This window comes from Carex rostrata, chromosome 18 (assembly GCF_964058835.1).
Source record: "Carex rostrata chromosome 18, lpCarRost1.2, whole genome shotgun sequence".
Taxonomy (NCBI): domain Eukaryota; kingdom Viridiplantae; phylum Streptophyta; class Magnoliopsida; order Poales; family Cyperaceae; genus Carex; species Carex rostrata.
The window spans coordinates 4,959,938-5,028,668 of NC_135935.1; the positions used below are offsets into that span (position 1 = coordinate 4,959,938).

Here is a 68,731-nt window from a genome sequence, read left to right on the forward strand (position 1 = left end):
TATCGCACTCATCAGCTCCACATTCTGTTTTGTAACTTTCAGATATGAAGAACAAGGAATTTTTTTTATAAACCATAAAAAAAAAAAAAAACATTTTTACCAAACCAACATGATTATTTTTTTTTTTTTTTACAAAAACCATAAGAACCGAAATGTCATTTCGGTCCCTAGTGATTTCACATTTTTTTTAGACCCGCGGCCACAAAAAATCCTAAACCGAGGGTTCCTGACTGAAACAGGAATTGTTCCGGAAAGAAACTGGGGGTTCCTGGCCGAAATTGGGCTGAAGCAAAGGCCCAGAAAAGAGAAAAAAAAATACATGGGATCGAAATACCAATTCGGTCCCAGCTAAAAAAACAGTGAACTGAAATGACATCTCGATACAATGTATTGCACCAACAGCTATACCATTTTTTAATGAAAAATGTGAAATCACTTAGAATCGAAATGTCATTTCGGTAAAAAAATAAAAAATAATAATCATGTTAGTTTGGTAAATTTTTTTTTTTATTATGGTTCATAAAAAGAATCCAAGAACAAGCTGTGAAACGTGCTTTCACGTAGTAGAACCCAGTGTTCTAAATAGCGCGCTATAGCGCCGCTATAGCGTTTTTGGAGACCAAACGCTATGCTATGGCATTAAAACACGCTATTTGCGCTACAGACGCTATAGCGGTAATAGCGGTCCGCTATAGCGTATAGCGTGTAGCGCAAATAGCGCGCGCTATGCAACTTTTTTTTTTTTTCAATTTATATGAGCTTTAAAATAAATAAATGGTGAAGATATTGTTTAATTTTTATGAATATTACATTATATCAAATTCAAGTCCGCTATAATAATTTTTTCATTTTGCTCTTGGTTTTTTTTTAACTGATGATAAATCAAATAAATAATTGCTAAATTATGAAAATTTTAGGGACTAACAAGAATTTCTTCAAGGATCATCTGTTTATTTTACTAGAAGTATGATTTTTTTTCTTTTCAATTTCTAAGTTATTTTGAAATTTAAATAGAAAAAAGATAAATTATGTTATGATGTTGAAGATATTTTAAATAGAAAAAGATCGATAGTTTATGATATTAGTATTACTATAGATATTTTGAGTCGCAATTTGGACTTTGTATTGGTTCAATATGAATATTATAATTTTTTAATCAATTTGATATTATTTATTGTTCTATGAGACTAAATAATGTTGATATTTAGTACAAATATATAATATAATTTTTATAAAAATAAAAAACGCTATTTGGAATAGCTTTTGCTATAGCGTCGCTATTCGCTATAGCTTTTTTTGGAGGCTCTCCGCTATGACGCGATAAACGCTATTTAGAACCTTGGTAGAACCACAGCAAACTGACAAAGAACACGATTTTCATTTTGCTTAATAGAAAGGGTAAGGCTACGGTGCTATGGGTTGCGGATTACGGTGCTACGGTTCAATATTTGAGTTTTTAAAATTCTAACGGTCGATCCAAAACGTTCATCTTGTTCTCCATATTAATATGTGTTTAGAGACCAAATTTTACATTTTTTGGAATTTTTTTACTTTATTTTAGATAGGTAGAAAATCACTTGATCTAAAAAATTCTACACCATTCAGATATTTGATTTTCTACTTATCTAAAAAAATAGAAAAAATTTCCAAAAAATGTAAAATTTGGTCTCCAAACACATATTAATATGGAGAACAAAATGAACGGTTCGAATCGACCGTTAGAATTTTAAAAACTCGAATATTGAGCCGTAGCACCGTAGCCCTCTATGCAACCCATAGCATCATAGCCTTAGCCCTTACTCTAATAGAAAAATTGATTCAGTGTCTTTTTTATTAATATTTTTATAATGCGTGTGGGTCCCACGTGCGCGTCCCTTCGTGTATGCGTGTGTTCTGTGTTCGTCAAGTTAACGAAATGTGTCAATTGACGGATTCACCTTTTGTTATTGGTAATTCATTGTTTTGCATTTAACAATTCTGGGAGTCGATTAATTCTGTATCTACTATTTGAAATGTAACATGGAGTCTCAATATGAAATGCTTACAAATTGATTTGTATGAGAAAAAAAAAAAGTGGACGCATGAGATACGTTTTGAGTGTTTAATTATACTTAACACATGAATGAGCATTTTCAATAGCAGATTTCAGATCTAATTAATAGTGATATAAAAAGTATTTTATCTGTAGATACGAAGTATTCCGGTGATCTCCACAGTCTGAGACTGAGCTCTTGAAATTGGAATAAGTTTGACAACGGATCACAAAATCTTGATAATCTTCTCGATATAATATAACTGATGAGTAGTTCATTTGAAAATCATCCAAAAATATATATATATATTTTTTTTTTTTTCTAAATCGTAAAACAACTATCAGTTGTAGCCTTGCAGGAATCCAATAACATACTTTGATATCCATCTTTTTTTTTAAGATACCTGATAGTTGCTATCAAGTTAAGAAAATAAATGTGTTTAGTACAAATTCCTAGTGCTTTACACAGCAATTAAAATGTAAAACAGAGGACACACCCTCATGAACTCAATGCCTGTACATCAGTTTGCTACCACGCCATTCTTTCTCTTAATCCCTGTAATTACCTCGTGTGCGCTAGTGTTCTGCTAACGGGTATGGCGGGCCGGGCAAAACCCGTGGCGCTACAAGAATCAAAGACTTTTAGCGAGGATAAAAAATGATTTTTCGCGACGGAGTACTGTCAAAAACATGCATTTTTTATTTGTGACGGTACTTTTCGCGAGGAAGTACCGTCATCATTGCGCTTTTTTTCTCGCGAAAAGTGCCTACTTTGTTGTTGCACGGACAACGGGTACAACGGACCGGACATCATGAGTATTTTTTTCAAAAACCCTGCCCTACCCATTTTATACCCGTGCCCACACGTGCCGACATAATTCAATTTTGTGAGATTATCTAGGCCGCTCTACGATGTCGTTATCCACAAGTCCAAACAGCTAAAGCCTAGATCTGTGTAGCGTCAGAACAAAATTATTTGCACCTGAAACAATTACAACTTAAAGTTGTTTGATCTTAAAATTATGTGTACTTTGATTTGCACGAACTTTGAAGCTGATTGCATATATTTTAATATGAATCAAACGATTTTGATCAGACATCGAACCGAATTTATACAAACTTTTTATATAATTTAGAATAAAATATTATCAAAATTATGAAATTATGAAATTGGCTCCATTTTGCAGTACAAAAAATTTATATAATTTGAACTCATTCACATTTAATTTTCATAGTATGAAAGTCTAATTAATGTAACAACTTCAAATTAAGCTCAGTTGCGTCATTTTTTAGCATCCAAAATGTAAGAGTTTGTTCTGTTTTCAAAGACAAATTTTACATCTAAATGATCATACATCTTCAATTCTACAAAATTCCGTCAAAATTGACCAGAGCGCATTTGATAGTAACGGAAGTAAAACCGATCCGACCCGCCAATCGATCACATCACATCACATCACATCACATCACATTGTTACACACACAGAATACACATGCATAAACAATCGTTTTATCGACAGAGGAATAAGGCGACAACACGCCTCTACCTAGTCCCACCTGAGGGAAACATGCAACGTCAGGCACTAGATACGCCTCTGTACTTTGTCTGATGGAACCCCTTAAGGTCTCAAGTAATATCAATGTCACATGAATAAATTTTGTCAAATGAATTCTTGTCTGATGGAACCTTAAGGCCTCAAGTAATATCAATGTCACATGAATATATAATTTTTGTCAAATGGATTCTTCTTATATGATGCGTCACTCTATACATCAGCAATTGCATATCAGATGATGCATGCTGCATGCCATGCTGGTATTTGTAACTACGCGAGTATGCAATTACCATCATGATTGAACCAGCACACATAATTGACTTGCTTGGCTCAAAATTTTAGGAGTGTAAAGTCTTTACAACCTTTTAGTTCTCAAATTTTGGAGGGGAAAGTCGATCTATTCTACACCTAGAGGTTTGTATAATACCCTAAACGGGTTACCCGAACCCGGTCCGCCTGTACCCGTTATCCGAGGTATCCGTATCTGTGCCCGGGTATAGGCAGGTACACGGGTACGGGTTTGAGACGGACCGGACACCAATATTGAGAAAAAAAACCCGTCCAACCCGTACCCGCCTTACCCATACCCGAAACCCACTTACCCGGACCCGTTGTACGGTTGTACCCGTACCCGCACCCATGTACCCGAACCCGCATCCTTTACCCGTTCTACCCACACCCTTTACCCGTTTAACCCGTACCCATTAACCCGTTTAATTTTGAAATTCAAATTTTTAAAAAAATTTCCCGCCGGTAAAAAAGTAAAAACAGAAAAAAAAAAAAAAAAAAAAACACAAAAAACAGTAAAAAAAAACAGAAAAAAACCAGAAAAAAAAAACCCATACCCGTTACCCCTACCTGAGACGGGCACGGGTATGAAACGGGTAGGGTACAGTTTTTAAAAAAAATACCCATCCTATCCGTACCCGTTCTACCCGACTACTCGTCCTACCTGTACCCGCCCTACCCGTTACCTGTCCTGGGTTTACCCGAGGTACCCGTACCCTACCCGAGAGCACAACACTAAATCACCCCTAAAAGATTTTAACAGAGCTGTTTTGACTTCATACAGAGCACGGACCAATATGTAGTGTTGTTTTGATTCTAGTCTGTGCGTTGTATGAAGTCAAACCTGCTTTTTTAAAACCTTTTCCAATTTAAAGCCTACTGGGAGCTTGTGCGTTAAGTTCGAAATAAATTGTCTGCTTGGAAGGGTGAGTTTCTCGTAGTAGATAGTAACAGTTGTTTTAACTAAATTATATAAGATCATTTATCTGTTATCTTTGTATTATCTCTGAATATATATATATATAGAGTAGAATTAGGATGTTCCTAAGTTCATCAATTCTTTTTGTAAACTCAACTCTAAAATCTATCGAATTGATTTTAAATGACAAATTTGAATCGTTGAAATTCGTTTACCTTATGAGTGATGTGTCTACATGCAAAAAAATTTAACTTTCAAATTATTTTAGTATAAAGTCAAGCAGTCAAAATTAGAAAGTTTATTAATTAATTTTAGTGCATTCATTTATTGAATGATTTTTTATCACTTGACTATATACAAAATTAATTTGAAATTTTAAAAAATTTACATGTAAATAAATCACTCATAAAGTAAACAGATTTTAATAGTTCAAATTTGTCATTAGAAATCAATTTACAAAGTTTTAGAATTGAGTTTACAAAGAATGTTGATAAACTTAAGAACACCCTAGTTCTACTCTGTATATATATAACCTCTTTAGTTGGGCAATTTGAAGCCATTCATTAAATTAGAAGAAGATATTTATGGGGTTACTTGGCTATTACTAAGTAGATATTTGTTTATTTCAGTTTAAAATATATTTTGACAAATGTTAGTATTTTTACCCAAGTCAAATTTCATTTTGACTTTCAGCTTTCGATTCATTATTTATATCCTCTAATATGCATATTTATTGTAAAACACATATTTAATTATTTTTAATACACATTTTTTTTTAATTTGATTAAATATAATTAGAAGATATTTTTGAGTAAAGATTAAAAATAAAATCACTTAAATTTTTAATATTCATAAAGAACTTTTTATCAGCATTTGTGATCTTTCATATAGAAAATATTATTTTAGTTAGTAGATCAAATGTTAACTCTCAAGATATTTGAGATGTGAAAAATTATATAATAACTATAATATAGAGGAGGGTTCAAATATCTTCATTTTAATTTTGTGCCTATTTCGTGCCTTCATTTTTAAAAACTTTAATAACTCAAAATTTAAAATTTAAAAGTTCAACTAAAACTGTTGGATATGATCTACATCATTCTATCTATGCACATGTAAAATATTACAACATTTCAATTTTGTTTTGGTTGTCATCAAGAGATTGTAAAAAATGTACTACTGTGGATAATTTCTAGACGTTGATTTTTCAACTTATTAATTCACATAAAAACAACATTGCAATGTGATAATATTTCATGAGCATATAGAGAAAATAACATAGATCACATCTATCGGTTTTATTCTGACATTTATAATTTAAATTTTTAATTATTAAAAATTTTAAAAATAAAAGAGAAGACACAAAAAATAAATTCCCTCCTCATATAATAATTGGGTAGGTAACAATCAATGAAATTTCATACTAAAATGCAATAGCACGAGTCAATTGACATGATAATACATAATAATTAAGGGTAACAATCAAAGAAAAAGTAAACAATTAATGTAGCCATTGGAGCAGGTGCAATAGAGATAAGGCTGTATTTACTTTCCCATACCCAATTCTCGCCTTTTGGAGCCCAACTTCCCTTCATATAATTTCACTTTTGGCATCTCTCCACTCTCCAGCTTTAATTCGCTAGATGTTTGTTCATTGTATGTGTATGATATATTGATATGGTCTCCAATTCGGAATGCAAAGTTGGCTTTGGTTATATTAAGTCATCGTCCTTGACCCACCAATTAATGCTAGCTACTTTATTTATTGGTTTGATCTTTAATTTGGTATCGTTCATTTACCAAAGATGTTGCGATATTTTGATGGAGCTCTCTACAAATGGGAAAATACTTGTCTTCACATATCTTTTAGTGGTCCTTATCACAAATTCTGTACATGTATAGTTTACCAAGAAAAGACAAAATAAATTATTGAGGAAGATTTTTTTTAATAATGAATAATTATATGAGTAAAATTAAGATGTACTAAGTTCATCAAAAAAATTTTAATGAATTTCTCCAAAAATCTATTATAATAATTTTTAAATGGCAAATTCAAACTATATATATTCAAATTGATCTACTTTATGGGTGATGTGCTTAATTTAATATAAAATCAAGTGGTAAAATTTAATAAAGAAAATAAAAGTATTAAACTCATTTTTTAATTTTCTTTTTTGACTGATTGACTTTATACTAAATTAATTCAAAATTTATAAATTTTGTATTTAAATACATCATTTGTGAAGTATATCAGACTGTTTGTCAGTTTGGATTCATCATTTGAGTCATTTTAATAGGTTTTTGAGTTAAGTTCGTCAAGAAGCTTGATGAGCTTAACAACGCCCTAATTTACTCGAATTATACTGCTTAGATGAAATATAAGAGTAAAACTAGGGTTTTGTTAGGTTCACCAAGTCCTTTTGTGAACATAACTCCAAAATATATCAAATTGATTCTAAATGACGAATTCAACTCGTTGAAATTCATTTACATTATGAGTGGTGCATCTATATATGAAAATTTTAGATTTAAAATTAATTTTGTATAAAGTCAAGCGATCAAAAATAGAAGATTTAAAATTAATTTTAATGCATTATTTTTTTAACGTTTTTTTTAATACTTTACTATATACGAAATTTGCTGAAAAATTTAAATTTTTATATGCAGATGCATTACTCATAAAGTAGATGAATTTTAATAATTTAGATTTATCATTTGAAGCAAATATGATAAATTTAAAAGGAAAGTTTAGATGACATTAAGAACACCTGACTAGTTCTACTCGAAACAAATAAAGCATGAATTCTCTCTTTTTTTCCCAATTAATTACGATCCTTACACGAAATTAAAACCTACCTTATTTTACGGATTTACTATTGTTTTTGACATGTGTTGTGCAATTTAATGTACGGTTGTATAGTACGTAATCCTCTTAATGCCATGTAGATTTACCTTTTATTGGATATGTTAATACGGATAAATATTTGACATCATATATTTCAAATAAATTCAAACTAAATAAAGTTCTTTAGAAATTTTCAGTAAAATTCATCAATATATTGGTTTCGTTTTCGAATGATACGTTCTTGACTTGTACACATGTTCCGACCATCGAAAAAGCATTTAAATAATTTTTCTTAATAATTAATGATTTTTAAAAAAAATTTAACTACTATTTCGGATAGCTCAAAAATGATTGATTTTGAATATTCTAGACCATTGATATTTTTTAACTGTGTAAAAAACATTTAAATGTAAAAAATGTAAAATTCCAGCTTTGAAGCACATTTTGACATTTAGATCAAATTCCATGACTCAAAATTAGACATTCGTCTATATAATAAAATTTTAAAGGAAAAGCACGAAAGTATTAATTAGTATTGCATAAAATATCATGTGTGAAAGTGTTTATAAAATTAAATCCTAAATTAATTACAAAGGAGACTACAAATACACAATTATTGTTACAACAATCTTGAGCAGTGTTGTAAAAAACGGCCGTTTAGACTGATTAATCGGCCGATTAGTCGTTGGTGATGATTAAACCGTCATAGATTTTTCCGACTAATCGACCGATTATTCCCGATTATGACCGATTATTCATGATTAATTCCAATTAATCGTTTGATGATACCATGTCCATCCGATAAGCGCATACCGTTATTTACAACACTGATATTGAGTGTTGATGCATATGAATAGTTTTGAATACCAGTTATAAATTACTTCGACTATCAATATAAATCAAAAGTTAGGAAATTTTGGAATTTAAACTTAATAAATTAAATTCTAAATTGAATCAAAATTAAGTATAAAAAAGTGTTTCAAGATAAGTTTATTTTCTTGACCAAAGAATGAGCAAAAGAAAAAAAAAATGGAAGAGGGAATGGATCCATTTTGGTGTGCGCCATTGCTATGTTATTCTCCTAAGATTAGACTGATTAAACAATCAATTAGTGTTGTAAAAAACATATGTTTAGACTGATTAAACAATCGATTAGTCGTTAACTCAGTAATCAAATTATTACGGATTTTTTCGATTAATCGGCCGATTACTTTCGATTATAGCCAACTATTATCTATTATTTCCAATTAATTATTTAGGAGTACTCTGTCTGTTCGATAATTACATACCATTATTTACAGCACTGGTCGAATCCCTTTTGAATTGCAAATATTTTCCGTTACCCCAATTTATGCATGGTGAAGAATAATGTGACTGGTTCTCTTCTTCTCAGAAAATAATATTTGTACATTTATGTACGGATGCTAAATTAGAAATTGACAAATAAAGAAAAATAATTTGTTGCCAGATCACCAATCAGTTGCAAATAGTGTACGCGTTCACGTTATTGCCATCTCTGGCAATAAACAAAAGAGAAAAAGAAACAGAGAGCAAATAGATGACAGAGATTGAGGCAAGTGGAAACCTATGGGACATCCACTGGATGAGCTTTTCACCAGCTAAAGACAGAGCAAAATATAGCGTGAAAAGGATATTAATATATGAGCAAAGGTGTGATGTGCTCATCAGGAGATTTGGTGAGCACAACACTAAAAGTATATTAGATCGGTTTTAAACGATAAAATTAAGCCGTTAAAATCCATGTATTTCATGAGTAATGCATTTATATGTAAAATTTTAAAAGTTTCAAATTCATTTACTATAAGGTCAAGTGGTAAAAAAAAAATGAATTTTTTATAAGTTATTTTATATATTTATTTTCTCATCATTTCTTTGACTGCTTGACTTCGTAGCAAATAAATTTGAAACTATTAAAATTTTGCATGTACATGCATCACTTATGAAATACATGGATTTCAACGGTTTGAATTCGTCATTTTAAACCGATTTGATATACTTTTTGAGTTGTGCTCACCAAACTCTCTTGGTGAGCACATCACACCCTAGCTTTGCTCTATATATATATATATATATAGAGAGAGAGAGAGAGAGAGAGAGAGAGAGAGAGAGAGAGGAGGGATTGGCTAATATCAAATCCATTCTTCTTGAGGTCATGTACAACTAAGTCGTTTTTTTAATTTTTGAAATTCAAAAAGTCGATCCAAACCGTTACATGTGATTTTTATATTAAAATGTGCTTGGAGACTAAATTTTATATTTCTTGAAACTTTTTTACTATTTATTAAGCTAATTTGAAAATCGCTGATCTAATGGTCCAACCTGATTTTACTGTTTTGTTAAGCCAAGATGAAAGATCCAATCGTTTTCATAATAATATAACTATATGAAGTTTTACTTTTCAGAAAGAACTACAATTTTACGAATCATACGAAAATGATTCACATATTATATATAAGACCGTTACAATTAGATAACCATCTTTTAATTTAATAGTAAATACAATATCTGTACGAGAGGTTGAAGATTCCGAACCCGACATAATTCATGAAATTTGTTACTATTCTTAAAAACACATAATTCACAGACTTAGATAATAATTAAGTTTCTGAAGAAAAAAAAAACTTAAAAACAATAGATGATACTAGGCCTCTTAATTTGTTTAATCATTCCTCATTTCATCACCCAACTAACTTTCTATTTTAATTATAACTACTATTTTCAACAATCTTTATTTCTTTTCTCTTTCACCTCCATCTTCTTCTCCCACCTTACTCTTTCACCCCGCCTCCGCCTCCCTCTCCCACCTCCGCTTTCCACCTCCCTCTTCCACCTCCGCCTCCCACACCTCACCTCCTCCTCTACCTCCCTCTCCCATCTCTGCATCCCATATCCCCTCCACCAGTGGCGTAGCCAGGATTTTTGTCAGAGGTAGGCAAAAATCTTTATGGAGTCGGTACCATAGTAGAAAATATCAGAATCGAAATCAGTCACTTGACCGTGAAATCAGAATTGGGTGAATTATTCGGAATCGGTCAGATTGGATCGAAAAATCAATTTTTTTTTGGTAGACGCTTGACTTGTAATATTTTTTTTGAAAAAAAATTGATAAATAAAATACTTTTAATCCCTATAAACAGTATATAGAAGGAAAACGAGGGAATAAAAATGAAAAGAAAGAAGAAAATAGAGAAAACAATTCAAAAAGTAATTAGAAAATGCAAAAGCAAGATAAATGGAGTGACTATTTATATATAAAAAAAAGGATGAACGGAGAGGCAGACTGGAGACAGAAAGAGAAGTCAGGAAAGAAGAGAAAATTTGTTTCATTAAACCTGACAGTGCCCCCCACACTCTTTTACATCTTTCTGCTTGAGGTTAGTTTACGAAGAACCTTTAAGAAATCTATTGATGGTTTATAATTATAAACACCAAGTCTAGATGGACCTAAGGGACCTTCTTCTCCAAAAGCTCAAAACTAAAAATCGAAAGAAAGAAAGAGCCAGGTCTGATAGAAAAAAAAAAGACATGGCGTGGAAAGAGAAAAATCAGTCTAAAAAATAAATAACTGAAGAAGAATGAGCTAGAAATTGGACTGTCAAGAGTACATGGGTAGACAAATTTCAATTTAGGGGTAGACAGAAGCAACAATTTATACGGGGTCCTATTAAAATTTTCAAATCCAACTGTGATATGCTGGCTCCGTCTCAGTCCTCCACCTTCGTTTTTCCATCGATAAAATAATAGAAAAAATTGAGTATCTTTTATATAAGAATGATTATATATCATAATCTTTAATTTCTAAATCTACATATTTAATGCAAATTATTTATTTCGATCCACAAATAAAATAAATCGACAAAAAGTACTCTTATTTTAATAAAAAAAAGTTATTATATTTTTTTTTCAAGTTGAAATATTTAGTACGCAATATATGTCAAGAACTTGCAATAATAGAAAAATTATAGAGGGGAGCTATTTTACTATGCATAGAACGGATTGGTCCATAGTCCATACTATGAAAGTATGGATCAATATTTTTATTTTTAAAATTCAAAATAATCAATCTAAACCGTTCAACATAATTTTCATATAAAATATACTTACAGACTAAAATTTATATTTTTTTTAGAATTTTGTTAATATTTATTTTAGAAAGGTAGAAAATCACTATTTTTAAAATTTTAAAATCTTTAAATCAAGTGATTTCTTATCTATATAAACAAATAGTAAGGAAAATGAAAGTTTTTATTAACAAATACATTTTCATAGTACGGACCAACATGTGTTATGCGTAATTTTTATTCAAAGTAAATAAAAAAAATGAAAAAATATATGGACAAATTTTAAAAATGAGAAGGCATGCTTCTCGTATGGCGTGGAACGCCATATGAGATGAAGCCCTGCTCGAAAAAAAATATTTAAAAGTGGGACCTCATACAATATGGCATCTCACTTTTTTTTAGATTTATAATTTGAACTAATGTGATATTTATGTATTTCAAATTAGCTATATAAGATTATATTATGTTATGTTATGTTATGTTATGATCATGCACTTTAAGATCGTTATTTTTTTTTCATTTAACTCAGCCTTCTATATTATTCTTGCAACTATCTAGTTAATTATATTAAAAAAGAATATAAATTAAGATAGGATGTATATAAATTCTTAAAAATCTTAAAAAATATCTATATCTATATAGATAAAAGGATAATGCTCTGTCCCCATATGCACGTGGCGTGAAGACTGAAGATAAAAAGGCATGGATGTTAGCATATGTGAAGCTTCCACGAAAGCCCCTCTTAATTTGAAACTACTAATTTTAGGTCGTGCTTGACAAAAAATTTGTACTCATGCTTGCTTTCTCTCGTCTTGTTTCCCCGTTCCTGCCTTCACACTTTTGAGTGTCCAATTACAAGTAAAATTGCTATAAGAATCCCTTACAGTGTTTCACAATTTCACTTTATTATAGAATCCCTTACAGTGTTTCACAATTTCACTTTATTATTAATGCGCATACAAATTATAGATGCATATGGTAACATGTCCCTTAACATGTCTGATTTATCCCTTTCAATGTTTCACAATGTCCTGTAACATGTTTGTTCTATGTGTTCTCTTTTTTCTACTTTTCTTTTGCTCTTTTCTGTTTTCATTGGAATATCTGAGTGGTGATTGTTTCGGTCTGGTTGATTCAGTTCCTATTTGACTCAGTGCCTTCTTTGGAACTTCTGAGTGATAATTGTCCTAGTCCAGTTGATTCAATTCTTGGTCTGGTATGATCCAGTGCCTTCTACGATGAAGTCTGTCAACAAAACAAATATGCGCATAGAGAAAATCATCACTAGGCTTCTATCATTTCCATTAAGCAAGAATGACTAAAATTGTATCCACATGAAAAATTGTATCCACGTGATGCATATACTACTGTGCGTTTTTAGTTTGTTTACAGCTAAGTGTTTTCTAAGATAATTCCTATCTAATCTTATATAACAGCTGATTTGTAACTCTTTAAATTAATAAATTGACCTACGGATTTTACTATCCAAAAAAAAAAAATTATAGATGCCTAAATTGACCACAAATTATTGATACACAAATGGTGACTTCATGCGGCCAATGTGGGTATCGGTATCAATATGACGGTACAAGCCACTGAACCTTTCTTTTCGCTTTTCTTTTGCATGAAATGTGTGTCTGAATTAAACACCAATTGTATATTTCTATGGAAAGAAATAACACCTCTTTATGATAGCAGAGAAAGCAAAATAAAACGTGTCAATTAACTCCACTGAATTTTCAAAAAGTCCTTAAAAGTATATAAATTTCTAATTTTATTCAATAAAAATTCTTAACGCCACTGGATAGAATTACGTCATTGATCTGTAATATTTGGTTTTTGGGCATATTTGATTACATAAAAAATGCCTAGATAAAAATAAAATTAATTTTTTTAGAGATTAGTGTGAATTCCTAGTCAAATTGAATTCTTGACATATCTCGTCAACGGGGCGGGCCTTAGCAAGTCCATACCAGGCCTATCTTTCCTATTATTTTGTTTGTTGGGTTCAACCCAATATCAGCTATATTGGGCTTGTAATCATGGCCCAAGTAATACAACAAGAATTATGAGAGCCCAATTTTCTAAACCTCCCCAAAAGCTCCTTATAAAGCCCTGGTTTTTTTTTTTTTTTTTGAGGAAAAGCCTCTAGGCACCTTTATAAAGCTTTTAACAGAACTAGTTAGTGCTGCAATAGTGCAATATGCACGATTATTCTTCACTAATTGGTAGACCTATTGAATGGAATTACGAAACCAAAAATAATAAAAGAAAACATGTCTTTTAACAAGTTTGAAGTATTACAGCAGTAAACAAAATTTTAACGATTGCACAGTAATTTGATGATGTAAATCAAAAGTAAAAATATCCTAAATTAGCATACCAGTGGTGCTGGTAATGTAACAATTCGTTGTGATGACAAACATAGCTAATTGAAAGGATATGGTAAATTAAGCTCACGAATGAATTCAGCATAGAAAATGTTAAATTAAGATAATGCTCCCAATTTCAAGAGAGCATTGGGAAAAAAAAGATCATATAATCTAGCTCAAACAAAATGGCTATGAACTACTCTTGGAAAAGCATTATTCTCTCAGTAGCTCTCCTTTTCTTCATCAAAATCCTTCTCTCTCAAATTAACAAGAAGAATAACAGCAACAAAAGACTCCCACCAAGCCCACCGGCATTTCCAATTATCGGCCACCTTCATCTCCTTAAGAAACCACTCCACCATGCCCTGGCCCGCATATCAGAGAAATATGGCCCCGCCACCTTCCTCCGCTTCGGCTCACATCCTGTGCTCGTCATTGCATCTCGTACCTTAGCCGAACAGTGCTTCACCACCCATGACATTGCCCTCGCTAACCGTGTCCACTTACCCTCTGTCAGAAAATTTACTATGATAGGCATATCCAACTATGGGTCCCGCTGGTGCAATATGCGTCAGATTGCCATTACTGAGGCTCTCTCAGCCGAACGGCTGATTGCCACCACACATGTTAGAGATAGAGAGGTCAGAGAAATGGTCCGTCAGTTGTTTCATTACTGGAAGGTTTCTACGGCTAACAAAGGATCGTACTACTTTGAGAAATTGGAGCTAAAACGAAAGCTGTTCGAGATGTCCCTTAATATGAAAATTATGGTTATTGCAGGAAAGAGGTTTTATGGAGACAAGGTTGATGACTCGGATGAAATGAAGCAGTTCAGATATGGAGTTGAGCAGTTTTTGGCCTTGAGTGGTGCCTCCATTTTGGAGGACTTTGTACCTATTTTGCGGTTGACTGATGTATTCGGGCTGATGAGAAAGAAGAGGCGGCTCATGATACTGCTCGAAGAGATGTCACATAAACTGCTCGAGATGCATAGGAGAGAAGGGGTCAGGGAGGAAACGACAATGATTTTCAATTTGATTAAACTACAAAAGGAAGATCCTGTGAGGTATACTGACGAGATCATCAAAGATATCATCATAGTAAGTTCAATACTTGCATAAATGTTATTTCAAATCAAATCCAGGTGATCCAAATTCCTACTTGTATAAATTTCATAGAATCAGTACCAATTTTAAAATTTGTTCTTAATTTTTCCTTGTTGAACTATTTCACAGAGCTTGTTGCTTACTGGGACTGATAATCCAGCAAACACTGCAGAGTGGGCCATATCACATTTATTAAACAACCAAATAGTGTATAAGAAGGCCATAGCTGAGATTGACACACATGTCGGGACCAATCGGCTAATTCAGGAGTCAGATCTGGCCTGCCTTCCATACCTCAATTGCATTGTAAACGAGGTACTCCGACTCAATCCTGGCAGTCCCTTACTCATACCCCACGAAGCACGTGAAGAAGTTTTATTGGAAGGTTATGTTATTCCACGTGGCACTATGCTATTGGTGAATGCATACCAGATCCATAGGGACCCACAGACCTGGGATGATCCAACAAAATTTAAGCCTGAGCGGTTCGAGGGTAAAGAGGAAGGGAATTGGATGATACCATTTGGCATGGGAAGGAGAAAGTGTCCAGGAGAAGAGTTAGCAAGGCGCGAAGTTGGAATTATATTAGGATGTCTCATACAGTGCTTTGATTGGGAAAGAATTGACAATGAACTCATCGACTTGAGTGAAGGTTCCGGATTAACACTTCCGAAGGCCATTCCAGTGGAAGCATTGTACCGTCCTCGCCAAGTCATGTTGAAAGCTCTCCCTGAATTTTAGGCTGCACAATTCCAGCTTAGTTTTGCTTAACTAGTTGATGTAGAAAAGAGAAAAGAAAATAGAATTAAAATGTGCTTGAACTCATCTTATCAGCAACAGAGGTAAAATTTGATTCAATTTTACCAAATTTTCAAGTTCAAAAAGCAGACCATGGAAGGCTGTTATTACTAGGCTACATTGACCTTGATCTATCAAAGGTCATCACACTGAATCTTTATTGATGTATACATGATCCTACAGGCCAGTACTTAGCACTTAATTTGATTCCTCTATTATACATGTACCACAAAAGTTACTGATTACTAATTAATTACTGAAAAAAATAAAAACGTAAAACAATGGCAGCATGTAAGATTGAACATAATTGATGTGCTTTGAGAACAAAGAATAGTTGTTTTTATTGAATTTCTGAGATAATTTTACAAGAGGAATGCATTGCTATTTATAGCTTTATTTTCTGTGTACCGCTGGCTATTTGCCTTGTTGATAAGATTGACAGTATCTCCCAATTAAGGTAATTAGAATGGCTATTTTGCTGAGCTGTTGATTCTTCTGATGAGAGACTGTGATTGGATGTATGTTTATTTTCCCTATCCTTCTATTTTGTAACAATAATTATCACTTGAAGAGTGATATGGTATTTTGGGATCTGGGAAGAAGTGTTATGAAAAAACTAGAAGAATCACTAGAAGATGCAAAACTAAATCTTGAAGCAAATAGAGGAGATGCAAAATTACTTGCAAACAAGCATGCTGAAGAGACCATGAAAAGTACCAGGAGATCAGAATGTAGACAATACATATTAGTTGCAGAGTTTCTTTCCCATTAATTAGCTTAGAGTTTTTTGTCCTATGAGGTAATGTCATAAAAACCTTCAAAATACATAAAAAAAAATTATTCTGGTAATGTTAAATAGTTGAGAGCGTTTTTTACTCTACTTAAAAAAAAAAAATAATCCTAAATCTAGTTGATACATGCTAAAAGCTTCTCCATTTAGAGCTTTCAATTGAGCCAGTTAATTTTATTTTCAAGCGATCCAAAATCTTAATATCACACGAATACTCTTCTCTTAATGCAAGGATATATATACACGATTTCTGGGTTGGTGTGGAACTTGTGGCAGTGCAGCAAGGAATTAAGAGTACCTTCTAGAAGTCCCATCTTTTGTGCCCCTCTTTTTCACCTCCTTAAACATTAATTATAGTTGTTTATCTGTTAATTGAAACTTTGTAATCGTTAATGATTATATATTAAACAAAACTGCTTGTTTTTGTAGATTTATGGATACTTAGTAACAATTTACTGTTAATAATTATATATTTTTGCTTCAACAGATAGACCACTATTGTTAACAGCAGGTGAAAAGGGGTGGACGCACAAGGAAAAGAACAAACTTTTTAATATATAAATACAATTTTTTAATGAAAATTATTATTAAAACAAATTAAATTGCATACCATTTAGGGCAGCACCAGACCTTCTAGTATGTTCTTATTTAAGAAAATGAATTTTATAATTATCTGTTATATGGGCCCTATTAACAGCATTTTCCTTTTGAGGTTTTCATGCTCAAGAGTCAAGACACTGAGAAAGAATCTGGCAACCGAACTGATTATACACTGCTTCCAGTTAATTTATGTATGAGAACAAGACATCAAGCAGAAATTCCTAGTCTTTGAATAATTATTTCATAATTGTTCCAAACACTACTGCTTTTGATTATTTCATACATCATATTTTAGATCAGAGAATAGTTTACTTTGAAATGCCGTACAATTTACTAGTGCTAGGTTTGGGTTCCACCGGGATTTTTCGTGACAGGGAGCTTGCCATCATAAGTGCACCTTAGCACATCTGGTAGTCTTTGAACTAGTCTTGGTCCCTTCGGCACTTTTCCAGACCTAGGCCTTATGTCCTAGTTTGTCAAATAGAAGTATGCAATTATAATTAAAACATAAGAAATGCAGGCAGTAATAACTGTAAGCATTGAAGAAATAATCAATGGTGGAGGTAATATGCAGGAAGGCTTGCAATGATGGTGCCATCTTGATACATTAGGTGGTTATTTAAGGCGTTATTTATTTGATCCAGTGTAAATTATAACCCAATTCACTCAATAAAAAGCCAAGATGAAAGATCCAAAAAGAATAATCTGAAGGTCAATTTGTATCAGCAGCCATGTATACATGATAACTACCTTGTATATTTTGTTAATTCAAACATAATATAACATGCCTGATCAAAAATGGCAGTAGGGATGGCGAGAGTTGCAACTGCATTAGGAGAGTCAACAATACCAGATATTCTTCCTTCACATGGACAGCATGACAACAAGATGTAAGCCTGAAATAATTTTTTTTCCGTATTAATAAATTATTATAGTTATTCAATTAACAGCTACTTAACCTTATGGTTTACGTATTTTAGGATGTTTTAATATTTGGTATGCTTGTATGGTTGCTCTCTATGAAATGAAGTTACAGTACATGATGATATCTTTGTGAGAACCGTATTACGATGCGGAGTGGTGTGGACTGAAATATGTTATACCAAACATTTTTTTTTTCTCAGATGCCATAAGTACAAAAAAATGTAAATTCAAAGTAAAAATGTGCAGCACCTGCTCTTTAGAATAGCCGAATCTGGAGAGATAATCAATAGCATTGAGAACCGCTCGCTTGTATGCCACAGTGACATCAAGATAGTGCTGCCGGCCGGCCTCATCCACACTTATTCCCTCAAAAACCAACCATTCTGAAAAGCGTGGCTCCACAGGCCCAATTTCAAAAATGGGGTTTACATGAAGCGGTGTGGGGCCCATCGGAGTCAGGTACTCTTTCATGCCTTCCCTGATTATCTCACACCTTTTCAAAATACAGCTCTTATGAGAGGGTCCTCTTTTGAGGAGTACTTAACATGATAAAACAAGAAGAAGAAAAAATTCCGTTTTAGCAGGACTTGATGATGTTAATGCTGCAATTAGCATTTAGCCAATAAAATAATCAATGTTCAGTCAATTAAAAATTGACGTAATTGCCCCTGATTGTTTTCCATGATGAATCAGTCAATCATGAAAGGTTGAGTATCCAGTTAAAATTAGGTATTCTGATACTTGATCTAATAATTTAGATAAAGGGGGATGTTATTTACTTGAGCTCTAGGAAGCCACTCATTTCAATTGCTCCACAAAAGGAAATCTCACCATCGCCTTGAGAAAAGTGCATGTCGCCGGTACTTAAATTTGCGCCTTCAACAAATACAGGGAGATATACTTTCGAGCCTCTGCTTAGATTTTTAATGTCACAGTTCCCTCCATTTTCCCTGCCTGGTATTGTTCGGGCCGCCTCATTTGCTATCTTTTGCCACTCAGAACTCCCTTCTTTAATCTAAAAGGTTAAGCTGTTTTTAGAAAATGTACTTTCGAGTTATTTAACCAAGGATTAACATAACAAGATATTCCAATATTGACAACGACCTCTAGAGAAAAAAAAAATACAAAAATAATACAAAGTAAAATAAAATGGTTTTCAGCCTTCATCTCCACCCACCAAACTAAGTGAGACTAGTATTGTAGTGTGCACAGTATGTGATATTCTACCTTGCCTAATAAACAATTCTTTGGGTTTGGTAAGCTAGCAAGAGGACGCTGATGCAGAACCTCACACAACTTCAGTGACCCTGTGTCAGTCTCAGCTAATTTTCTCTCTCTTTCATTCCAAATGTTAAGAAGATCATGTGATGGTGCTGTGCCGATTATGCCCGGATGTGTCAGCCCCGGAAAACGGACACCTATCAGATACAACAATATAATTATTCACACCCAATAACTATTATGTCTATTTATACCAGCATACTGATTATTGCAAAATACAATACCTGGAATATTAGGTGAGTATGCGTAAATTCCTTCGAAATACCAAATAGCTTTTGTTGCACTAGGGAAGTGGTCGGTCAAAAACCCACCCCCATTCTCTCGATCGAAAGTGGCAGTATATCCCCATTCGTCACCTGGAAGTGGGCCGAGGTTGCATATCTCCACTGCGAGAAGATCCCCAGGCTGAGCTGGCTTCCCATCAACATCCAATACCCGCAATGGGCCACTAAGATAGTGGGTCTGTTAAGTAATGTTCTGTTCTGTTAGTTAAACAGAGCTGCTATATCAGTTGAAAGAGTTTAAATGCGTATTATATTGTTTGCGCATGTAAGAAATTGGAAATAAATAGATAAAGAAATATACATAAATGAAAAATTAAAGAAAAAGTTCAACTGAGCAAGGTCACTGTGTTTGTAAAAATGGACTGTACACCTACTCGTTTACACATATCTGTACTAATTTCTTGCATAGTGGCAGTGCACCATGCACTTTGTAAAATTGTAAGCTATTTATATAGTTGCTTGACATGCTACTCCAGTAGTGCTATTTTTATTTCAGGGATGGAAAGAACTTACAATAGTGAGATCAAGCGATTTGATATCCTCTGCCGAGTTGTTATCCATGACTCGGCCACCGGTCCAGTCTACCATCTCCACCCGGAATAGTTCACCCTCAGTGACATCAGCAACTGGGGGTATGTCGGGATGCCAACGGTTGTGCAAAGCAACTAATTGCTCCCATGGCCTCTTCTTGACATCTATTGGCACTACTACTCTTGGAGTTAAAGGTGCCATGTTAAGGCTTTAGTTGCGGAATATGGACATGAAATTGATCGATTCTATCCCAAAACCTTGGGGATTTGATATGACTGTGAGGTTACAAATTGGATTAGTGACGAGTGTACTAGTGTGGGTTCCTTGTTATCATTGTTTTTTATTTGTGACGACTTTTTGCACTGTCCTCTACCTCCACTGATTAAGACAGCCTAGATATTTTCTCCAGTACTGGTTAAGCTGAAGAACCGATGTTTTCTTACCTGGGGCTTGGGGGAATCCGTATCCTCTGTAGTATTGTAGAGGATCACCGTAAGTTTGAGATTAAATCTCAACCTGTTTCTGTTTGAGATTCGGATCGTAATAGGGGCAGTATTTTTGAGCTTTGAGATTTGTGCCAAGTTAAAAGAATGGTCCGGATCCATCAATTAGGGAATCATCGTAAAAGATTTCCTTGTGCGGTACCCAACTGGATCCGAATTCAGCTTGGGTAGTGGTTTGCTATACCCGAAACGGGTTAAACCCGTTTTACCCGGCCCGTACCCGTTACCCGTTTGACCCGTACCCGTTGCCCGGGTCAAACGGGTAGACGGGTAATATACGGGCCGGACAAGGCATTTGAAAAAAAAACCCGTTGTACCCGTATCCGTTTACCCGTACCCGACCCATTACAAAATTTGAATTTCAAATTTTTTTTGGCGGCCTCCTTTTAAAATTTAGATCCAGTGCAATTCCTCACTGAGTGCTACAATCCTAAGGGATTGTAGGGTCCCTCCAATTCCAAATCCAACCTTTTATTTAAATCTGCTACAATCCAAAGTAAATCTGGGCCGTTCGTTTCTATTAAACAGAAAAAAAAAAAAAAAAAAAAAAAACTCGCCCGGACCGGATCCGTACCCGTGGTACCCGTACCCGTCAACCCGCAACGGGTACGGGTAATAAACGGACCGGATAGAGATTTTGGGAAAATTACCCGTCTACCCGTCACGGGTTTTACCCGTACCCGGCCTACCCCTTTACCCGTCCTACCCGTTACCCCTAACGGGTTACCCGGAATGGGTCACGGGTAACCCGTTAGCAAACCACTAAGCTTGGGGAGTGAAGTCGTATCCTCTGCATTAACTCAAAAATGAATCTTTTGAGTAAAATGCATCTGGACCGTCCGATTAGTTTCAAAATTCGTGCAAATTAGACTCACACTAATATTAAAGACCATCCTATCCTATGTTTTAGGCGGGACCAGATAAGCTCCGTTTACAATCGGACGGCCGATATGTATTATTTTGATGCTCTTTTGAGTTACAGGCGATCGATGCGGACTCTTGGCGAGTCCGGACTTTGGAAGTAACTCAAATTTAAGTTTATATCTGGACCAATCCAGTCTGAGGTAAAATGTACGAGGTTGCTTTAATATTTTGTGTCAAAACAGATCTGACGGTCCGGATCTAAACTCAAAATTTGAGTTAGCAGGAAATGGCTTAGTTCATACCAGGATATCTGGTTGAATTGAGCATTTGATCTATTCCCCTCCCATTATAAATACTTTGTTCCAAAATTCCATCATTTTTATTATGAAATTGTCTAATATTGAGAATATATTTATAAACGTCAAAAATTCATTAGGTGAAGTTTACCTAAAATTCCTGAAGATAATAACATATTTTATAACAGAATAAGACATATTCAATATATAGGTACAAAATTTAATAAAAAAGGTAAAGTTCTGTAAATATGTTACTCATTAGGTAAAGTTCTGTAAACATCGTTAGTTTTAGGACTCCAAACTTCTGATTATCTTCAAGCACTTTAAGATTTAATCTTTAATTGAATTATTAATTATCTTAGTTTAAGTTTTAATTCTCTACTAATTTCTTGTGGATCTTCGTTTCTATAAGAAACAGGTGGATGTACTCCACTTTTTCAACAACAAAAAAAAAAAATTTCTTGTGGATCGAAATTTTATGTACCACATTGATAGGTCATTTGCTTGTGGCGCATGCGCAACTATTAGCGTGGGATTTTGTTTTTATCGAAACAACAACCACATCGTCACTCAATGCTTACTTTTTTTTCCAATCATGTGAACTTGTGAAGTAGAGTAGATTTAGATGAGGTGAGAGAATAAGTACCTCATTTTCCTCTCACTAAAGTTATCTTAAGAGGGCCACCACTGCATGGGGCAGTTGGTAAAGGCATAGTCTCCCTACGGGAGGGACATGGGATCGATTCTGCTTGGGGGCAGAATTGTAGCCTACGGGCTTTACTCAAAAAAAAAAAAAAAAAAGTTATCTTAAGAGGAGAAAGGAGAGGCAGCTAGAAGAAAAGTCTTTTTAGGGTTTAGTAATCTAAAATTGAGAGTTCAATTTTCTTTAAAAAAAAATCTTAAGAGATGAGTAATATTAAATTAAAAAATTGACGTCTTTCAGAATTTACAAAGTATTAATAAAGTATTATCGTTATATTTTTTAATTTATGTCAATATTGACAATTCTAAGGTATTAATAAAGTAAATTTATAAGTATTTTATTGAACATAGAGATAATCTAAAAATGAAATTTGATTCAATATAAGTATTATTTGTGGATACATTAAGGATTGTTAAATCTCACTGTTATTTATAAAAATAAAATATAAAATTATATAAATTATATTGAAGTAAAGTTAGCGTGTACAATGTTCATCAAGAAATTTTAGTGAGCATAAATTTCAAAATCTATCAAATTGATTTAAAATAACGAATCAAAATTATTGAAATCGATCTACTTCACTAGTGTTGTGTGTACAAGCAAAATTTTGAATTTTTCAGATTTATTTAGTATAAAATTAAGTGGTAAAAAATGATGAAAAATGAATACATTAAAATAACTTATAAAATTCCATTTTAAATCATTTTTTAACCGTTTGACTTTGTACTACATATGTTAGAAAAATCAAAATTTTGCATCTACATGCGTCACTCGTAAAGTATGTCGGTTTTAACGTTTTTGATTCGTCGTTTGAAACCAATCCGATAGAGTTAAGAGTTATGGTCACCAAACCCTTTGGTGAGCATAGCACAACTAGCTTTACTCATTATATTGAGTAGAACTTAATGTCCCTAACGGCATTTAGAAGAGGATGAATATGAGGTCTTTCTAAAATTAATTTTTTTTTCAAGTGATTATTCAATAAATAAAATATCTCAAGTACAAAATAAATAAATAAATGAGTTAAGAGAAGTTGAAACAAGAGATAATAATGGATTTCGGCAAAACAAGACCGACATCTTCGGGGCATCATGACCGCTTCTCGGCGTGTCTTTATGTTACTCAATGAGAAAGGTTGTATAAGGTGGAACTGGTGAGCCCTTACAACAAGCGGAAAGTCAACATGGCACAAGAAGATCGAGCACAAAAGGCTCTACTTTCAACACACACTCCAGGAATCACTAAAATCACTCTAACGTCAAACTTGATAAATTTAGGTGAAATAGATTTGAGGTTGTTGAAAGAATATTGAAATTAAAACATAAGTAACAATGGACAAAGCTAAACCTCTCAAATGATTCGAAATTTGATGCTCAAAGGTGTCTAGCTTGATAGAAGGGAAACAATCAAACCTTCCATTTATAGAGAGATGTTAGAAAATGAAACAAAATCAGGGTTTTTCCATCAATCATTACAACGGTTGGCACATATGACAATCTGCGATTAGGGTTTTACTTGTGCTTTAATCAAACGTTCCAACGTTTGACCAACCATTGGCAACGGTTAGTCTCTAGTTGGTTTTTGCTAAATTTGCCTGGAAAAATATTTTTGCAATTCAGAATTTTGATTTCAATGGTTACAACAATTGACAACTGTAGGTAATGATTGCACTCATACAGCACAACCTCAAATTTACTTTAGTATATTTTCAAACATAATGATGTAAAAAGTAAAATGGTAAAATAAAATATCTTGCTATTCATGATTTAGCCAATCTATGTAGCATTTTTTCACCATGAATCATGTCTTGATGCTTTTTTTATCACTCAAATTAATATAGCAATTATACCTGCAAACATCTCAACAAAAAAAACGTAAAATTCAATATTTATATATTTTGCAAATTAGTCAAATAGAGCATTAAATTGCTTACAACAACATAACTAAGGAGTTTTTAAGCTCACAAATCATTTTGTGAGTTTAACTTCAAAATCTAACAAAATGATTTCAAATGACAAATTCAAATCGTTGAAACTTCACGACTCATGAAGTGTTTACACTTCAAATTTGTAATTTTTTTATTTAATAAAGTCAAACTGTCAAAAAAGAAGATTGATAAGTTAATTTTAATATATTCATTTTTATGTGCTTGATTTTGACTTTATACCAAGTTAATTCAAAATAATATATAAGTTTTACTTGTAAAATAAATCAATTCTATCGGTTTAGATTCGTCATTTCAAGTAAATTTGATAGACTTTAGAGTTAGGCTCATCGAAAATATTTGATGAGCCTAAAAACAATCCTGTTCTACTCAATTATATATGTATTATTAAATTTTTGTCAGAATAAAAACAAAATCACGAAATCATCCTTCTTTCTATACTCCAATCTGACGGCAGGATCAGAGTCATTCTAAAAAAGACAACATCAGATTAATTAAAATATTTTTTATGATTTTTTTTTGAGGAAATTAATTAAACGGCAGGACGAATTCAACAAAAAATTCTACAGGAGACGACAGATTAATTAGTAAAAATGTATTATGGGCCCGGCCATTTCTACTGCTAGTCTGCCAACGCAACTCCAAAATTCTCAAGTCCTTTGTATTTCTCCTCTCTCTGCCGGCCATGGCTGCGGCGGAGCCGCTACCTAAGAAGAGGAAAATTCTGGATTCCCTCCTCGATTCCTCTCCCTCGCCAGCACCTCCAATTGCTCCTTCTTCTCAGGAGGAGATATTGCAAAAGAGGAGAAACAGAGATGAAGTTCGAACCCTCCTCGACTGTTACCGAAGGATTCGCCTCTGCGTTGAAAGAAACGATCCTCGACTCATGCCCGATCTTGAACAAGCTTATCTCTCTCTCATCTCCGCTTCTCGAGGTTCTCATATTCCTTCTCATTTTTTTTACTCCATCTTTCACATTTAGACACCAGGGTTTATCTCTTGTACTTTTCCTTCTTCTTTTTTCAGTTATTATTTTCAATTAATTAAGTGGACAGTCTCTGATCTTTAAGAATCGTTTATGATAAAAGTGGTTATCAAACATAATATTACTTTACTTAGCCTTTGTTACCAATTTGGCATTTTAGGAATAGTTCCTGGATACTTTATAGTCCAAGTAAACCGTATTTTTTTTAATTGAAAATATGCATCCCAATTGAGCCTTCTTTGAGCTCTATACCATCCTCAATTAGCCTCAATTAAGACATAGAAAATTATATTGAAATAAAACATCAAATTCATAGGTTGCACAAGCGTACAACGAGTTGTGGCCGAATTGATTCCTCAGTATGCGTCATTTTGCCCCACGGCACTGGAGGCTGCTGTGAAAGTCTCCATTAACATGTACAACTGGAGCTTCTCTATCATTTCAAGGGGAGAAGATGTGGGCTTATCGGCTTACCACACCGCCAGAGCCTGCATAATTGGTCTCGCAAAGATCTGCTATACGGCATCCCACAAAGCCCCCACCTCGTCAGTCATAGCTGGCATATGCTCAGCTGTTTTTGCCAATGTCCTCACCTTCTTTGTTTCTACCTTTGAGGGAAAGGATATATATCATATTGGCAAGGGGTATATTGCAAAATTGAAAGAGCCAATGGAGCTTTTGTTTGACATAAAGGAGAGAGAAGATGGCAGTGGGGATGAAAGAGAAACTGATTATTCGTACAAATTGTTCGAGCTTAGGGTTTTGTGCTTGTTATGCATATTTATTAGTTCACCAAGGAATGTGATGGAAGCATGCTTTGAGATTGGTGTTTCAGGAGAGATTGGTGGGATGGGTAATGCCGGGGTTTATTTTGTAAATCAGATTTGTCATGATTTGACTGACAATATTTCTAGCAAAGAAGAAAGTGAAATGGATGATGCTCAAAGGAATAGAATCATGGTGGAGAACAATTCCCTGGTGCCAGAGCAGAACAATTGCTACCTGCAAATGGTATGTGCAGAACTTATATTTATGATCTTATGCGAGAATTAGAGAACTTTGTTTGTACTATACCAATATGTAATCAGTCAAGTTTAATTTGTTATTGACCCCAATGCCTCTCCCCATTGCAAACCAAAGTGAAGCACCAAAAGATGACCGTCAGTACTGTTTTTACCACCTTTCTGAACCCTGATCCTAAATTATGTTGTTTGAAAAATCTACATGGCAACAAGAAAGTATTAAACCAAACAAGAACTTTGAAAAGCCAAAATTTTCCCATGCTATTTCAGTGTTGATTTAGTAACTAACTTCTGGTATCGGACTTCCTTATCCAGGTGATTAACCAGGATCCATCTTTTAAGGCTTGGATTGTTTCAAAGCACAATAATTTACCTGTATCACACAGCCCAAGCGCAATATTAGAGATATCAACTCATATTGAAAGAGTTTTGGCTACTTTGCCAGAAGAGTTTGATGAGAAAGAGAATGAGGTTAGTTGCATGATAAGGTTTCAACCCCTGTATATTATTGAATTGAAGTTTTGGTATCTTACAATGCATTCTTTGTTAAAACACAGTTACTGTCTCATATTCCTTTGAGAACATTGAAATATCCTCTACCCAAACTACCACACCTTGCCCATTGTTTGATTTTAGATAAATCTGAGAGATGGCTTAGTTTGATGCTTCTGGTGGATAACTTCAAAAAGAGTACTTTTTAGCTTATTTGTTGTGTTGTGGGGTATGGGTTTCCTTTTTGTGGTGATACATGTCCTTTCTTGAGGTTTTGTAGTGGATAGGCAAACCTATGGTAATTGTTTCTTTTTTTATGTGTAGGATTTCGCAGCGAGTGAAGACATGCAAGAATCCCCCACGAATTTACCTAGCAATGCTACTAGTTCTACTGATTTAAGCCTCACCAATAACACTCCAGAAAAACAACAATTGTCAACTAGTGATACGGCTACCTTAAATAGCTCTCCCAACAAAATATTTGACTTCAACAGGAATGCAGTCTCTAGCTTTGTTGTCTCAGCTTCAAAGGAGCTCTGGGTCAGCTGTCATGGGACCAATGCCACTGAATCATCTCTCAAGTCAAAATTCGAGGAGTTCGGTCCATTGGATCGATTTCTTTTCTACCCTCCCAAACATTTTGCATTAATCGAGTACCAAAACATAACTGACTCAATAAAAGCACATGGTTTTATGCAAGGATCCACAATGTGGGGTGGATCCCTCAAGGTTAAGTACTTGGATAGGGGATTGGGGAGTAGGGGCTTTGCTGAAGGCGTCGCAGTAGGTGACAGCTGTCATGTATATGTGGGGAATGTGCTAAGTCTCCAAGATAGGGATGAGATTTTATCTGATTTGGCAAATTCTGGGATGCAACGACCAATCAGTTTTGTGGATCTGAGAGGCGAGAGTGCTGTGTTGATGGAGTTCGGGTCAGCAGAAGAAGCTGCTGTTGCAAAAGCCCGTATCAGGTCTCGTGCTAATACCAGTAGAAGTGACAGACCTGCAAGTGATAAGTCTGCTCCTGGAAGGTTAAACCTATCTTAGCAGATTTAGTTTTTTTCAAATAGAGATATCTTTGAGCATGCTTATGGAGTTTTACTTTTTAGTATGTGCTCAAATCTGGCAAAGAGAGCTAAAGAGCCCCTCTTTGAAGACAAATGAAAGAATTAAACAAAAACAGTAGTCAAGTTACTGGAAAGTTAACTTACTTACTATAACTACCACTTGTATAAACAATATTAGTAGTCAATAGCAATTTGTTTCTTGAAATAAAAAACTACAAAAACTTTCATTTTTATTGGACTAATGTCATCAATATTTTTTTGTTTTAATAGTATTTTAATTGTTGCAGGGTTTCAACTGTTGTGGTGCATAATGATGAGCCACAAAGGACGTCAAGGACATTCTATTCGGCTGAATATATGTCATGTCATCCATCTCCTAGGCTGAGCAGTGAGAGTCTTGGTCCATGTCCACCAAATGCACAAGTGTTTCGACCTGGATGGTTCGATAGAAGTGGTCCAGAAACATCAGAATTTAACAGTGGCATGGATCCTTCATTCTTTGGTAGGAAAATATATGCTTGTTCTGATCCTATTAGTTCTCATTAAAAATTCAAAGGTTTGGAGAGAGATTTAAGGCTGTTACTTAATAAAGATCCTAAAATCATCCTACATATGAGGCTGCAAATTTATTAATATCCTTTCTTCATGCACGTTCACACAGTTACATGTGTTACATTGTAAACGAGTTTCTCAATTTGTACACTTTTTTTATTAGCAAACCAAAATTCCTGTAAGTTCCTAGTACAGAGCTCCAAATAAAAGTTTTCTGAAGAGATAAGATTGTAGTCTTTGCTGCAAACTTAAAGTTGTTTACACAAAAGTCTGTAAATCGTTTCTGTTTTGCTACTAGTGTTAGAAGTAGGACCGCAAACTTCATCTGCAAACTAAAAAGAGGTTCGCAATTAGTGTCTGCGATATTCCTAGTTTTAGGAAAGAGTGATTTCAAGTTTCCTTTCCATCATTTTATGTTTTCCTATTACTAATGCTAGCCAGATTGACCTGTTAAGAGTGTGTCCTTTTACATCTCCTGATTATTAAATTATCATATCTGATGTTCTGATTTGATTTCACTTGCAAGGTCCTTCTAGCGGTGACAGACAATCACAACTGCGGCCACACCAGAATCTTGCCATGATTGATCCAAAATTAGCTGCCCTACAGATTTCACCGATTAGGCCTCCTATATTACCACCACCCGTATCTGCATCATTTCTGCCGCCACCGCCTCCGTATCCCCCTCCAACCAATCAAACCTCTCAAGGAATCATAACCAACAGCAATTTCCGTATAAACCCAACTGCCCCTCTTCCATTCATCCCCTCTTCAGTCACCCCCCTCTCCCAATTCCCATGGAGTTCCTTGCAAAATCCTGAGAAAATAATACCTCCTCTTGCACAGATTCCAGGGACTTCTCTTCAAAATTCCGGTAAATTGGTGGCTCCACATTTCTCCCCTCCTGTCATACGGCCACCCCATATTTCACCTGGCCCTGTACCACCTAATGTTGAATCAGCTGTCAATCACAAGTGGAAGGGTACTTTGTCAAAAAGCGGGGTTAATTATTGTACCATTTTTGCTGTTAGAGAGGAGTCGGATGCATGTAGATATGTTAATGGTGCTTCAGAACCAAAAGAGTAAGAGAACTTTTACAATGTTCGAAGTTTCTTTTTGGAGTGAGTCTATGGTACTATGCATATCACGGGTTGGCCCGTGCTACGGCTCAATATTTGAGTTTTCAAAATCCTAACGGTCGATCCGAACCGTTCATCTTGTTCTCCATATTAATATGTGTTTGGAGACCAAATTTTACATTTTTTGAAAAAATTTTACTATTTTTTTAGATATTTAGAAAATCACTTGATCTGAAAATTCTGGACCATCCAAAAACAGTGATTTTCAATAAATCTAAAAAAATAGTAAAAAAATTTAAAAAAATGTAAAATTTGGTCTCCAAACACATATTAATATGGAGAACAAGATGAACGGTTTGGATCGACCGTTAAGATTTTGAAAAGTCAAATATTGAGCCGTATTACGGGCCAAATCGTAATATGCATAGTACCATAGACTCACTCTTCTTTTTGAGTTGCTTTGTTATAGTATTTAACTTAATTTTCCACAGTTGGCCTATTAAATTGGATGTCACAAAGCGCACTGATTTGAAGCATGTCAGGACTACATTTTCTAACACACCACCAAATAAGGTAAGCTGTTGAATATTTTTTGATGGAGATATTATGTGCTAATCTCATAAATTGAAGATATTATATTACCTTTTTTACACACATAATATTGCAATGTATAATGCAGCGAGAGGTGTGTCGTTTGCTACCGACTTCGACCAATGACCAGAAAGGGGTATGTAGTTCTCCATTACCATTGTTTTATCAAATTGCAAATAGATTACTTATTGCATCTACAGTAGATTCTGCAAAAGATATGGCCATTACTACTAGTCACGACACACTAATACTTGTACCAATCATTCATATGGAGGCCATGTCTAATACTTTGCTAAAACTTGGCACTTACCTTTGTGACAAGTTTGGTGATTATTCTGGTTTTTGTCATGGCTTATTTACTTTGTTACATTTTTGCAGTTTCATGATTTCATTGCATACCTAAACCAAAGGGAATGCGCCGGAGTGATAAAAATCCCTGGGATAAAGCCCATGTGGTCACGCCTACTTTTTATCTTGTCTCATTCAGCTGAGAATTGCGCCATGCTGGGTATTAACCAAAATCCTCCTGACTGTCTCATTGCTTTGATTTTGCCTAAAGATACCAATATAGAATAGATGCAACTTTTATTAACAAAAGCTTAGTAATCCAAGAATACCAACAGCGAGGGTCGAATAACGCAAGTGAGATTTTCTATATAATTAGCTATTGTTGAGTGCAATCTTCTTATATATTTGCTACTGTTAAATTTTGCTTGTAATGTAAAACTTTCGTGTATGAAAATGTATTGTTTGGTGCTAGCATGAAGCATCCACAAAAGGCCGAGTTGATTTATTGTCTTATGTTGCCGTTCACATGTGTCATCATTGTTTGCATTTAGACCAAAATTCTTATTATAATGTAGATTTTTAAGGAACAACTGCCCCCTTTTATGATAGTGTGATACTATTTAAAAGAATTGTTCAGATAGTTTTTGCTAACCAGATGAACACCCCCATTTTAATATTTAGAGAGAATGGTTGGTATACTCGTTGAAATATCGGAAATTGTCTATTTTCTTATCATAACACTCAAATTTCTTATTTTCTCATTTTAAATTAGAGTAATTGTTGTCATACCAATTAAAAAAACTTCAAAATATTCAATCTCTGTCAAAACTTGAAAAATGCTTATTCATCCACTAAAAGTAATAACCTTTCTCGTTTTTCCTTTCTTTAATCTAATTTTAAATTTTATTTGAACTTATTATTAATCTTTTATTTTAAGATGAAAGGACTAATTTATCCATCTCTTCAAACGAACACATTCTTACTATCCAACAACGAGCACTATTTTTTTTTTGCATTCAATTCAATCAAATGTTTAATGCTAGTGTGCAAGTTTAACTACTAGATTTTTATTGCTGGAAAAGTGGATTATTTGTTTCAGAAGTTTAAAACTGGGTTATTCTAATCATTGAAATAAAAGTTTAAAATTAGATTAAAGAAAAGGAAAAAGAGAGTTTTTAGTGGAGAAATAAGTCATTTTCATGTTTTGATAGAGAAATTGAATATCTAAAAGTTTTTTATGAATATGACAACAATAATTCCTAATATTTATATATTTCTAGATGAGGTAAGGTTTTTATGAACATGCTTGTTGATAAATCACAAAATCTTCATGTGTTATGCATGTTTCAGTCACATTCCTCCCATTTTGGTGAGATCTATGTTAATTAAGGAGGTTAGATCTCCAGCGGGGAAGAGTGCACAAATTTTGTAATGCGGTCAACTATACACTAATTGGCATCGTATAATTGTTACTTTAAAAATACTTAATATTTTTTTAAAGTACTTAAAAACGGTGAAGGCAGCAAAACTTTGAGAATGTAGCAAATTTTCAATAAAAATACTCTAAAATTAATATAATTAAATAAAGTTTGAGAAAAAAAATGGGGTCAGTTGCCATCATTATAACCTCATATATGATATATCCTCTCCTGACAGCGGTTGGCAAGTTATGGGGTTAGGCAAGAAAATGTTTAAATTTATACAATACAGATATAAGCGTACTTGTAAACTCATGTATAAATAATTTACAGTCTAGTATGAATATTTCTAGAATAGATCTGATGAAGAGATGCAAAATATGCCGATTTTTATTTAATGCTCTAAAAAAAACAACAAAAATGTTCTTTGATTTTAAAAATTTCAAAAAATATCATGACCGCTCCACTATGAAGTGGTCCACTCTCATAGATGACCATCTCACAGAGGGACGGTTCACTCTTTTTCTTCTTTTTTTGAAAAATATCAAAATGAAAACTGTAAACTAATTTTTTGATAAAACACTTACTAAATTTCATTGATAGAATATCAAAAATACTAAATTAAATTTCAAAATGAAAACATTTACATGAATAAATTTGAACTAAAAAAATGAAAATATAATAAACAAAAATCTCTCTAAATTTGATACTTCATACACTTAAATGAACAATGTCTAAAAGAAAGTATCACATATTATATCAAAAATTTAGATAAAAGAAGTTTCTCTACAAGCACCTGGGAGATTAAACTAACCACCATAGAACCAACTCATCAGATAAAACAGTTAATATGTAAATAACAATGTCATAAGCTTTGCCTTAGAAAATTGCGTAAGCCTACACTAAAAACTCTAAAATAGATTCCAAGAAGAACAATTTCAACCAGCGTCTTCTTTATAAAACATAACTAATATGCACATTTAAAAAGAATTTGCAAATTTATGCCGAAAGTTCTAATTGCAAGATTTGGCACAGTATCAGCAATTAATCACACAGTCTTACGTATGATAAGAAATTAATACATGGTTTCCTAATTTTTTGTTTTAATGAAAAATACAATTTTCATTTTTTTTTTTTTTCTGAAAAAGCAGCCACAAACGGTAGAGCAAATTAAAACTTCTCAGGAAGCATGTGAAGCAGCGATGTGCACTAATTATTCGGTTATTCCCCAATTCTCAGGGGCCCGCGTGCGGTGATCACGCTAATATTCCTCCCGTGTGCCCGTGCTTTGCTTCGTTGACCTTTTTCTACCGTGGGTCTAACGCACCGCAGGGGAACATCTGTATAGCATTTGCTGTCGCCAAATATATAACTCTATTTTTTCTCAAAAATATTATATCCTCTGTCTAGAGGCGGAGCAACACTATAAGAGCATCTGCATCCCTGAAACTCTTGGAGTTTCTAAATAACTGTTAACTAATTTTTAGAAACTTTATCTCTGAAAGTTTATAAACCCTCACATCCCTGAAACTCAAAATTATAGTTTCTTAATTGCCACATCAGCAAATAAATTACAAGATAAAAGAATTTCAGCGAATTATTTGGCCACGTCAGAGTTTATAAACAGTTTCTTATTAAGAAACTTTGGAGCAAAGTTGCTAAATAAGAAACTCATCTGCATCCCTGAAACTGGTTTAGAAACTGCCACATCAGATTAGAAACTCAAAGAGTTTCAGGGATGTAGATGTTCTAAGAATAGAGTCACTCGATTTCTATTTTCTTTTTCAAATTTTTTATTATGTGTCTTACTTTTTATATAATTTATAATAAAATATTATAAATAGTATAAAATGACATCCATTCATAGTAAGAAGGTTTTATATGATCAACTCTCATAACTCGAAAATCTGACTTTATTTCTATCTCTATCGAATACTTCATTGATAAAAAAGTAAATGATTGACTCATAGAAGTAATAAATTAAAATAGTGTTGTTAATATCTTTATATAATCGGTAAACTAAAAAAAATATAACAGCGACCACAATATAATTTTTGTATAAGAAAATTATCTAAATATTTAATATTCATAAGAAAATCTTTTATTCAATTTTAAATCTGAGACTTCCAAATACATAAGATTAAAAACTAGTTCTCCACCGCAATATAAAAATTATAATGTAAATATTTTAGAAGTACTGTAACTTAAAATCAACTTAAAAAAAGAGGCCAAAATCAAGTCGGATTTTCGCTTTTGCTAAACTATTTAATTTACATTATCTTTTTTTTTTATTTGGTATTATTTTTCCATGTATATTTCTTTCGAAAAAGAAGCAAAACGAGTTATGATGGGTCCCTGCATAGGCTGCATCGGTTCATATATGTTGCAAGAATGTCGTTCAATCAACATCCAACGGTTTGGAAGATCCTACCAATTCTTAGCATTTATCCTACAAATGAAGAAGGGCAACCAACCGGGAAAAAAGAATCACAAGGGACCCACTTCAGTGGCGAACCGGCGAGACGCGCAAACGCGTCCCGTGACCTTTGTGTTCTGTCCATCCCTGCCCCTAACAGTAAGAATTCATATCCTCTGCATTAACTCAAATTTTGAGTTAAGATGTGGACCGTCCGATTGAGATTTGTACTAATATTAAAGGGCCCCGGGCGTTATAGGCTTGGGCCAGATTGGTCTGAATTCTGATTGTACGGTTCATAAATTAACTCAAACAGTACGTTAATGCAAAGAATACGTGTCCCTAACAGTAGCAACACTGGCAGTTGTCACCGCACTCGCCCCTAGGTTAAAATGCTGGGGACCCACATCGCACATGACTCTAACAGTTCTCCACTTCTCTTTTTTCTCGGAAATAAATCTGCTATGATCCTGATGGATTGTAGGGTCCTACGATTCTAAATCTAACCTTTTATTTTTTGAGTTGTACGAATCTTCATAGAAGTTGTTTTTAATGCACGAATCTCAAAACAAATTAAAGGATAGATTTAGAATCGTAGGGCCCTACAATCCCTATTAAAGGATAGATTTAGAATTGTAGGGCCCTACTATGAAGTAGTTCACTCTCATAGATGACCATCTCAGTTCACTCTTTTTCTTCTTTTTTTGAAAAATCTCAAAATGAAAACTGTAAACTAATTTTTTGATAAAACACTATACTAAATCTCATCGATAGAATATCAAAAATACTAAATTAAATTTCAAAATGAAAACATTTACATGAATAAATTTGAACTAAAAAAATAAAAATATAATAAAAAATCTCTCTAAATTTGATATTATACACTTAAATGAACAATGTCTAAAAGAAAGTATCACATATTATATCAAAAATTTAGATAAAAGAAGTTTCTCTACAAGCACCTGGGAGATTAAACTAACCACCATAGAACCAACTAGTCAGATAAAACAGTTAGGTCATGTTTGGTTGAGGAGTAAAGTTAAACCGGATTAAATTTCTTACTCCAAGCTAAACCGGAGTAAGTTAATCATGTTTGGTGGAGTAAGCTAAACCACCTCTCTAGGTGGTATAAGTTAATCCGGTTTAGCTCAAATCTTACTCCATCTTAAACCGCCTATGTTACTCCTCGTTTGACTCCTTAAGCGTGGAGTAAGGGGTTTACTCCATCTCTTACTCCACAACCAAACATGGCCTTAATATGTAAATAACAATGTCATAAGTTTTGCGTTAGAAAATTGCGTAAGCCTACACTAAAAACTCTAAAATAGATTCCAAGAAGAAAAATTTCAACCAGCGTCTTCTTTATAAAACATAACTAACATGCACATTTAAAAATAATTTGCAAATTTATGCCTAAAGTTCTAATTGCAAGATTTGGCAGAGTATCAGCAATTAATCACACAGTCTTACGTATGATAAGAAATTAATAAATGGTTTCCTAATTTTTTGTTTTTAATGAATAATAAATTTTTCATTTTTTTTATTTCTGAAAAAGCAGCCACAAACGGTAGAGCAAATTAAAACTTCTCAGGAAGCATGTGAAGCACCAATGTGCACTAATTATTCGGTTATTCCCCAATTCTCAGGGGCTCCGCCGCTCCGGTCATCCGACAGACAATCCGTCTATCCGGATTCTGACGCGTGGGCCCCCGTGCGGTGATCACGCTAATATTCCTCCCGTGTGCCCGTGCTTTGCTTCGTTGACCTTTTCCTGACGTAGAGTCTAATACCGCAATAATACCATACGACCCTTCTAGAGTTCGGATTCCAGCTGGCTCAGACCCCCACCCAGCCCCATAAATTTCGTGATTCTAAAGAAAGCACTTGAATCAGAAACAGGGAATTCGTATAATCCAAGGTAACAGAATATTTATGTTTGGATTTTGGACCGTCTAATCCGAAGCTGCTCGAATACTCTGTTACCCCGAATTCTGATCGAACGGCCACGATCCAAACAGAAATATTCTGTTACCTCAGAGGATATGGATTCAGAAAAAGGATCCTTCAAAACGCGGGACCCAATAATGGGATCGGCGCTGCTATCCACTTCAAACGAATTTCTTGGATCTACTGTTCGTTTAAAATTGGATTATTTACTTCCTCAAAAGAAACAAAAAGAAGAAAAAAAGTTGGATTACTTACGTGAAGTCTAATCTTTTGCTATCAAAGTCAGATAGCTCAAATAGTTTTCAAGTGATGTTCATAAATGTGGACGATCAGCTCTTTTACTCGATCGTTCTCTTTATATCGTATTGAATAAAATGGATAAATGTAAGAATTTTTTGTTGTTAAATAGTCGAATAAAGATTTAGACAGAAAAAAAATTGTAATTTATCGAGAAGAATACATATAAAATAATTAATAAATAAAAAGTATATATATGTTTTATTCGTACATATCATTAGAGTGAGTCTATGGTACTATGCACATTACGATTTGGCACTGTGCTACGGCTTTATATTCGAGTTTTCAAATCCTAACGGTCGATCCGAACCGTTCATCTTGTTCTCCATATTAATATGTGTTTGGAGACCAAATTTTACATTTTTTTTAAATTTTTTTACTATTTTTTTAAATTTATTGAAAATCACTGTTTTTGGATGGTCCAGAATTTTCAGATCAAGTGATTTTCTAAATATCTAAAAAAAATAGTAAAAAAATTTAAAAAAATGTAAAATTTGGTCTCCAAACACATATTAATATGGAGAACAAGTTGAACGGTTTGGATCGACCGTTAGGATTTGAAAACTCGAATATAGAGCCATAGCACGGTGCCAAATCGTAATATGCATAGTACCATAGACTCACTCCATATAATTATATATGTTTTATTATTATTATTATTATTAAATGATTTATACAATGATTTATGTAAATTTTTATTTAGTAATCTATTATAAAATTGATTATTATGCGGAGCATTCTAAAAAAGACAGAATCGGACGAGGAATTTTCTTATAATTTGTAGATTCAGACTGTTATTTTTATTTTGCATAAATCTTAAAGGGAATCTTTCACAATCAAAGTGACACTATATTGAGTTAGGTTCGGACGAAAGTTAATTTGCAAGAACTTTACTGTTCAATATCTGAGAGAATAGTTGTCCTTGAATTGTATAATCTATCATTATGTCACCATGTCTTGATTGTTGATTTGGTTATTTCGACTGTATTTACTTTATATATAGTTTGATTTAGATTAATTTTATACTAAAATAAAAGTATATTTATATTAAATTAAGTTAGAGCAGTGTTGTAAATAATAGTATGTGCTCATCCAACGGACGAAACATCATCAAATAATTAATTGGTATGCTACTGATTAATTAGAATATTGTGTACAATTTTGCATTTTTATTAAAATTATGTACATGTACACATAATTTATTAAAAATAATTAATTTAACATGTTAAACTTATCAAATTAGTTTATTATGATTGGTTCATTGTTAATTAATAAAGTTTCATAAAATTATTATTTATAAAGAGTAGGGTTAAAATGTACTAATGATTTTGTGCTTCAATCATATTCCATATCTCTATCTCTATTTTGAAAGTTCAAACAATCGATCCAAATCACTCAATATGATATCCATATTAAAATATGCTTAGAAATCAAATTTTATATTTTTTTTAGACCAGAGATAAAGATTTGAGGATATAGTTGGAGCATAAAACTAATAGTGCATTTTAACCCTCCTCATTTATATAAGATCCAAATAAGTCAAAAACAAAATATTGTTCATCTAATGAATAAATGCACAAAAAATAAAATAATAAAAATGAACGATTAATCAGCTGTATAAACGGAGAAAACATACGATTGATTGGACTGTTTAAAAAGAAAACATACAAATCGGCCTATTAGTTGGTTTCATCCGCAAAATAGCCTTCTGACAAGTTTATTTGTGACAGTTTCATCACCGCTTCCGACTAATCAATCAATTAATCGGACTAAACGAACGTTTTTTGTATCAATTTGTTAGTATTCAAATATTTAAGTTTTCGTATTTGATTTTGATTCTTTATTGTTGTTTCTATTCTTAATTGGTGAATAAAATAAAGAGGAGGGATCCGATTACCACAATTTTGAATTATTACAAAGTTATCACAATCATTTTTGACATTTTCAAAGTCCAAATTGTTGATCCAAACCGTTCAACATGATCTCCACAATAAAATGTGCTTGTAGATCAAATTTTACATTTTTTTTTGAATTGTTTACTATTTATTAAGTATTTTACAAAAACTAGTCAAATTCAGACCATTGAATTTTGTACTCATCTTAATAAATAGTAAAAAAATTAAAAAATGTAAAATTTGATATGGAATCACATTTTACTGTGGAGATCATGTTGAACGGTTTGGATCGACGAATTGGACTTTGAAAAATGTAGAAAATTTTTGTGGTAACTTAAAATTGTGGTAATGAGATTCCTCTAAAATAAAGTGGTCAGAACTTAAAACTTAAGAATGTCAACATTAAAAAAAAAAAAAACATAAATGATTGTGATTTATACTTATTCTATTGGGTCTAACGCACCGCAGGGGAATATCTATATAGCATTTGCTGTCTCCAAATATCTAACTCTATTTTTTCTCAAAAATATTATATCCTCTGTCTAGAGGCGGAGCAACACTGTAAGAATAGAGTCACTCGATTTCTATTTTCTTTTTCAAATTTTTTATTCTGTGTCTTACTTTTTATATAATTTATAGTAAAATATTATAAATAGTGTAAAATGACATCCATTCATAGTAAGAAAGTTTTATATTATCGACTCTCATAACTCGAAAATCTAACTTTATTTCTATCTCTATCGAATACTTCATTGATATTTGGGTTTCATCAAGATTTGTAACATTTATAGCGAAAATAAAAAAGTAAATGATTGACTCATAGAAGTAATAAATTAAAATAGTGTTGTTAATATCTTTATATAATCGGTAAACTAAAAAAAATATAACAACAACCACAATATAATTTTTGTATAAGAAAATTATCTAAATATTTAATATTCATAAGAAAATTTTTTATTCAATTTTAAATCTGAGACTTCCAAATACATAAGATTAAAAACTAGTTCTCCACCGCAATATAAAAATTATAATGTAAATATTTTAGAAGTACTGTAACTTAAAATCAACTTAAAAATAGAGGCCAAAATCAAGTCGGATTTTCGCTTTCGCTAAACTATTTAATTTACATTATCTTTTTTTTTTATTCGGTATTATTTCTCCATGTATATTTTTTTTCGAAAAAGAAGCAAAACGAGTTATGCTGGGTCCCTGCATAGGCTGCATCGGTTCATATATGTTGCAAGAATGTCGTTCGATCAACATCCAACGGTTTGGAAGATCCTACCAATTCTTAGCATTTATCCTAGGAATGAAGAAGGGCAACCGGCAAAACCGGGCAGCCACTGCTTGGTATTCAAAAAAAAAAAAAGAAGGGCAACCAACCGGGAAAAAAGAATCACAAGGGACCCGCTTCAGTGGCGAACCGGCGAGACGCGCAAATGCGTTCCGTGACCTTTGCGTTCTGTCCATCCCTGCCCCTAACAGTAACAACACTGACAGCTGTCACCGCACTCGCCCCTAGGTTAAAATGCTGGGGACCCACATCGCACATGACTCTAACAGTTCTCCACTTCTCTTTTTTCTCGGAAATAAATCTGCTATGATCCTGAGACCTGAGGGATAGATTTAGAATCTCAAAAAAAATGAAAGGATAGATTTAGAATTGTAGACCCTACAATCCCATTTAGGATCGTAGCAGATTTATTACCTTTTTTCTCCCTATCAATTATTATATATACGGTTGTTGGAGGCTTGGAGCACAGTCATTGAGTTTCTAGTTTATTAACCACCATCAATTCTCTTGATTTTAATTATGAGTAGAACTAATAGCCACTATCAGAGTTTCAAAAAAAAAAAAAAAAAAAAGAAAAGAAAGAAAGAGTAGAACTAAGGTGTTCTTAAGTTCACTAATTTTTTAGTAAACTAAAGTCTAAAATTCATCAAATCAGTTTCAAATGACGAATATGAACCATTGAAATCCGCTTATCTTATGAGTGATGCGTCTACATGCGAAAATTTTAAACATTCGAATTAATTTAGTATAAAGTCAAGCGGTCAAAATTGGAAGATTAATAAATTAATTTTAATGCATTCATTTTTTTTAACGTTTTTTGACCACTTGATTCTATGCAAAAAAAAAAAAAATTCATATGTAAATACATCATTCGTAAGATAGATGAGTTTCAACGGTTTGAATTTATCATTTAAAATTAATTTAATAGATTTTAAATTTGAAACTTAATGAACTTAAGAACACCTAGTTCTACTCTTTAATCACACCCGACTGTTATTGACATGCTCTCTTGCTGTCTGCTCAGTGATTTGATTTTGGGCCATTCACTTTACGTTGCGTACGGACAAATTGTTAGAGGATTAATTGGATTAATATTTTTGCATTACAAGTTGAAAGTGAAAGCGACTAAGCGAGTCCATCGCGTCGCGTGCTATAGTTTCTATGGCACGTAAAGCTAGCACCATCAACTAATTCTCTAGTCTCAAGAGACAGCTGTGCGATAGTAAATTTTCAAAAAAAATAAAATAATAATAAGTCATTTGTGGGATAGAGGAGTAATAATTCTCTTCTAGGGATCCACCGGGAACATGCTAATCATTTCAAAAAATAAATCCTCAGTGGCGAAATAGAAGTCAAAACGGTGTGGTCGATCACTGACACCAAACCACAAGCCTCAGGCTGACAGGCACTAATACAACATAATGTAATGTATCAGGATCACAACAGAGAATCGAAAATGATTATTTCATTCGTTCCCGCCTCTTGCGCTTAAAACCCCACGCTTTGTCCCCATCTTTCCCAAACTCTCGTCACTTCAGTTCAGTCCCCCTTCTCTCAGGAGAAAATGAAGGTTTTCTCTCTCCTCTCAAATGTCTCATTCCTTCTACTTTTGTTCATCTTTAGTGCAGTTTCTGACGACCCGTACCGGTTTTTCACCTGGACCGTCACTTATGGCCCCATCTCCCCTCTTGGCACCCAACAACAGGTTAACTTCGAATTTCTTGTTTATCTCCTCTAATTGCTCCTTTTTTTTAAAGAAAGGAAACTCACTATACCTCTAATAGTTTGCTGATATTTTCTTTCTTTTATTTGTTGGAATTTAGGGGATATTGATTAATGGGCAGTTCCCAGGACCTCGAATTGATTGTGTAACTAATGACAATATAATTGTCAATGTTATCAACAAGCTTGACGAACCTTTTCTTATAACTTGGTATGTGTTGGATATCCTTTACTGATAAATAGCTAACATGCCATTATCGATCCCAAATTGATTTGGTAACTCACACCCAAACCCACAAACAGAAATGTGCATATAATATAATATTGTTTACTGAGAATCAGTGTTGTAAATAACGGTGTGCGGTCGTCGGACGGACAGGGTACATCCAAGCAATTAATCGGGAATAATCGACCATAATTGGGAATAATCGGTCGATTAGTCCGAAAAATCCACAACGGTTTGGTCACCGCCAACGACTAATCGGCCGATTAATTGGCCTAAACAGACGTTTTTTACAACACTGCTGAGAATGTTATGTCCAATATTTTTCCTGACATTGGTGTTTTGACAACTAGGAATGGGATAAAACAAAGGAAGAACTCATGGCAAGATGGGGTTCTGGGAACTAACTGCCCGATCCCACCAAATTCAAACTACACATACAAATTTCAGACTAAAGATCAGATCGGTACATTCACCTACTTCCCCACTGTTGGCATGCAACGCGCTGCAGGTGGATTTGGAGCTCTTAATGTGTACCAGCGGCCACAGATCCCTGTGCCTTACTCAACTCCAGATGGTGATTTCACATTGCTAATTGGAGACTGGTACAAAGCCAGCCACAAGGTATAAGCTACTCTCCTGTCTGAGGCATTTTGTCAACAGGTTTGAAAGTTGCTGTTTATAACGTGTGTTCTGATTCTAAACATGTAGGTATTGAAGCAGAGATTGGACATGGGGAGATCACTTTTTTTCCCGGACGGGTTGCTCATTAATGGAGTTCAGTGGCCATACTTCGCTGGAAATGCAGGTATTAAATTTGTATCAGCTCAGAACCATTTTAACCGACCTACCTGGGAAATGAATCAACTTAGTTCCAACCCATTAAATCTCATATTAGGTGCATGTGGACCCAATGGTGACATTTTTCCTAGGTTCCATAGGGTACTTAATTTAATACCCAAAATTTTGGAAAGTACAACATGTTGTATTAAAAAAATAAGTTCACATATTCAGAATTGCAAACATGTAGCTTTAAGAAATAAAGTTTTGAATTTCAAACATGATGCACTTCTAGTATAATAGTCTTTTGCCGAGCACTTGATAAAAGTTTCAAGTTTCGCCAATGGCCCATATGAACTTAAAAAGTAATTTAGACAAAAAAAACTTAACTTTCTATTTGAGAAGTTTAATTATAGTACCTTTATTTTTTGCATCTCAGGAAAAACGTATCTGTTTAGAGTCTCCAATGTGGGTTTGACAACATCCATAAACTTCAGAATTCAAAGCCACCTTTTGAAGCTGGTGGAAGTGGAGGGGACCCACACTCTACAAAGTATTTATGATTCACTTGATATACATGTGGGCCAGTCATTGACTGTATTAGTCACACTGGATCAACAGCCTAAAGATTACTACATAGTCGCATCTACCCGTTTCGCCCGTAAGGTCTTGACGCAGACTGCAGTTTTGCATTATGCGGGATCAAGTGCGCCTCTCTCTGGGCCGGTACCACCGGGGCCAAGGAACCAGATCCATTGGTCCATGAGGCAAGCCAGGACATTCAGGTATTGGTCTTTTCTTGTTATGTTCATTTTTTCTTAAATATGCTACACCAGAAATTTAACCCGTTCAGAGTGTTGGGACTTTTTATTTAGTGGCCAGGTGTAGGAATGGTACATATGATTTTCAGTAAATTTGAAAACAGGTTTTTTTGTTAAATCGTGATACGAATATTGAGCTAAAATTGTGTATAAACCTAATATTACAAATGTGTTTTGCACCAAACAAAGTCAGGTAACACTACACCAATGTGTTGTGAACCAAACCAAGAATAGTGAACATATGTTACAAATTGTAGCTAACACCAATCATTTTAGATTTACTCCAATAATAAAAACATAATGATGTTTAATAGGTGGAATCTGACAGCGAGTGCTGCAAGGCCAAATCCTCAGGGCTCGTACCACTATGGTACCATTTTCAAACAGAGGTCTATCATTCTTTCGAACTCAGCACCAGTAATTGCCTCAAAGCAGCGGTTTGCAGTAAACGGCGTGTCCTTTGTTATCCCCGACACACCACTAAAACTTGCTGACAAATACAACATCGCCAATGTTATTTCTTGGGACAGTACCCCAATTAACCCCACAAATGGTCAAGCTGTGCTCGGGACACCAGTTCTTCGGTTCAACCTTCATGATTTCATTGAAATTGTTTTTCAAAATACAGAGTATCAAATGCAATCGTGGCATCTTGATGGCTATGACTTCTGGGTTGTTGGGTAAGTTTTTGTAATTACTCTTTTGTTACCTATTATTACTAATTTTTGTAGTAGGCACCGTGTTCTTTTAACAGTATATGTGTCTGTTTGTAAATCATTTATTCTAATCTTGGAATGTTGTACAGATATGGTTCAGGTATGTGGACAGAAGCCAGCAGAAAGATATACAATTTGGCTGATGCTGTAACCAGGCACACTGTTCAGGTAACAGTTATAATAAATTCAAGTTCATCAGATGAAGTACTGTTTCTGCTAACCATTTGGGTTTAAGTAAAGTTAGTGCTTCATTATTTCTAGGTATACCCGAAAGGATGGTCGGCTATACTTGTGTCACTGGATAATCAGGGGATGTGGAATATACGATCTTCAATGTGGGCCCGGCAATATCTAGGACAACAATTCTACATGAGAGTATGGACTTCTGAGAAGAGCTACTCAAATGAGTACGACATCCCTCCTAATGCCCTGTTTTGTGGCAAGGCAGTTGGTATGCATGCATAGACAAGGTCAAAACAAGTTTAACATTGTATTTTGCATTGATAAGTTTTCTTTTGGTCATGATGGGATGACTGAAACGTGAATATGCCAAAATTAAAAAGAAGTACTAGTTGAAAATATTAGAGGAATATATTAGTAATTATCTATTTTATTGTAATTCTAGTAGATGTTCCAAAATTGTTTGTTGTAACAAGAAGAGAGATTTTATTTATTGATAGCTGGCTTTTGTTAACTGACATTTTACATGTTAGTCCCTGTTAATGCAAAGAATTACAATTTTATAAATGGACGCTACCATAAAGATAAGCATGTTGTACAGATTTTCCTGAGTATTGGAACTTATTTTTAATTATTTTTAAAACAAGGTAAGTAGTGACAAGTAAAATATTATTCTACTTCCTCAAAAAGCTGAAACTAGATATACTTATTAGAGTACATATAAATTTAAGCTTATTCTGTACACAATCACCATGTTTGGTTGTGGCCTAAATGGTGGAATAAGGAGTTTAGGCCTCGTTATTCCACCAAACGTGCCTTAAATGAGCCGGCCATGGCATAAGTTGATCTTTAGGCCGGCCTAAATTAAGCCACCTCACATGGTGGTTCAATTTTTATTCCACCTCGTGGCCTAACTTGAATGATTATAATAATATTCTATTTGTATATAATTAGTATATTATTGTTAATAATTATTATTAGTATATAATTATATAATTAATATCTTATATTGTTAATATATTAAATAATAATTATAATAATATTATGTAATTAATATCCTTTTATTAATAATTATTATTAATAAATAATTATATAATTATTATGTTATATTGTTTAATATTATAATATTTTATAGTTATTATTAATATATTAATATTATATAATTAGTATCTTATTATTAATAATAATTATTAATATATAACTAATATTTTCTTATTCATAATTATTATTAATATGTAATTATATAATTAATATGTTATGCTGTTAATATATTAAATAATTATTATAATAATATTACAATATATTATAGTTGTTATTAATATATTAATATCATATAATTAGTATCTTATTATTAATAATTATTAATAATTAATAATTAATATTCTTAATATAGTAAATTATTATTATAATAATATTATAATATATTATAGTTGTTATTGATATATTAATATTATATAATTAGTATCTTATTATTAATAATTATTATTAATATATAATTATATAATTAATATTTTATATTGTTAATATATTAAATTATTATTTTAATAAGATTATATAATTAGTAATTATTATTAATTTATAATTATACAATTAATTTTTTATTATTAATAATTATTATTAATATATAATTAATATTTATATTGTTAATATATTAAATAAATTTTATAATAATATATTTTTTTTTTTGATAAAAGTGGGTAACTCCCACCGATTTTCTATTGAAAATCAAGCGTTTGGGGATTGGTACCACACCCCTTACAAAATCAACCTAAGATATTACATCATATAAGCCTTCCTAAAGAGAAGTCAATTAACAAAACAACTATAAAATGCAAAACAAAACACCATAGTATAATCCAACAACTAAGAAGATTAGAAAGTTGACAAAAAACATAAAAGTTGTTCATCTTCATCTTGTAGGATATGTATCGCTCCTGGTCTATATCTCCTCTTGGCCTCTTCCACCTAAAAGAGGCAGGACCACTTCCTCCTTTTTATAATAATATATAATATATTACAATTATTATTAATATTATATAATTAGTATCTTATTATAAATAATTAACCAATTGAGGCTTTTAAAACTTTAGTCCTCCACCAACTCTAACTAAACAAGGAATAGTTTAAGCTATAAGTTAACTTTAGGCCTCAACCAAACATGAATAATTTAGATCGGCCTAAGTTGGAATAACCAATTTAGGCCTCCTTAGCTTTAGGCCACAACCAAACATGGGGAATGTGTGCAAAGTTGTAGCAGTTGGTCATGACAATTCATAATAAGCTCAGCAGAAACACAATCAATTCTAGAACAAAATCTCCAGATTGATAAAGCACCTTCAAATTATGTATAACACCTGGTATCTTTTGCAAAGTTCCATTTTTATTGAAGACTTCCAAATAATGAAAGCAATGTTGATGAATGTACATCTCTCATGAGGAGAATAATGTCTTAGCTAACTATGTTATGCGTGGTTCTCATTTGTTAAGTGCTATATTATTTTTCTTTTTGTGAAAAGCAACCAACTACAGTCTCAAAGAAGAGAACATGTGGTTTCTGTTGTCTTGTTGAACTTTTCATGATTTAAAAATCCAACAAGTTAAATGCCATGAGTCGTGTATAATCACAAAGCACTAAGAACTGAACCCCTTGTATCTCCAAAGAAAAAAATTAAGGTTCACTTCACCATGTCTAGCAACAGCCAACAAATGTAGCTAGTTTACTGGATCTTTTATCTAAAAAAAAAAAAATACAAGAAAGTGTATTGATCTTCATTCTATGTAAGATATAATTTATTACATTAACAGAGAACAATATGATGTATGAAATTTTTTTAATACAAAACAATGTGCCACCATTGTCCAGCTTGATTGATTCAGCTCGTGGAGGTTCTAATTAGCAGCATTTCTTATATACTGTTCTTGCTCCATTACTTGAGTTGATGGAAGCTCAACTTGGCCTCCCCAAGCCTTAATTCTCTCTTCAGCGAATATTGCCTGCACAGTCATACATTTATACCTTTTTATACCTTAATTTGTCTGTTATTTTTTCATTTACATGCCAGAAACCAATGCATTGTCAGGCTGAGTACAAATATACACCAGATGTTATGAAACCCTTTGTTAGGTAATATTTGCCTGTGCTTAGTTAGACCTTAATTTATGCCAAAAGCAGCACTAGTCAACCAATAGGATTGGTACAATTGTAAAGGTTTAGTCCCATAATAGTAGGTGCAGTAAGCTATTCTAAATTAAGCATCTCTTTAGAAATTTTAGTACCTCTTTGTGCCACTTGGTTTTGAATGTGATGATGAGCAAAATTATGGTCTGTAGAGCTGTACCAACAAGCATCCCAACCCAAATTCCCTGACATTACATTGAACAGTTGAGAAAAAATGTACTAAACACAGGACTAAAAAATTGAATAGATGGTATAATACCAAAGCATTCATCTTCAGTTTGAAGCCCAAAACTGCTCCAAGAGGCAAACCAACCACATAGTAACATCCTGTATTTATAAAGGCAACTAATGATTGCCATCCTGCTCCAATAGACACTCCTGCAATGGAATCATGTTGGAACAAGGTTTAAGCAAGACAGGCAGTTTTGAAACTCTACTTTGCGTGTGTGCGCGTGTTTTGAACACAAGTGGGCAGATTTACAATTTTCATTGAATAAAAATCTGAAATTACAACTTTACTGTAGAACTTGATCTTAGTCTTGGTAATTAAATTTTTTTGTCTTGGTACCTACCAATTTTGGCAACTACCATACATCCTAAACATATTTCCATTTTGAGAATCACAAGGTCATGAGATTACTCTGGTGCATGTATTATACTACTAGACTCCTGTACCAACAATTACCAACAATGTGGGTCCTGATATGCTTTAAGTCATGAAAAAAAAATACTGATATTTTTTATTAGAATTACAAAAATAATTGGTTTCTGAAGAATGTATACCAGAAAGAACTGGCTGGATGCTGTTGAGAAATATTGTAGCAGCCAAAAGATACCCTAGTTTGGATGTTTCGTTGATCAAATCAGGACTGTCGGTGAAAAATTTTGGTAGCTGTTTTCTTTCAATGAGAACTATAATCGCGAAAATCAATCCAATGAATGCTGATGTAATAACAGCAATAATTACTGAAAATTTTGCAGCCTTTGGGTGGTTGGCACCAAGTTCATTGGAGACTCGTACACTGAAAAGGTACATTTTTTAGTAAGATTGATTTATAATAATGAAACATTTTATCCATTACTTTCATTTGACAAACAGATATTGGTCCCCCATTACTACATCAATAAATAAGTATGGTAGAGTTTTCTGGTAATTGACTGGCTTACACCATCAACAGGTCATCATCATAACTTTTGGTACAATACCAAGCTAAGGTGCAATATCTATTTTTCTAGTTATAAGCAGGATAGTTAATTATCTAAGTACCTGATTGCCACGTTGAAACCTAGAGCAATCATAAATGTCCAGAGCTGGTAATTCATGCTGTCAAAAGATAAAAAAAAAATGAATGAGATTAAAATCTGAATCCATGTTGGCTCTGCTTGAATGCTTCTGATTGTTCTTGTAACAAAAATGAACTTTCTGACATGGCAAGGCAGCCAAATACACACACACACACACATATAGATATATATAGAGAGAAAGTCTACCATACATTGCAATGCATAGGCATTTTTGTGCATTGGACTATAAATCACTGGATTCAAAGTCCAAATGACCGATCCAAACCGTTCACCAAATTTTACATTTTTTGAAATTTTTTTACTATTTATTAAGTCACTTTGAAAATCGCTGATCCAACGGTAACAGTAAAATCAAAAGACACCGTTGGATCAGCGATTTTCAAAGTGGCTTAATAAATAGTAAAAAAATTCCAAAAAATGTAAAATTTGGTCTCCAAACACATTAATATGAAGAACAAGATGAACGGTTTGGATCGGTCATTTGGACTTTGAATCCGGTGATTTATAGTCCAATGCACAAAAACACCTATTCATTGCAATGTATGGTAGACTTACTCTATATATATATATATATATATATATATTAGAAGGTAGTCAAATATTAGCAATTGCCTATTTATGTCATGTCCGTATACTTGAGAGCTAATGCACAGAGAGATCTTTTAGTGATGTAGAAATTTACTCACCGTATTGTGCTCACTAGAGTTTAAACCCAAGACCTCTTAGAGTCATTCTAGTAGTTTATTACTTAAGTGACTAGTTGGATTCGGAACTTGATGTATTAACAGGCTTGAACTTTGAAATAAGACAACAAAAATTAACAAGTTGGAAACTAACCTTATTGATATGGCACCAACTTGTAACTTGGGATTTTTCAATAGACCAACCAAAATTATAACAGCCGAGTAATACCAGAGCTCCAAACTGTCAAATTAACAGCCAATTTAACCAGAACATAAAAATAAGAATCAAACACTAAAATAGCAAACCTTGTTAATATATAGATTCTAACCATAACATTACAGCAGAAGAAAGGGAGAGCTTCACAAAACCTGCGAGATTTTTAAATGCAGCACAAGAGAATCCTTTCCATGCTTCAGGGAAAGCCCCACAAATGAGGTACAAAAACTGCCCCAAATTGATAAGCCACCATGAAATATTGCCGACCATAGCAGCTCCAATCAACCCATAACCCAGCTTAATCACAAAAACCCAATTGAGCAATGCATGCACACCAAGTGCCATACCAGAAATGGCCGTCATGATCCATACCCTGCTTTGTGATTGGAAAAACTTTTGCAAGGGGAAGTTGAAGGCATAAGCAAAGATTTGCGGTATGGCCCAGAGGGTGTACCGTCCTGCAGCTTCTGAGATTTGTTTTGATTGGTGAAAAGTCTTTAGGATCGGGGATGTGAAAATGTATGTGGGGGTGAGGAATAATGCGGTCGTGAGGCAAATAATCCATGATCTTTGCATATAGATTCCTAGCATTTCAAATTGGCCGGCTCCAACTGCTTGGCCACAAAGAGTCTCAAGTGCACTCCCCATGCCTAGCTAAAAAGTTGATAGCAAAAAAGAAGGTTACTAAGTAAATAAATGACTACAACTCTTGCCCTGTTGTAAAAAAGAAAGGTAAAAACGACATATATAACAATATACTCTGAATTACATAACAAACACTTTAAAAGAAGTGGCTAAGGACAAGAAAAAGGCCACGATTCAGAGTTTGCTTCCATAGAAATATCCTATTTGTGTTGGTTTAGAAACCCCTTTAAATAATCAATTAACCTTGCCCGAGTGCTGAACAGATACTCTCAGTTTCCTACTATGCAGATGAACTATTTACAAACTGCAAGGATGCAGGCATCACAAAAGAAAATAAAACCTTACATGTATGTAGAAATACATATAAGTTGCATGCATTTTCTTCTCAACTAAGTGGTTTTATTTTCAGTCAGTAATTCCTTTACCAACTGATACAACATTGAGCTCAACCTCAGTTACCTGATGAGTACAGCAACCCATAACCTCAGCTCAAATAATGCAATTAATAGCAAGTTGGCAACAAATCAAGGACTTCAACAGTTAAATGAATTTAGCGTGCTTCTATATTTTTGCTAGTATTTATCAAAATGAAATTACCAAAATCCCATAGACGAACCCTTCTATGACATTTTCAACCACTGCAACTGCATCCAGCTCAACATCTCCTATGTGCCCGGCAAATGCAACGGTCACGAAACTAATTGAAAATTGAAACACCATGGTAAGAATTGCCGGAAATGCAATATGCCATAGCTCCTTGGACTCGTACCAGCACTTCTTAGCTATTCCTTGCATCTCAATTAATTATGAATATCTCAACAGAGCTTGAAAACAGAGTACTCTCATATCTCAATCATGCATGAGCATGTATTATTAAAGTTTAGGTCAATGGTTATAACCACCAAACCAAAAGTGGGAAATTTGGATCATGTACTTGGAAGTAGGTGAGGAAAGCTTCTTTGTCATATAAAAATATATGGTCTTCATTTGTTTGGTGGATGTGACACGTATTGTACTCAGGTTCTAAATAGCTAGCTATAGTTATGCAATAGTGTGATATAGCTTTTTAGGACCTTAAAAGCTATAATGTTATTAACCGCTTTTCTTTTATAATGATTTTAAATAACTAGCTATGGTTGCGCTATAGCCGCTTTATATAACTTTTTCGGACCTTAAAAACTATAGCGTTATAATCGCTATTTAGAACCTTGATTGTACATGATCAATCGAATCTGAGGTCAAAATGGGGAGTGCTGTTTGGTGCTAAGTTGGCAGCAACGAGCTCCTCTCTCCTAATTCTGTACGAATGATTAAAAATACTGATATTAATATCTGGTTTTAGTGATAATGAGCAGAGGAAATCCTGAATTTGGGTACTCAGGGATTTGTCCTGGTTAATATTGGAATTACATATATGGTTGGTGCCTTTGCCAAACTAGATAACTGTCGCTTATATTACATCATAGTTTGTGTCAAGCAACAAAATTTCACTCAGGTTGATGCTGTTTTTTTTTTTTTATTTTTTTTTTCTCGGATAGTAAGTTTACCGCGGAGAAGTAAAAAATTAATACATCAAACAACTATTGAACTACAGAAATTTCTTTATTGTTCCTTCTAAACTGGCTTTTAAAGCACATTAATTACGTTACGTTCGCATTCAGATTAAAATTTTAAATGTCCAAGTTGACGATAAATCACTCAATTCTTGAATTGGGTATTGAAATTAACATCTCATCTTTTTTTTATTGAGCAAAATTAACATCTCATCAAAATTTAAAGACTCAAGAAGGAATTAATTAATTAATTAATTAATTAAAACGGTGGTAGATAGATAGACATGCTGGAAGACAATTTCTCTACTAGCTTTTGTATTCCGAATGCTTGATTTATTACTTTATTGAAGCAGGACAAACAAAGAATAACCCATTCAATTGCCTGTGACAATTTAATTTGGTGGCTTGAAAATTTGCGTGGCTGTAACAGTGGAGTCTCATGTTAGATAAAAGGATGCATGGTTTATAGTTAGACACTAAACCATATAATATGACCCGCATTACAAATAACCACACATTTATAACCATAGAAAACATAACCCATCAATTTGGACAAAGCGAGATAGTTCGCATGTCTTTGTCAATTATGGTAATTAACACGGTTGTTTTGTTTAGGTCGAATATTTTGGTTTTTCTTGATGACGCTGACATTGTGCTTAATCCGATTAAGATTTGCAAATAATTTTATTCCCATCAACCCCCTCCCCTCTTATTTTAATCAATGTCTGAATTTCTCAAAATATCTACTACCGTTCTAAAAATATTGTAAAAAGAAAAGTAGGATTTTGGTGGTCAAGCAAAATATTAAGCTGGATTGACCAAAATTACGCTCTAGCAGAGTTTAAATCTAGGTTTAAAAGATCACTGACATTCCAAAATAAATCAAGTTGGTTTCAATTTTTGTACGTACAAATCTTTTCTTTTTTTGAAAAAATGGGTGAAATCAACCGATTTCATTAGAAACTGAGAATGTTCAGATATTTTAAGCTCCAAACTTCTGGAGCAAAAAATACATACAAACACTAATTTTCAAAATCTTCGGCCATAATTTTTTTGTGTCTTCATATTAATATGCCACCTTCGTTTAAATTTATGTCATGTAAGAATGAACTTAGTTTTTTTACATTCAGCTAGTCCTGAACTAAACTAACATCTATAAATTTTAATTTTAAATAATTTTGTAATTAAAAAAAACTTGCTAATAATTATCAATTGAGTAAGAAAAAAATTTAAACATGTAAGAGATTTAACTTATTTTTATCATAACTTTTAATCCACAATCAAAAGACTATTTTCGTAAAGCAGAGACCATGCATTCCTCTCATTATTCTATTCCTACCAACCATGCGAGCTTATAATATTGTAATTTATATATTATATTAATCTATTTGGATCAACCCTTCGATATGATAAAACGTACATTATATATATCATTAATATTTCAACGTAAATATAAATATTTATATACGTTAGCCTAACTGCCTAACCCTATACACATTTGTTTTGAAAATCAATCCTTCAAGATACGTTAGCCTAACTGCCTAACCCTATAGGCCTATACACATTTGTTTTGAAAATCAATCCTTCAAGAGATTAGATATCAAAAAACTAAAGTCAAATGAGGTGATATATGAGAGAAATTGGAATAGTAAACCCAGCACTGGAGAATTGCTGGGACTGCTTTGGATTAGCAAGTTCGTCAAAATATGAAAACTTTTTTTTGGGAACAAGCCTTAATTAGCTTCTTAACAGGATTGGTCCTATATACGCTTCTCTCTCTCTCTCTATATACAATTTTTAGTTGCCTATTTAAAATGTAAAAATGACTTATAAATATATATTGTTGAACTACTTATATAAACGTAGTAGCCGATTTCATAAAAAAATTGTACATATAGACCCAAACTTTTTTTCTATTCTGAAATTTTAGTTGTATATTTAATTCTGTGTCTATTTGAAATGCAAAAAAATATGGTATTAATTGTTATTTTAAAATTAATGCAGTAAAGATTTGAACGGTCCGATATTTTTTTCATATATCATGTCAAATTTCAGATATCTAAGTAAATGTGAACCTTTTGACAAATTCCAATCGCCAACAAAACCCACTGTCAGAAGGCAAGGCACTAGTTTTTAGTTTTTACTATAGTAGGCCAGTAACGCATGCGCAGTAAATATTACTGGAGACGTGCAGTATTACCTTTCCTTCCAGCTTTTCCTCATCACGGTTATCTCCATTTCAACCTTTAAAACTAAACCCTTTTTTTTATTCCAAAAACAAAGAGTGAGTCTATGGTACTATGCATATTACGATTTGTTACCGTGCTACGGCTCTATATTCGAGTTTTTAAATCCTAACAGTCGATCCGAACCGTTCATCTTGTTCTCCATATTAATATGTGTTTGGAGACCAAATTTTACATTTTTTGAAATTTGTTTACTATTTTTTTAGATTTATTGAAAATCACTGTTTTTGGATGGTCCAGAATTTTCAGATCAAGTGATTTTCTAAATATCTAAAAAAATAGTAAAATATTTTCAAAAAATATAAAATTTGGTCTCCAAACACATATTAATACGGAGAACGAGACGAACGGTTCGGATCGACTGTTATGATTTGAAAACTCGAATATAGAACCGTAGCACGGTAACAACCTGTGATATGCATAGTACCATAGACTCACTCAAAAACAAATCATATCTCTTTAACTAATGACGACTTTGAGACCGTTGTGACTTTTTCACAACGGATTCCTTACCGTTGTTAATTAATCAAATTTTCCTTGACCTAATCCATTGAAGAAGCCCGTTTCTGAATCCTGATTTTGTTATTTGGAGGGTTGAAATGCCTTCATTTTTTGTCTCTATCATGTCTTCATTTTTAAAAAATTTAATAAATCTAAAACTTAAAGAGTCAAAATAACACCGTTAGATATGATACACATTATTTTATCTATGCACGTGTAAAAATTATGATATTCAAACTTTATTTTGGTTGTCATCAAGAGCTTGTACAAAAATGTACTAAACTACTAATGTGAATAATTTAAAGACGTTGATTTTTCAACTTATTGATTCACATAAAACGAAATTGAAATATGATAATTTTTATGAGCACAGAGAGAAAATAACATAAATCAAATTGAACGGTTTTATTTTGACTTTTAAATTTTAAATTTTTGAACCATTAAAGTTTTTAAAAATAAAGACACGATGGAGACATGATAAATAGAGGCATTTGAATTCTCCTCTTTTGTTATACAGTTCATTCCTTATTAGTATCCTGCAGAGTGTAACTGTTAAGGTCAATTGAGTTTGAATCAAATTTAATGTTGATGTACTATATCTGGCCCAGTAATTTTGTTGATGCACTGTACTGCAGAGTGTAACTGTTAACTAATCAAGTTAACCTACAGTCATTTGTACCACACAATTGGTGTCAGGTATGAGGTATGGATTTAGTTTTTGTCCATCCAGCTAGTCTCGAGAATACACTAATTAATAACAACATTATGATAAAACTATAACATCTATAATTTTAAAATTTAAAATTAGTTTGTGATTAAAAAAGCTTGTTAATTGTTATCAAATGCGTTAGACAAACTTTTGTTTTATTGCAGCGAATAGAAATGAAAGAAGGGTAAAGCTAGGGTGTGATGTGCTCACCAAGAGAATTTGGTGAGCATAACTCCAAAAATTCATCGGATCGACTTTAAATGTCGAATCCAAATCGTTAAAATCTATGTACTTCATAAGTGATGCTTGTATATGCAAAATTTTGAAAGTTTCGAGTTTATTTACTAAGCGGTCAAAGAAATTAACATTTAATAAGTTAATTTATAAGTTGTTTTATATATTCAATTTTTATTATTTCTTTGACCGCTTGACCTTGTAGCAAATAAATTCGAAACTTTGAAAATTTTGCATGTATATACATCACTCATGAAGTTAATGGATTTCAACGGTTTGAATTCGACATTTAACATCGATCCAATATACTTTTAAAGTTGTGTTCACGTGAGCACATCACACCCTAGCTTATGAAAGAATTAGCTACAGCGTAATCTTTCAAAAGTGCTTTCATATAATGAAAGCTTTCAAAATTAGAAATAGTTCCGCATCGCTGGAAGTCGATTTGAAAGTGACAGCGCGGATTTTGGAAGTGTCATGTCGGACTTTGAATGTGAAGCGTGCTGGTACCTTTGGTCTCTATTTTTGCTAAATTTTCATTCTTTCTTATTATCTTTTAAGCGTGCTGTTACCTTTGTGCCTCTATAATCCATGGCTTCGAATTATTTCAGGCTTCATTCAATTGTCTTAAATATACAAACATGGAATATGTCCTATGACTAAAATTCACGATATAGATAACATAACGCATGCATGTTCGAAGGTTTTTCGATCAAGGGTTTGGTTTTTTTTTTTTTTAATCTTAAAACTGGAGCAAGGATCTTGAACTATTTTGAGGAATATATGAACTGTATGTATTAAGAGAAAGGTTTCGCTATTTGACTTGATCACACCAGTTGTCTCCTCTATTTGATTTGCATCCCGTACCAGTAGTACTGTACCACTACGCCTCTGTACGATGGTCGAAAGACAGCTACACCGAGTTGCATTGATCGACTTCGTAGAGGTCTCCAGCTGAGACAACTGGACATATCACGGCATTACCAGCCCCTGATGACCGGGCCACACTAAATCTAATTACCTTTTGGATTATAATTTGTTTTAATCTATCCGTTTTTGACTCAAATTTTGTCTTTCGTTTTGCTCTCTCCACTTGGATAAACCATCCTGAGTCCCAATTGCTGGTTTCATTCTCTGGTTATAGTTGAAGAGGTTCAAATATTTCACAAATCAGTTCATCTTTTACATAAGATTTTTAGTTTACAATTAAGCAAATAAGCTAGATGCAATAATTACAGGAATCGAGTAGATACCATAAATAGTCAAAGATCAAAGTTGAGTAAAAAGAAGAAAATTAATGTACATTTGAGTGAATACTTACCCACCAAAAACTGCAATAAAAAAAAAATCCAGGTAAAATTTTTTTTTTAAGGTGAATGATTCCCCGCAAACAATTTGAAGGCAAAAAAAAAGAGAGAAGAAAATAACATGGCAAATTGTGTACTTGACATAGTCAGCAAAGTGCTATTACCACTAGCGATCCAGGTGCTAAACATAATTCCTACTGTACCATTGCTACTGGGGAAATGGGGGTAATTAACACTTATACACAAGCATTACAGGTGCAAACTACAAAACAGGTAAAGCACACAGTAGTTCCACTAATAATTAAACACACTGGCTTACAATGATAATGGTGAACCAATAAATTACAAATCCCAAAATACAATTGACACCGCCACGTAGGTAATATCGCACCAAGAACCATTTATAAAACCCGGTCTCCAGTACCTAAAGAAAAGTACATTACCTAAAAGGCTATAAGGCTAGCAATCACAAGCACACCAACTACAATAAGCAATGCCTTGAGGTACACATCAGCCTGTTGTCCCTGGTTGTGGGCCCCAGCGCCACCGCCCTGGCGTGGAAAACCATGTGCGTGCCATCCATGAAACGAATGACCATAACCATACGGGAATCCGGCTGTTGGCCCATAGGCAGCAGCATGCGGAAAACCATGCACCTGGAAACTTAACAAGGGGAACAAACCCCCAATAGCAGCCGAAAAGGTATAATTTCCCCACCGACCCACAGGCCCGCCTGGTCCACCAGGCCCAACAGCCCCAGTAGGTCCACCTGCACCTGGTCCACCCACAAACCATGGGTTTGGGTTACCGTGAAACTGGTTGGGGTCGGGCTGGGGTGCAGTGGCAGGCCGTTGCCCAGTGGGCCGGCTTGGGATGGACGTACAGGTTCGCGGATCAGTCCGCGTCTTGCCCCGCCCATAAAGTGGTACAAGCTTGTCTTCCTCAACTAAGGCTTTGCAAACAGGGCATTCCGGTGAGTGTGCATGCATGTGTAGCCATTCATAAAGGCATGGCCAGCAGAAAAGATGGCCACATAAGGTCACAATCGGATCTTGTGCCAGCTCTAGACAGATGTTGCACTCAAAGCTACCTGATTCTTTGTTGCCTGTGTTGGTGCTTCCGTTGCCATTGCTACTTGTCGATTCGTTAAGTCGGCTCGACATTATGTTTCTCTTTTTATTCTTGTGGAAGGTAGATTTTTCTGAAATTGGAACAATTGTCAGATTATTTAATCAGGTTCTGTATCACAATCGAGTTCAAAGATTGCAAAAAAAAAAAAACTAACTATTATTTTGTATCTTTAGTAGATTGATACATGTATAATACCTAATACCGATGGTAATAGCTGGTTTAAACCTTTCTGAAGTCTTCGGCCCGGATGAAAAAAAAAAAAAAAAATGTAATCACTAATCAACCCTGAACAGAGGAAGCATCACTGATTCGCTGGTAGTGTACCAGTACCTACTGGTTCAGTACCAAACAACTAGAATCCAGGGCCAAGCCTAAACAGATCTTTTAAAGTGAACAAACATGGTACTCAGAACAATAGCTATATTAATGCCTCCTGGTCTCTAAAGAACACTACATAAATTTTGGATCAAAATAGAAAACCAGCTAATCTACAAGGCATAAGCAGTTTTATACTCCACAAATACTGTCAGCTCTTCCGGAATTAAATCACATGCTAAAATTCAACTATTTGAGATCAATCAAGTTCACTATACTGAATGCAGATGTCAAAAGACCATAGGTCTGAGCCAGACATACTCTAGGTATCTATTTTCAACCTGGCTGTAGTCTATATAAAAATTACAAACACTGCCAATTTACAAATTGAAAAGAACTTCTAGTTTATAGAAAAAAATAAACACAAATCAGTGTATTGGATTCCAAAATTGACTCAATTATTTGCTGAAATCCAAATAACCAAAAAGCAAAATTAAAACAGATCTCCGTACTTAATAATCTCAAACCCCAGGGAAGAGAGAGACGGAGCAAGCAATAGTCACTCCATTTCTATTGTTTGTGAAGTACCTTACCAAAAATTCAAATTAGGACCTTGTACCATTGCAAGCAATAGTCACTCCATGGTTGCGTCGGTGCCATGGTTTGGAAAATCTATCAATCGTCAGCCCACGATCTAATTTATTGCGAGATTTCCCAACCGACTGGCTGCGATTTGGTTTTGAGCGAAAGAACGCTTGAATCGGAAGAGACTCACCTTATGTCCAATTTACGCCGATGCTTCTTCCTCCTACTTTGTTTGCGACTGATGAGTATTCAGATTTCGATTTATTTTACCGATTCTTTAAGGTTGGATGTATCTGATGATCAAATGCGGGGGTAGGATGACGTAAGTGTCGTCAAATAAAGGGAAAATTATTTAGATACCCGTCAAAACTTTTATATTTTGTATTTTCTCCTCAAAAATTAAGATTTCGAATTCAACTCGGTTTTTTTTTTCTTTTTCCTTTTTTTTTTTCTTTTTTTTTGTCTGAGAGAACAGTTCCTTTGTTGATATCTTATCTTCACTTTAAATTTTAATTTAGGTTTCATAAATAAGTGACGCTATGGAACTATCCATAGTGCATATTGACCCGTACTTGGACTTATATCTTCGTTTTGAAAGTTTTAACGATTGATTTAAACCGTTCAATATGATCTCTACATGAATGTATAATTGTAAACTACATTTTATATTTTTTAGATGCGTAGAAAATTATTTGATTTAAAAAATTTAGATCATTCAAAAACAGTAATTTTCTACCCATCTAAAAAAAATAGTAAAAGAATTCTAAAAAAAATGTAAAATTTAGTTTACAAATACATATTAATATGGAGACAATATTAAACGATTCGGATCAATCATTAGAATTTTGAAAATAAAAATATTAATCCATAATACGAACACACTATGTATAGTAACATAGCCTCACTCTTCATAAATTTCGTATTATAGTTTTTTTATGGTTAAATATAGTTTTTGTATATATTTTCTTTCTTCTTGCTTTAAATATTAAATTAATGGTTATACAATATATTTACCTTCATATTGTTTTTATATTTACTATTATAATTTTTTTCCACTTGTATGAAAATATTTATATAAAATACATTTTTTTGTCATAAGTGAAATTTAGAGATGTTATGTTCAAATATTCTTATTTATTTTTTAATAATGGGCGTTTTGTTATTTGTAAAGGATGGAGAATTGTTGACAACGACTTATCTTGACAACTTTGATATCGCTTTCTCAAATTATATAGAAAAACTTACAATTAACCAAAAAAATTATAACATATTGTTTTCCTTATAGATTGGTTGTGTATCATTTTATTTTGTGTAAATTAAATATAATTTAATATTTCATCAAATGTCGTTAAGTGTTGATCATTATATCCAAAAGGTGCGATTAGATTTGGGTTTAAGGACTTAAAGGCTATGTTAGGCAATCCTAAAGATTAAAAATTTAATCTTTACTAAGAAGTGATTGTTTAACAATATATGTAAAGGATTAAGAAAGTTGAATCAATACATTTTATTAAAAAAATGTCATAGTATGAGAAAAATTGTAAAAGACTAAATATAACTTTAGGTTATTTTTTTCATAGAATACAGCTAATGATGCTTTTATATTGCATAAATTTATTTTCACATATAATTTATGCAATATAATTAATTTAAGCTGCATATTACACCCTAATTAATTTTCAAAAATGATTAAATTTTAACTATAAAGAACGATTAGGTTATTATGCTTTGGTTTCATTGTTGAAGACTAAGGTTCTATTTGGTTGTAGAGTAAGAGGTAGAGTAAATTTCTTGTTCAACACTTAAGGGTGTTCTCCAGAAGTCTGTCGCGCAGAGGAAGGGGACGGGAGAGGAAGGAAGAGGAACGCGATCGTGTTACTCCGTCTACACTTCGAATCGGGGGGTACGAATTTCGCAACTTTCTACGCTTGATTTACCCCTGCCACAGTGCCGTCTCCCCTCCTCTCCTCTCCAATCTCCTCGTTTTTGGAGCAAGTAAACGAGGCGGGCAGCAGCGGGCTGAGCGCGTCTCCCCTCCCCTCCCTTTAATGAGGGACTTCTACCCCCGACTGGAGCACACCCTAAGTAGCTAAATGAGAAGTAAAAGAAGAGGAATAAGATGCAGTGAGAGATGATTAATTCGGAGTAAGTTCACTTCTCTAAGTGAATTAACTTAATCCATCAGTAGGACTCATTGTCATAGGTAGAGGCTCATTTTCCAACACTTTACTTCTCTAGACGAATTAATTTAAGCCATAAGTTAAATTATCGAACAAGATGTAAAATATATGTAGTAAGATGGTGTAAACCATTTAATCCTCATTAACTTTATTCCGCATGTTTGACCCAAGTAAATAACTAACAATTAAGGGTCAATGATGTTCATAAGAATACTTTCTTAGTCAAGTGTTACAACCAAAAGTAAAATTTTGAATTTAAAAAGAAATAACTACGATAGTGTCAGTAATTTTGGAAAAACAATAAAATTAAAATTACTTAAGAAAAAAGTTGCAACTAAGAATAAAAGACAAATTGACTTCACTGTATTTCCAATGAGGTGGACGGAAAGAAAGGAAGAGAAGAGTCTTACGAGAATATTTTGTTAAAAACATTGGGAATTTTTTTTTAAAAAACCATAAATAAAAAACAGTATTTTACCAAACTAATTTGATTGTTTTAATTTTTACAGAAATTATAAGAACCAAAATGTCATTTCGGTCCGAATTTTATTTTTCGGGACTGAAATACCATTTCGGTCCGAGGTATTTTCACAAGTTTTATCATCATTTTTTATCGAAAAAAACAATTTGGACCGAAATGATATTTCGGTTCTTATAATTTTTGTAAAAGCCAAAACAATCAAGTTGATTTGATAAAATATTGTTTTTTATTATGGTTTTCTAAAAAAAAAATCAACATTAGGAGGTAAGGACGATATGTGAAAAAAATTGTTCTGTTCGAGACTCATCCGAATGCCAGTGGTTTGCTGCATGAAGCCAAAACTGCTCTCTTAAAATCTGGACCTTGGCTCCTCTTCATTTGATCCCTGCCTCCTTTCCAATTTTATGGATTTTATTATATACTTGGCGAGAGAACAGAATAAATTCCCATTGCCATATGAAAAAAACACTCACTGGCCTATATATCAATTGATCGAAAGGAAATTGAAACCTCAACAATCTACTATGAATTTATACTACAATCCAACCTCAGATAATGTAACTGAGCACAAAAGAGAAAAGATATAAGAACTCTGTTGTTAATGAGATTTTTCAATTTGGTAATATCAATCTCCAACAAAAGACAGCTATCCCACGTAGCTTAGCATCCTATCAGCGTTTGGTTCTATTTAAGAACTATTTTTTTTACAGGATATGTTCGAAGACACAAAATTTTATTTAAATCGCAAAAAATTCAACTGTTATGCAGTTCCCTAACCCAGGGGCAGAACTCGACTTTGAATATAGGGATGGCTAACCGAATAAACATCATATTTGAAAATATTAAAATAAAAATAAAAATCTATATAACATAAAATATTCACTATTTAATTTCATAAAAAAAATACAATAAATAAATAACTAACACTAATAAAATAACATGTTTATCAAAATAAAAAACATAACATGTTCATATATATTTTTATAAATTTAGACATATAAAAAGATATGCCATCTTACATTCATGTTCTTTAAATTTTTTGTATTACCATAGGGGAGGCTGAATACACATAAAATACAAGTTTCAAGTCAATTTTTATATACTTAATAAAAAAAAATTGAAAATACTGAGAGTGGCTTAGCCACCCCTAGATTACCTTACCTTCTGCCCCTGCCCTAACCTATCTGATACGGACTGTCTGGGAGATGATAGCGTCGTACTGTGAGATCGGTTTGGGTTTGGACTCGTCCCGCTTCGGAGAGATGAGCCGAGATGGAAAGGGTGGAAGGTTGGAGTCGAGGTGGTAATTATGAGATACTCGAACTCTAGCATGTATGGTATTTTGCTTGGACAAAAAAGTCAGCCCCAACTTAGTGGAACTGTTTCCCTTAAATAGCCCCTCTTCTTATTGCCATTTCGCTTTGTCAAAATGGTCAGGGAATTTCGGATAAAGACGGTGACGCTCCCGCGGGGGCAATGAAGCTCCCATACTCGAGCTACGGCATCTGCATAAATCATGGTGACATCCGCATAAGATGCGGTGACTAACTCTCCCTCGTCTTGTACGTTCACAGGTAATGGTGACCGTAAGCTGAACTTGGATTGGACTTTATGTCGGGCTAGGCCTTGCGAGGCCATTTATCAGTGCGGGGACCGTTCTTGGACCCTGGGCTTTCAGCCGAGATGTCGCATTCTCAAGTCCGATATGTGGTCCAATTTGTCTTTTGATCTTAGATCTTTTGTTTATTCTTTAGTTGGGGTCCTATTTCCAAACTACTTTTTTTAAATCCTATAAGACCTTGAGCACATGATCCTATCATTATTAGAACATATTATTAGAACATATTAGGTGAAATCGAAAATCTCCAACATGCATTGAATCCGGGGGGGCTGAGATAGGGTTTATTTTGCATAATTATCACCAACCCATGTAACTGTAAGCTGAAATTGTGGTTGAGAAAGAAAATATGTGGACCAACTTAACTTATACAGTTCCAGTGAACTGTATGCTGTAATCGTGGCCGAGATTCGAGCAAAAAAAATAGAGAGAGAGAGAGTAGAACTAGTGTGTTCTTAAGTTCATCAAGTTCTTTGGTAGACTTAAGTCTAAAAACTTTTAAATCGATTTTAAATGACGAATTTAAACTGTTGAAATTTGTCTAACTTACGAGTGATGTGTCTACATGTGAAAATTTTAAATATTCGAATTAATTTAATATAAAGTCAATTGGTCAAAAGTAGAAGGTTAATAAATTAATTTTAATGCATTCATTTTTTGAATGTTTTTTGACCGCTTGACTTTATAATAAATTAATTCGAATGTTTAAAATTTTCACATATAGACGCATCACTCGTAAGGTATACGGATTTCAACAGTTCGAATTCGTCATTTAAAGCCGATTTAATGAATTTTAGACTTGAATTCACCAAGGAGCTTGGTGAACTTAAAGAACACACTAGCTCTACTCCATATATAATTATATATATATAGAGGAGGGTTCAATTACCTCCATTTTTTGTACCTCCACTATGCCTCCAATTTTTTAAACTTTAATAATTCAAAAAATTTAAAACTTAAAAGTCAAAATAAAACCGTTGGATATTATCTATATCATTGTATCTATGTAAAAAAATCATGACATTACAATTTTATTTTGGTTGTCATCAAGAGCTTGCAAAAAATATACTAATGTGGATAATTTCTAAACGTTGATTTTTGAACTTATTGATTCACATAAAAACAAAATTGAAATGTAATAATTTTTTATGAGCATATAGATAAAATAACATAAATCACATCTAACAGTTTTATTTTAACTTTTAACTTTTAAATTTTGAGTTATTAAAGTTTAAAAAAATAGAGGCATGACGGAAATATAAAAAATGGAGGCATTTGAACCCTCCTCAGGAACACTTTTAGCTAGTAGTATGCTTATCATAGAATTGGAAAATTCTATAAATTACCTTATCTTTCAAATTTAGCTAAAAAGTGTTTCTGAAATTTAATGTATGTTAAATTTCAGTCAATTTGTAACACTATAATAATAGTTAAAGTGTACTTAAGGGAAATAATAATGTACCATTCTATTTAAATCCGCACTAATATTAAATGGCCCCGTCCGTTATAGATGTACGCCGACTGGTTCAGAAAAGAACTCAAACGGTACGTGAATGCAAAGGATACGGATTCGGGTCTAAATTGGAGACCTCTAATGTGTGAGACTAGCATGATGATCAACTACACCTAGAAATTTTTTATTTATAAAAAATATTAAATTCAATGGTACAGAAATAAAAAGAGTGTCTTGTTTTCAACAAAAAAAGACCGGATTCATCAAGTCTGATTCAATATTATGGATCGGACTAGAGGCGAAGTCAGACTTTCAATTTATTGGTGTCAAACGTGAATGAGGATCAATCATATAACGTGAATGAGTATCAATCATTTTTTTTTGCTGCAAATGAAGGTCATTTTACACTATTTGTAATAATTTATTATAAATTACATAGAAAATAAGTTACAAATTAAGCATTTTGAAAAAAAAAAGAGGTCAATTGATCACATTCTTATACTGTAGCTCTGCTACTAGATAGGACTCAATGGGTCCTATACAATTTTAACATGATCAAATGTGACAATCACATTGAGTCTGATTCAAAAAATTCGATAGAAAAGCAATGCGGCTGCCACATTTAATTATATTAGAATTGAATAAAAATCATTGAGTCATATTTATAATACTGAACCGGACTCAATTAATCTGATATTTCGATATTTGTTGAAAACAAGACACTCTTTCTATTTCTGTATCACTAAATTTAATAATTTCTATAGACAAAGAATTCTCCTAACTTTAATAGTTAAAATCTCCTGGTGACTTCACAGCTGACTACTCAAACTGTGAAGTACATTTGTTTTTTTAATCCAACAAAATAGCCAAAGATTTGGCTGTGTTATTCATACAAAGCAACACGGTTGATATTTCATTAGTACATCGATATTGTTTTGCTAACCGCAGTTTACGCACTAAAGCTGTTCTTTCGTACAACTTGCACTTCAAAACTTCAAATGCCTCACTTGCAACTTGCACCCACCAAACCTCTAGTTTTTTTAATAAAATTAACAATAACAAAATAATATCATTGATGTCATCCGTATCTATCGCTATATGAATGTAGAACAACATCTTCGACGTCGTCACCACGATTGCATCCGGACAATAATTGACATTGGTCAAATTTAGTCCCACCAGTCGTAGCACAAAACGACGAAGATATCGACGAATTTGAGTCACTGGACTGCGGTCAGATATTTCGTCAACAAATAATTAACACAGGGGCCTCCTATGCGAGTGCGTATCCTCTGAGATATCTCAACTTTTGCGTGACCGACGTGTCCGGTGCCTATTGGGGGTGATGTAGGGGGTCAGTATTATTTGTGCTTTGAGATTCGTGCATATCGTATTTAAACGGTTGGGATTTTACAAAAAGTCACGCAAAGTTTGAGATATCTCAGAGGATACGAATTCCTCCTATGCTTCCCCATTTCGGGCGATGTCTTTTGTGTTTCTGGGCCGTAGAAAAGGCTTTTGATTTAATGAAGGGAGCGAATTGGGTCCAAGATGTTTATTCGCACCGTGTGAATTTTCTTCAGCTTTCTAATTTCGTTCATTTTATTAATGATAGAATTACACGGATAATATTCAACGAGGGTGAATGTTTCATTTTTTTTTTTTTCTGTGCCTCTATTTTTAAAAACTTTAATACCTCAAAATTTAAAACATATAAGTAAAACCGATCGATATGATCTACATCATTTTATTTATGCACGTGTAAAAAATTGTGACATTTCAATTTTATTTTGATTGTCATCAAGAACTTGTAAAAAACGCATTAATGTGGATGATTTCTAGACATTGATTTTTGAAGTTATTGATTCACATTAAAACAAAATTGAAATGTGATAATTTTTTATGAGCACATAGAGAAAATAATATAGATCACATCTAACGATTTTATTTTAAGTTTTAAATTTTGAGTTATTAAAGTTTAAAAAAATAGAGACATGGTGAAAGCACAAAAAATGAAGACATTTGAACCCTCAATACTATCCATTTTGAGGAGGGTTCAAATGCCTCCATCATGCCTCCATTTCTTAAAACTTTAATAACTCAAAATTTAAAACTTAAAAGTCAAAATAAAACCGTTGGATATGATCTACATCATTTTATTTATGCACGTGTAAAAAATTGTGACATTTCAATTTTATTTTGATTGTCATCAAGAGTTTGTAAAAAACGCATTAATGTGGATGATTTCTAGACATTGATTTTTGAACTTATTGATTCACATAAAAACAAAATTGAAATGTGATAATTTTTTATGAGCACATGCAGAAAATAATATAGATTACATCTAACGGTTTTATTTTAATTTTTAAGTTTTAAATTTTGAGTTATTAAAATTTGAAAAAATAGAGACCCACACACGAGGCATTTGACATCTCCTTATATTCAATACTATCCATTTTTGTGTTGAATGTAAATCAAATCTGTAACCAAAAAAAAAAAAAAAAATCAAATCACTTTTGGATTTTCTATGCAAAACGCGTAACACCGAGAAAAAAAAAAATCCAAAATATCGTCTACAGCTGTAAGGTTACCTGAGGCATTGATTCGTACAGGGTTTCATGTAATAAAGAGGGGGCAATCATTTGCTCGATTTGGCAATGGAGGGAAAGAGGAATTACGAGTTTAACACATTCCAATTATAATTGAGGACGGTTCAAATGCCTTTATTTTTTGTGCCTCTATCATGCCTCCATATTTAAAAATTTTAATAACTTAAAATTTAAATCTTAAAATACAAAATAAAAACGTTGGATATGAACTATATCATTTTATCTATACACATGTAAAAAATTATGGCATTTCAACTTTGTTTTGATTATCATCTTGAGCTTGTAAAAATGTATACAAATGTGAATAATTTCTAAACGTTGATTTTTCAACTTATTGATTCATATAAAAGCAAAATCAAAATGTGATAATTTTTTATAAGCATATAGAGAAAATAACATAGATTACATCTAATGGTTTTATTTTAAAGTTTAAGTTTTAAACTTTGAGTTATTTAAGTTTTAAAAAATGGAGGCATGATGGAGGCACAAAAAATGGAGGCATTTGAACCCTCCTCATTATAATTAGATGTGAATAAAATTAAAAAAAAATCATTTTAATTTTAACATATAACCACTACTGCTACTGTTTTGTTAATTAATAATTTTAACGAATAAAAATAGAGTATGATAAAGTCAATTTTTAATAGATAAAATATGAACAAAATCAATTTTTAGTGGAGATAGATAGAAATGCTTCCACCTATCTGTATCGTACCCACTGACATTAGAATTCGTATCCTCTGCATTGCCTCAAAAGAAAATCTTTTCAGTTAATGCATCTCAATCATCCAATTTGTCTTAAGATTCGTGCATCTTAGATCCGCATTAATATTAAAGACCCCTATGTATAGATTGACTCCGTTTAAAATCAAACGATTAAGATTTATTAACTCAAAAATTCGTTTTTGAGTTAATGCAAGGATACAGATTCTTGACACCCCGACTTGTAACTGTGGTCGAGAATCGAGAAAAAAACAATATGTGTGTAGCAACTTAACTTATCCGGTTTCAGTGCATAGCTTACTTCCTGTCTGCTACGAAAACAATTCGCCCCCTCCTTTCCCTGAAAACAGTCAAGCCCGCATTTTTTTTTCTTTTCCATTCTACATCCGACTTCTACTTGTTGCCTTGTTGGTCTCCCCGCTGCCATATTATCGGAGCACTACTCCGGTACAGGTCTACTAAATTCGGCATTTGAAAAGTTCTTTTTTTCTCGTCACGGTTTAAAAGTGAATTGAAAATTTTGCATGAAAAAAACAGTCTCTTTCCTCATCTTT

The 68,731-nt window shown here is 33.2% G+C and overlaps 5 protein-coding genes and 1 pseudogene across 11 annotated transcripts; 3 read left to right on the forward strand and 3 right to left on the reverse strand.

The window, feature by feature from the left end:
* Nucleotides 1-13,996: 13,996 nt before the first annotated feature.
* Nucleotides 13,997-16,888, forward strand: LOC144569750 (cytochrome P450 81Q32 pseudogene; annotated as a pseudogene). The gene is made up of 2 exons (XR_013516151.1): nt 13,997-15,194; nt 15,330-16,888. The product of XR_013516151.1 is annotated as a cytochrome P450 81Q32 pseudogene (transcript).
* Nucleotides 16,889-17,595: 707 nt separating this feature from the next.
* On the reverse strand, nt 17,596-20,797 carry LOC144569293 (uncharacterized). Its single transcript, XM_078319560.1, has 7 exons — nt 20,391-20,797; nt 19,818-20,055; nt 19,540-19,730; nt 19,092-19,327; nt 18,562-18,805; nt 18,177-18,284; nt 17,596-17,856 (listed from the first exon to the last, which is right to left on the reverse strand). The coding sequence occupies exons 1-7, from the start codon at nt 20,607-20,609 to the stop codon at nt 17,728-17,730; spliced, it is 1,365 nt and encodes a 454-aa protein (XP_078175686.1). The 5' UTR covers nt 20,610-20,797; the 3' UTR covers nt 17,596-17,727.
* A 4,511-nt stretch (nt 20,798-25,308) lies between these two features.
* LOC144569544 (nucleic acid binding protein) lies at nt 25,309-31,285 on the forward strand. Of its 2 annotated transcripts, XM_078319933.1 has the most exons (9): nt 25,310-25,654; nt 26,021-26,715; nt 27,042-27,197; nt 27,543-28,249; nt 28,573-28,787; nt 29,364-29,919; nt 30,408-30,489; nt 30,596-30,643; nt 30,886-31,285. In XM_078319933.1, exons 1-9 carry the CDS (start codon nt 25,405-25,407, stop codon nt 31,081-31,083), a joined length of 2,907 nt encoding a protein of 968 aa, XP_078176059.1. In that variant the 5' UTR covers nt 25,310-25,404; the 3' UTR covers nt 31,084-31,285. The 2 variants fall into 2 exon arrangements, with proteins under 2 accessions (XP_078176060.1, XP_078176059.1); XM_078319934.1 differs by lacking the exon at nt 27,042-27,197 and having other exon boundaries at nt 25,309-25,654.
* A 10,296-nt stretch (nt 31,286-41,581) lies between these two features.
* LOC144569629 (L-ascorbate oxidase homolog) lies at nt 41,582-45,102 on the forward strand. The gene is made up of 8 exons (XM_078320086.1): nt 41,582-41,767; nt 41,886-41,995; nt 42,361-42,631; nt 42,719-42,815; nt 43,227-43,572; nt 43,923-44,288; nt 44,414-44,492; nt 44,586-45,102. Exons 1-8 carry the CDS (start codon nt 41,627-41,629, stop codon nt 44,787-44,789), a joined length of 1,614 nt encoding a protein of 537 aa, XP_078176212.1. The 5' UTR covers nt 41,582-41,626; the 3' UTR covers nt 44,790-45,102.
* Nucleotides 45,103-47,158: 2,056 nt separating this feature from the next.
* On the reverse strand, nt 47,159-51,458 carry LOC144569547 (protein DETOXIFICATION 33-like). Its single transcript, XM_078319936.1, has 8 exons — nt 51,130-51,458; nt 50,000-50,541; nt 49,825-49,911; nt 48,950-49,006; nt 48,466-48,704; nt 47,942-48,060; nt 47,781-47,867; nt 47,159-47,498 (listed from the first exon to the last, which is right to left on the reverse strand). Exons 1-8 carry the CDS (start codon nt 51,325-51,327, stop codon nt 47,394-47,396), a joined length of 1,434 nt encoding a protein of 477 aa, XP_078176062.1. The 5' UTR covers nt 51,328-51,458; the 3' UTR covers nt 47,159-47,393.
* Nucleotides 51,459-57,302: 5,844 nt separating this feature from the next.
* Nucleotides 57,303-59,419, reverse strand: LOC144569548 (uncharacterized). Of its 5 annotated transcripts, none has more exons than XM_078319939.1 (2): nt 59,304-59,419; nt 57,303-58,283 (listed from the first exon to the last, which is right to left on the reverse strand). In XM_078319939.1, exon 2 carries the CDS (start codon nt 58,243-58,245, stop codon nt 57,526-57,528), a length of 720 nt encoding a protein of 239 aa, XP_078176065.1. In that variant the 5' UTR covers nt 58,246-58,283; nt 59,304-59,419; the 3' UTR covers nt 57,303-57,525. The 5 variants fall into 5 exon arrangements, with proteins under 5 accessions (XP_078176065.1, XP_078176066.1, XP_078176064.1 ...); XM_078319940.1 differs by having other exon boundaries at nt 59,148-59,415; XM_078319938.1 differs by having other exon boundaries at nt 59,122-59,345.
* Between the last annotated feature and the right edge of the window lie 9,312 nt (nt 59,420-68,731).

Excerpts from the sequence above, each read along its gene's own strand:
- LOC144569293 (XM_078319560.1), bottom strand. The coding sequence starts at position 20,609 with ATGGCACCTTTAACTCCAAGAGTAGTAGTGCCAATAGATGTCAAGAAG. Across the intron at positions 19,328-19,539 it reads AGAATTGTTTATTAGGCAAG|ATTAAAGAAGGGAGTTCTGA; the intron begins GTAGAATATCAC and ends TTAACCTTTTAG. Across the intron at positions 17,857-18,176 it reads CTACTGCCATTTTTGATCAG|GACATAAGGCCTAGGTCTGG; the intron begins GCATGTTATATT and ends TTGACAAACTAG.
- LOC144569544 (XM_078319933.1), top strand. The coding sequence starts at position 25,405 with ATGGCTGCGGCGGAGCCGCTACCTAAGAAGAGGAAAATTCTGGATTCC. Across the intron at positions 30,490-30,595 it reads CTAACACACCACCAAATAAG|CGAGAGGTGTGTCGTTTGCT; the intron begins GTAAGCTGTTGA and ends TGTATAATGCAG. Across the intron at positions 30,644-30,885 it reads CGACCAATGACCAGAAAGGG|TTTCATGATTTCATTGCATA; the intron begins GTATGTAGTTCT and ends ACATTTTTGCAG.
- LOC144569629 (XM_078320086.1), top strand. The coding sequence starts at position 41,627 with ATGAAGGTTTTCTCTCTCCTCTCAAATGTCTCATTCCTTCTACTTTTG. Across the intron at positions 44,289-44,413 it reads TATGACTTCTGGGTTGTTGG|ATATGGTTCAGGTATGTGGA; the intron begins GTAAGTTTTTGT and ends AATGTTGTACAG. Across the intron at positions 44,493-44,585 it reads TAACCAGGCACACTGTTCAG|GTATACCCGAAAGGATGGTC; the intron begins GTAACAGTTATA and ends CATTATTTCTAG.
- LOC144569547 (XM_078319936.1), bottom strand. The coding sequence starts at position 51,327 with ATGCAAGGAATAGCTAAGAAGTGCTGGTACGAGTCCAAGGAGCTATGG. Across the intron at positions 50,542-51,129 it reads GGTTCGTCTATGGGATTTTG|CTAGGCATGGGGAGTGCACT; the intron begins GTAATTTCATTT and ends TCAACTTTTTAG. Across the intron at positions 47,499-47,780 it reads AAACCAAGTGGCACAAAGAG|GCAATATTCGCTGAAGAGAG; the intron begins GTACTAAAATTT and ends ATGACTGTGCAG.
- LOC144569548 (XM_078319939.1), bottom strand. The coding sequence starts at position 58,245 with ATGTCGAGCCGACTTAACGAATCGACAAGTAGCAATGGCAACGGAAGC.